Here is a 62,440-nt window from a genome sequence, read left to right on the forward strand (position 1 = left end):
AACCACCCAGAATACCCTAGCAACCGCCTAGCAACACCATAGCAACCACCAAGAACACCCTAGCAACTGCCTAGCAACGCCCTAGCAACCACCCAGAATACCCTAGCAACTGCCTAGCAACCACCCAGAATACCCTAGCAACCGCCTAGCAATGCCATAGCAACCACTCAGAACCTAGCACCCACCTAGCAACAGCAACAGAATAGCAACCAACCAGAACACCCTAGCAACCACCTAGCAACAGCATAGCAACAGCAACAGCATAGTAACCAACCAGAACACCATAGCAACAGAATAGCAACAGCATAGCAAACAACCAGAACACCCTAGCAACTGCCTAGCAACGCCCTAGCAACCACCCAGAATACCCTAGCAACTGCCTAGCAACCACCCAGAATACCCTAGCAACCGCCTAGCAATGCCATAGCAACCACTCAGAACACCCTAGCAACTGCCTAGCGACGCCCTAGCAACCCCCCAGAATACCCTAGCAATGCCCTAGCAACCACCTAACAACACCATAGCAACCACCCAGAACACCCTAGCAACTGCCTAGCAACGCCCTAGCAACCACCAAGAATACCCTAGCAACACCGTAGCAACCACCTGAACAGCACGAATAAGCCATATCTCAGCACCAGAACATCGTACAGACATGTTTGTTGGCTTGTATGCAATCATGTACCACACTCTAGCAACCGAGTGGCGAGTTTTGCCACTGCAAGCACCACTTCACATTTTCTTCAGGAAATGTACATTCTAGTTATTATTCTTATTTTTATTCTATTCTTTTTATTTTTATTAACAGCATAGCAACAAACCAGAACACCCTAGCACCCACCTAGCAAGCATCTAGCAACAGCATAGCAACAGCAACAGCATAGCAACCAACCAGAACACCATAGCAACAGCATAGCAACAGCAACATCATAGCAACCAACCAGAACACCCTAGCAACCACCTAGGAACAAACCAGAACATGCTAGCAACCACCTAGCAACAGCAACAGAATAGCAACCAACCAGAACACCCTAGCAACCACCTAGCAACAGCATAGCAACAGCAACAGCATAGTAACCAACCAGAACACCATAGCAACAGAATAGCAACAGCATAGCAAACAACCAGAACACCCTAGCAACCACCTAGCAACAGTATAGCAACAGCAACAGCATAGCAACCAACCAGAACACCATATCAACAGCATAGCAACAGCAACAGCATCGCAACCAACCCGAACACCCTAGCAACCACCTAGCAAACACCTAGCAACAGCATAGCAACCAACCAGAACACCCTTGCATGCACCTAGCAACAGCATAGCAACAGCAACAGCATAGCAACAGCAACAGCATAGCAACAAACCAGAACACCCTAGCACCCACCTAACAACAGCAACAGCATAGCAACCAACCAGAACACCCTAGCAAGCACATAGCAACCACCTAGCAACAGCATAGCAACAGCAACAGAATAGCAACCTACCAGAACACCCTAGCAAGCACCTAGCAAGCACCTAGCAACAGCAACAGAATAGCAACCAACCAGAACACCCGAGCAACCACATAGCAACAGCATAGCAACAGCAAAAGCATAGCAACCAACCAGAACACCCTAGCAACCACCTAGCAACAGCAACAGAATAGCAACCAACCAGAACACCCGAGCAACCACATAGCAACAGCATAGCAACAGTAACAGCATAGCAACCAACCAGAACACCAAAGCAACAACCTAGTAACCACCTAGCAACAGCATAGCAACAGCAACATCATAGCAACAAACCAGAACACCCTAGCAACCACCTAGCAACAGCATAGCAACAGCAACAGCATAGCAACCAACCAGAACACCATAGCAACAGCATAGCAACTGCAACAGCATAGCAACCAAACAGAACACCCTAGCAACCACCTAGCAACAGCAACAGCATAGCAACCAAGCAGAACACCCTAGCAACCAAATAGCAACAGCATAGCAACAGCATAGCAACCAACCAGAACACCCTAGCAAGCATCTAGCAACAGCATAGCAACAGCATAGCAACAAACCAGAACACCCTAGCACCCACCTAGCAACAGCAACAGCATAGCAACAAACCAGAACACCCTAGCACCCACCTAGCAACAGCAACAGCATAGCAACCAACCAGAACACCCTAGCAAGCACCTAGCAACCACCTAGCAAAAGCAACAGCATAGCAACAAACCAGAACACCCTAGCACCCACCTAGCAACAGCAACAGCATAGCAACAAACCAGAACACCCTAGCACCCACCTAGCAACAGCAACAGCATAGCAACCAACCAGAACACCATAGCAACAGCATAGCAACTGCAACAGCATAGCAACCAACCAGAACACCCTAGCAAGCATCTAGCAACAGCATAGCAACAGCATAGCAACCAACCAGAACACCCTAGCAAGCACCTAGCAACAGCATAGCAACAGCAACAGCATAGCAACAAACCAGAACACCCTAGCACCCACCTAGCAACAGCATAGCAACAGCATAGCAACCAACCAGAACACCCTAGCAAGCACATAGCAAACAACCAAAACACCATAGCAACAGCATAGCAACAGCAACAGCATAGCAACCACCAAGCAACAGCATAGCAACAGCATAGCAACAGCAACATAATAGCAACTAACCAGAACACCCTAGCAACCACCTAGCAACAGTATAGCAACAGCAAAAGCATAGCAACCAACCAGAACACCCTAGCAATCACCTAGCAACAGCATAGCAACAGCAACCGCATAGCAACCAACCAGAACACCCTAGCAACCACCTAGCAACAGCATAGCAACAGCAACAGCATAGCAACCAACCAGAACACGCTAGCAACCAAATAGCAACAGCATAGCAACAGCAACATCATAGCAACACAGCAGCATAGCAACAGCAACAGAATAGCAACCAACCAGAACACCCTAGCAACCACCTAGCAACAGCATAGCAACAGCAACAGCATAGCAACCAACCAGAACACCATAGCAACCACCAAGCAACAGCATAGCAACAGCATAGCAAACAACCAAAACACCATAGCAACAGCATAGCAACAGCAACAGCATAGCAACCACCAAGCAACAGCATAGCAACAGCATAGCAAACAACCAAAACACCATAGCAACAGCATAGCAACAGCAACAGCATAGCAACCACCAAGCAACAGCATAGCAACAGCATAGCAACAGCAACATCATAGCAACTAACCAGAACACCCTAGCAACCACCTAGCAACAGTATAGCAACAGCAAAAAAATAGCAACCAACCAGAACACCCTAGCAACCACCTAGCAACAGCATAGCAACAGCAACCGCATAGCAACCAACCAGAACACCATAGCAATTGCATAGCAACAGCATAGCATCCAACCAGAACACCCTAGCAACCACCTAGCAACAGCATAGCAACAGCAACAGCATAGCAACCAACCAGAACACGCTAGCAACCAAATAGCAACAGCATAGCAACAGCAAAAGCATAGCAACACAGCAGCATAGCAACAGCAACAGAATAGCAACCAACCAGAACACCCTAGCAAGCATCTAGCAACAGCATAGCAACAGCATAGCAACCAACCAGAACACCCTAGCAACCACCTAGCAACAGCATAGCAACAGCAACAGCATAGCAACCAACCAGAACACCATACCAACCACCAAGCAACAGCATAGCAACAGCATAGCAACCAACCAGAACACCCTAGCAACCACCTAGCAACAGCAACAGCATAGCAACCAACCAGAACAACCACCTAGCAACAGCATAGCAACAGCATAGCAACCAACCAGAACACCCTAGCAACCACCTAGCAACCACCTAGCAACAGCATAGCAACAGCAACAGCATAGCAACAAACCAGAACACCCTAGCAAGCACCTAGCAACCACCTAGCAACAGAATAGCAACAGCAACAGCATAGCAACAAACCAGAACAGCCACCTAGCAACAGCATAGCAACAGCAACAGCATAGCAACCAACCAGAACACCCTAGCAACCACCTAGCAACAGCATAGCAACAGCAACAGCATAGCAACAGCATAGCAACCAACCAGAACACCCTAGCAACCACCTAGCAACAGCAACAGCATAGCAACCAACCCGAACAACCACCTAGCAACAGCATAGCAACAGCATAGCAACCAACCAGAACACCCTAGCAACCACCTAGCAACCACCTAGCAACAGCATAGCAACAGCAACAGCATAGCAACCAACCAGAACACCCTAGCAAGCACCTAGCAACCACCTAGCAACAGCATAGCAACAGCAACAGCATAGCAACAAACCAGAACAACCACCTAGCAACAGCATAGCAACAGCATAGCAACCAACCAGAACACCCTAGCAACCACCTAGCAACCACCTAGCAACAGCATAGCAACAGCAACAGCATAGCAACAAACCAGAACACCCTAGCAAGCACCTAGCAACAACCTAGCAACAGCATAGCAACAGCAACAGCATAGCAACAAACCAGAACAGCCACCTAGCAACAGCATAGCAACAGCAACAGCATAGCAACCAACCAGAACACCCTAGCAACCACCTAGCAACAGCAAAGCAACAGCAACAGCATAGCAACAGCATAGCAACCAACCAGAACACCCTAGCAACCACCTAGCAACAGCAACAGCATAGCAACCAACCAGAACAACCACCTAGCAACAGCATAGCAACAGCAACAGCATAGCAACAGCATAGCAACAGCATAGCAACAGCATAGCAACAGCATAGCAACCAACCAGAACACCCTAGCAACCACCTAGCAACCACCTAGCAACAGCATAGCAACAGCAACAGCATAGCAACCAACCAGAACACCCTAGCAAGCACCTAGCAACCACCTAGCAACAGCAACAGCATAGCAACAAACCAGAACAGCCACCTAGCAACAGCATAGCAACAGCAACAGCATAGCAACCAACCAGAACACCCTAGCAACCACCTAGCAACAGCAACAGCATAGCAACCAACCAGAACACCCTAGCAACCACCTAGCAACAGCATAGCAACCAACCAGAACACCCTAGCAAGCACCTAGCAACCACCTAGCAACAGCATAGCAACAGCAACAGCATAGCAACAAACCAGAACAACCACCTAGCAACAGCATAGCAACAGCAACAGCATAGCAACCAACCAGAACACCCTAGCAACCACCTAGCAACAGCATAGCAACCAACCAGAACACCCTAGCAAGCACCTAGCAACAGCATAGCAACAGCAACAGCATAGCAACAAACCAGAACACCCTAGCACCCACCTAGCAACAGCATAGCAACAGCATAGCAACCAACCAGAACACCCTAGCAAGCACATAGCAAACAACCAAAACACCATAGCAACAGCATAGCAACAGCAACAGCATAGCAACCACCAAGCAACAGCATAGCAACAGCATAGCAACAGCAACATAATAGCAACCAACCAGAACACCCTAGCAACCACCTAGCAACAGCATAGCAACAGCAACCGCATAGCAACCAACCAGAACACCATAGCAATTGCATAGCAACAGCATAGCATCCAACCAGAACACCCTAGCAACCACCTAGCAACCACCTAGCAACAGCATAGCAACAGCAAAAGCATATCAACCAACCAGAACACACTAGCAACCAAATAGCAACAGCATAGCAACAGCAAAAGCATAGCAACACAGCAGCATAGCAACAGCAACAGAATAGCAACCAACAGAACACCCTAGCAAGCATCTAGCAACAGCATAGCAACAGCATAGCAACCAACCAGAACACCCTAGCAACCACCTAGCAACAGCATAGCAACAGCAACAGCATAGCAACCAACCAGAACACCACACCAACCACCAAGCAACAGCATAGCAACAGCATAGCAACCAACCAGAACACCCTAGCAACCACCTAGCAACCACCTAGCAACAGCATAGCAACAGCAACAGCATAGCAAAAAACCAGAACAACCACCTAGCAACAGCATAGCAACAGCAACAGCATAGCAACCAACCAGAACACCCTAGCAACCACCTAGCAACAGCATAGCAACAGCAACAGCATAGCAACCAACCAGAACACCCTAGCAACCACCTAGCAACCACCTAGCAACAGCATGGCAACAGCAACAGCATAGCAACAAACCAGAACACCCTAGCAAGCATCTAGCAACAGCATAGCAACAGCATAGCAACCAACCAGAACACCCTAGCAACCACCTAGCAACAGCATAGCAACAGCATAGCAACCAACCAGAACACCCTAGCAACCACCTAGCAACCACCTAGCAACAGCATAGCAACAGCAACAGCATAGCAACAAACCAGAACACCCTAGCACCCACCTAGCAACAGCATAGCAACAGCATAGCAACCAACCAGAACACCCTAGCAAGCACATAGCAAACAACCAAAACACCATAGCAACAGCATAGCAACAGCAACAGCATAGCAACCACCAAGCAACAGCATAGCAACAGCATAGCAACAGCAACATAATAGCAACTAACCAGAACACCCTAGAAACCACCTAGCAACAGTATAGCAACAGCAAAAGCATAGCAACCAACCAGAACACCCTAGCAACCACCTAGCAACAGCATAGCAACAGCAACCGCATAGCAACCAACCAGAACACCATAGCAATTGCATAGCAACAGCATAGCATCCAACCAGAACACCCTAGCAACCACCTAGCAACAGCATAGCAACAGCAAAAGCATATCAACCAACCAGAACACACTAGCAACCAAATAGCAACAGCATAGCAACAGCAAAAGCATAGCAACACAGCAGCATAGCAACAGCAACAGAATAGCAACCAACAGAACACCCTAGCAAGCATCTAGCAACAGCATAGCAACAGCATAGCAACCAACCAGAACACCCTAGCAACCACCTAGCAACAGCATAGCAACAGCAACAGCATAGCAACCAACCAGAACACCACACCAACCACCAAGCAACAGCATAGCAACAGCATAGCAACCAACCAGAACACCCTAGCAACCACCTAGCAACCACCTAGCAACCACCTAGCAACAGCATAGCAACAGCAACAGCATAGCAAAAAACCAGAACAACCACCTAGCAACAGCATAGCAACAGCAACAGCATAGCAACCAACCAGAACACCCTAGCAACCACCTAGCAACAGCATAGCAACAGCAACAGCATAGCAACCAACCAGAACACCCTAGCAACCACCTAGCAACAGCATAGCAACAGCAACAGCATAGCAACAAACCAGAACACCCTAGCAAGCATCTAGCAACAGCATAGCAACAGCATAGCAACCAACCAGAACACCCTAGCAACCACCTAGCAACAGCATAGCAACAGCATAGCAACCAACCAGAACACCCTAGCAACCACCTAGCAACCACCTAGCAACAGCATAGCAACAGCAACAGCATAGCAACAAACCAGAACACCCTAGCAAGCATCTAGCAACAGCATAGCAACAGCATAGCAACCAACCAGAACATCCTAGCAACCACCTAGCAACAGCATAGCAACAGCAACAGCATAGCAACCAACCAGAACACCATACCAACCACCAAGCAACAGCATAGCAACAGCATAGCAACCAACCAGAACACCCTAGCAACCACCTAGCAACAGCATAGCAACAGCACAGCAACCAACCAGAACACCCTAGCAACCACCTAGCAACCACCTAGCAACAGCATAGCAACAGCAACAGCATAGCAACAAACCAGAACAACCACCTAGCAACAGCATAGCAACAGCAACAGCATAGCAACCAACCAGAACACCCTAGCAACCACCTAGCAACAGCATAGCAACCAACCAGAACACCCTAGCAAGCACCTAGCAACAGCATAGCAACAGCAACAGCATAGCAACAAACCAGAACACCCTAGCACCCACCTAGCAACAGCATAGCAACAGCATAGCAACCAACCAGAACACCCTAGCAAGCACATAGCAAACAACCAAAACACCATAGCAACAGCATAGCAACAGCAACAGCATAGCAACCACCAAGCAACAGCATAGCAACAGCATAGCAACAGCAACAGCATAGCAACCAACCAGAACACCCTAGCAAGCACCTAGCAACAGCATAGCAACAGCAACAGCATAGCAACAAACCAGAACACCCTAGCACCCACCTAGCAACAGCATAGCAACAGCAACCGCATAGCAACCAACCAGAACACCATAGCAATTGCATAGCAACAGCATAGCATCCAACCAGAACACCCTAGCAACCACCTAGCAACAGCATAGCAACAGCAACAGCATAGCAACCAACCAGAACACGCTAGCAACCACCTAGCAACAGCATAGCAACAGCAAAAGCATAGCAACACAGCAGCATAGCAACAGCAACAGAATAGCAACCAACCAGAACACCCTAGCAAGCATCTAGCAACAGCATAGCAACAGCATAGCAACCAACCAGAACACCCTAGCAACCACCTAGCAACAGCATAGCAACAGCAACAGCATAGCAACCAACCAGAACACCCTAGCAACCACCTAGCAACAGCATAGAAACAGCATAGCAACCAACCAGAACACCCTAGCAACCACCTAGCAACCACCTAGCAACAGCATAGCAACCAACCAGAACAACCACCTAGCAACAGCATAGCAACAGCATAGCAACCAACCAGTACACCCTAGCAACCACCTAGCAACCACCTAGCAACAGCATAGCAACAGCAACAGCATAGCAAAAAACCAGAACAACCACCTAGCAAAAGCATAGCAACAGCAACAGCATAGCAACCAACCAGAACACCCTAGCAACCACCTAGCAACAGCATAGCAACAGCAACCGCATAGCAACTAACCAGAACACCATAGCAATTGCATAGCAACAGCATAGCATCCAACCAGAACACCCTAGCAACCACCTAGCAACAGCATAGCAACAGCAACAGCATAGCAACCAACCAGAACACGCTAGCAACCAAATAGCAAAAGCATAGCAACAGCAAAAGCATAGCAACACAGCAGCATAGCAACAGCAACAGAATAGCAACCAACCAGAACACCCTAGCAAGCATCTAGCAACAGCATAGCAACAGCATAGCAACCAACCAGAACACCCTAGCAACCACCTAGCAACAGCATAGCAACAGCAACAGCATAGCAACCAACCAGAACACGCTAGCAACCAAATAGCAACAGCATAGCAACAGCAAAAGCATAGCAACCAACCAGAACACCCTAGCAACCACCTAGCAACAGCATAGCAACAGCAACCGCATAGCAACCAACCAGAACACCATAGCAATTGCATAGCAACAGCATAGCATCCAACCAGAACACCCTAGCAACCACCTAGCAACAGCATAGCAACAGCAACAGCATAGCAACCAACCAGAACACGCTAGCAACCAAATAGCAACAGCATAGCAACAGCAAAAGCATAGCAACACAGCAGCATAGCAACAGCAACAGAATAGCAACCAACCAGAACACCACACCAACCACCAAGCAACAGCATAGCAACAGCATAGCAACCAACCAGAACACCCTAGCAACCACCTAGCAACCAACTAGCAACAGCATAGCAACCAACCAGAACAACCACCTAGCAACAGCATAGCAACAGCATAGCAACCAACCAGAACACCCTAGCAACCACCTAGCAACCACCTAGCAACAGCATAGCAACAGCAACAGCATAGCAAAAAACCAGAACAACCACCTAGCAACAGCATAGCAACAGCAACAGCATAGCAACCAACCAGAACACCCTAGCAACCACCTAGCAACAGCATAGCAACAGCAACAGCATAGCAACCAACCAGAACACCCTAGCAACCACCTAGCAACAGCATAGCAACCAACCAGAACACCCTAGCAAGCACCTAGCAACAGCATAGCAACAGCAACCGCATAGCAACCAACCAGAACACCATAGCAATTGCATAGCAACAGCATAGCATCAAACCAGAACACCCTAGCAACCACCTAGCAACCACCTAGCAACAGCATAGCAACAGCAACAGCATAGCAACAAACCAGAACAACCACCTAGCAACAGCATAGCAACAGCAACAGCATAGCAACCAACCAGAACACCCTAGCAACCACCTAGCAACAGCATAGCAACCAACCAGAACACCCTAGCAAGCACCTAGCAACAGCATAGCAACAGCAACAGCATAGCAACAAACCAGAACACCCTAGCACCCACCTAGCAACAGCATAGCAACAGCATAGCAACCAACCAGAACACCCTAGCAAGCACATAGCAAACAACCAAAACACCATAGCAACAGCATAGCAACAGCAACAGCATAGCAACCACCAAGCAACAGCATAGCAACAGCATAGCAACAGCAACAGCATAGCAACCAACCAGAACACCCTAGCAAGCACCTAGCAACAGCATAGCAACAGCAACAGCATAGCAACAAACCAGAACACCCTAGCACCCACCATAGCAATTGCATAGCAACAGCATAGCATCCAACCAGAACACCCTAGCAACCACCTAGCAACAGCATAGCAACAGCAACAGCATAGCAACCAACCAGAACACGCTAGCAACCAAATAGCAACAGCATAGCAACAGCAAAAGCATAGCAACACAGCAGCATAGCAACAGCAACAGAATAGCAACCAACCAGAACACCCTAGCAACCACCTAGCAACAGCATAGCAACAGCAACAGCATAGCAACCAACTAGAACACCCTAGCAACCACCTAGCAACAGCATAGCAACAGCATAGCAACCAACCAGAACACCCTAGCAACCACCTAGCAACCACCTAGCAACAGCATAGCAACCAACCAGAACAACCACCTAGCAACAGCATAGCAACAGCATAGCAACCAACCAGAACACCCTAGCAACCACCTAGCAACCACCTAGCAACAGCATAGCAACCAACCAGAACAACCACCTAGCAACAGCATAGCAACAGCATAGCAACCAACCACAACACCCTAGCAACCACCTAGCAACCACCTAGCAACAGCATAGCAACAGCAACAGCATAGCAAAAAACCAGAACAACCACCTAGCAAAAGCATAGCAACAGCAACAGCATAGCAACCAACCACAACACCCTAGCAACCACCTAGCAACAGCATAGCAACAGCAACCGCATAGCAACTAACCAGAACACCATAGCAATTGCATAGCAACAGCATAGCATCCAACCAGAACACCCTAGCAACCACCTAGCAACAGCATAGCAACAGCAACAGCATAGCAACCAACCAGAACACCCTAGCAACCACCTAGCAACCACCTAGCAACAGCATAGCAACAGCAACAGCATAGCAAAAAACCAGAACAACCACCTAGCAAAAGCATAGCAACAGCAACAGCATAGCAACCAACCAGAACACCCTAGCAACCACCTAGCAACAGCATAGCAACAGCAACCGCATAGCAACTAACCAGAACACCATAGCAATTGCATAGCAACAGCATAGCATCCAACCAGAACACCCTAGCAACCACCTAGCAACAGCATAGCAACAGCAACAGCATAGCAACCAACCAGAACACGCTAGCAACCAAATAGCAACAGCATAGCAACAGCAAAAGCATAGCAACACAGCAGCATAGCAACAGCAACAGAATAGCAACCAACCAGAACACCCTAGCAAGCATCTAGCAACAGCATAGCAACAGCATAGCAACCAACCAGAACACCCTAGCAACCACCTAGCAACAGCATAGCAACCAACCAGAACACCCTAGCAAGCACCTAGCAACAGCATAGCAACAGCAACCGCATAGCAACCAACCAGAACACCATAGCAATTGCATAGCAACAGCATAGCATCCAACCAGAACACCCTAGCAACCACCTAGCAACAGCATAGCAACAGCAACAGCATAGCAACCAACCAGAACACGCTAGCAACCAAATAGCAACAGCATAGCAACAGCAAAAGCATAGCAACACAGCAGCATAGCAACAGCAACAGAATAGCAACCAACCAGAACACCCTAGCAAGCATCTAGCAACAGCATAGCAACAGCATAGCAACCAACCAGAACACCCTAGCAACCACCTAGCAACAGCATAGCAACAGCAACAGCATAGCAACCAACCAGAACACCACACCAACCACCTAGCAACCACCTAGCAACAGCATAGCAACCAACCAGAACAACCACCTAGCAACAGCATAGCAACAGCATAGCAACCAACCAGAACACCCTAGCAACCACCTAGCAACCACCTAGCAACAGCATAGCAACAGCAACAGCATAGCAAAAAACCAGAACAACCACCTAGCAACAGCATAGCAACAGCAACAGCATATCAACCAACCAGAACACCCTAGCACCCACCTAGCAACAGCATAGCAACAGCATAGCAACCAACCAGAACACCCTAGCAACCACCTAGCAACCACCTAGCAACAGAATAGCAACAGCAACAGCATAGCAACAAACCAGAACACCCTAGCAAGCACCTAGCAACCACCTAGCAACAGAATAGCAACAGCAACAACATAGCAACAAACCAGAACAGCCACCTAGCAACAGCATAGCAACAGCAACAGCATAGCAACCAACCAGAACACCCTAGCAACCACCTAGCAACAGCATAGCAACAGCAACAGCATAGCAACAGCATAGCAACCAACCAGAACACCCTAGCAACCACCTAGCAACAGCAACAGCATAGCAACCAACCAGAACAACCACCTAGCAACAGCATAGCAACAGCATAGCAACCAACCAGAACACCCTAGCAACCACCTAGCAACCACCTAGCAACAGCATGGCAACAGCAACAGCATAGCAACAAACCAGAACACCCTAGCAAGCACCTAGCAACCACCTAGCAACAGAATAGCAACAGCAACAGCATAGCAACAAACCAGAACAGCCACCTAGCAACAGCATAGCAACAGCAACAGCATAGCAACCAACCAGAACACCCTAGCAACCACCTAGCAACAGCATAGCAACAGCAACAGCATAGCAACAGCATAGCAACCAACCAGAACACCCTAGCAACCACCTAGCAACAGCAACAGCATAGCAACCAACCAGAACAACCACCTAGCAACAGCATAGCAACAGCATAGCAACCAACCAGAACACCCTAGCAACCACCTAGCAACCACCTAGCAACAGCATAGCAACAGCAACAGCATAGCAACCAACCAGAACACCCTAGCAAGCACCTAGCAACCACCTAGCAACAGCATAGCAACAGCAACAGCATAGCAACAAACCAGAACAACCACCTAGCAACAGCATAGCAACAGCATAGCAACCAACCAGAACACCCTAGCAACCACCTAGCAACCACCTAGCAACAGCATAGCAACAGCAACAGCATAGCAACAAACCAGAACACCCTGGCAAGCACCTAGCAAGCACCTAGCAACAGCATAGCAACAGCAACAGCATAGCAACAAACCAGAACAGCCACCTAGCAACAGCATAGCAACAGCAACAGCATAGCAACCAACCAGAACACCCTAGCAACCACCTAGCAACAGCATAGCAACAGCAACAGCATAGCAACAGCATAGCAACCAACCAGAACACCCTAGCAACCACCTAGCAACCACCTAGCAACAGCATAGCAACAGCAACAGCATAGCAACCAACCAGAACACCCTAGCAAGCACCTAGCAACCACCTAGCAACAGCATAGCAACAGCAACAGCATAGCAACAAACCATAACAGCCACCTAGCAACAGCATAGCAACAGCAACAGCATAGCAACCAACCAGAACACCCTAGCAACCACCTAGCAACAGCATAGCAACAGCAACAGCATAGCAACCAACCAGAACACCCTAGCAACCACCTAGCAACAGCATAGCAACCAACCAGAACACCCTAGCAAGCACCTAGCAACCACCTAGCAACAGCATAGCAACAGCAACAGCATAGCAACAAACCAGAACAACCACCTAGCAACAGCATAGCAACAGCAACAGCATAGCAACCAACCAGAACACCCTAGCAACCACCTAGCAACAGCATAGCAACCAACCAGAACACCCTAGCAAGCACCTAGCAACAGCATAGCAACAGCAACAGCATAGCAACAAACCAGAACACCCTAGCACCCACCTAGCAACAGCATAGCAACAGCATAGCAACCAACCAGAACACCCTAGCAAGCACATAGCAAACAACCAAAACACCATAGCAACAGCATAGCAACAGCAACAGCATAGCAACCACCAAGCAACAGCATAGCAACAGCATAGCAACAGCAACATAATAGCAACTAACCAGAACACCCTAGAAACCACCTAGCAACAGTATAGCAACAGCAAAAGCATAGCAACCAACCAGAACACCCTAGCAACCACCTAGCAACAGCATAGCAACAGCAACCGCATAGCAACCAACCAGAACACCATAGCAATTGCATAGCAACAGCATAGCATCCAACCAGAACACCCTAGCAACCACCTAGCAACAGCATAGCAACAGCAAAAGCATATCAACCAACCAGAACACACTAGCAACCAAATAGCAACAGCATAGCAACAGCAAAAGCATAGCAACACAGCAGCATAGCAACAGCAACAGAATAGCAACCAACAGAACACCCTAGCAAGCATCTAGCAACAGCATAGCAACAGCATAGCAACCAACCAGAACACCCTAGCAACCACCTAGCAACAGCATAGCAACAGCAACAGCATAGCAACCAACCAGAACACCACACCAACCACCAAGCAACAGCATAGCAACAGCATAGCAACCAACCAGAACAACCTAGCAACCACCTAGCAACCACCTAGCAACCACCTAGCAACAGCATAGCAACAGCAACAGCATAGCAAAAAACCAGAACAACCACCTAGCAACAGCATAGCAACAGCAACAGCATAGCAACCAACCAGAACACCCTAGAAACCACCTAGCAACAGCATAGCAACAGCAACAGCATAGCAACCAACCAGAACACCCTAGCAACCACCTAGCAACCACCTAGCAACAGCATAGCAACAGCAACAGCATAGCAACAAACCAGAACACCCTAGCAAGCATCTAGCAACAGCATAGCAACAGCATAGCAACCAACCAGAACACCCTAGCAACCACCTAGCAACAGCATAGCAACAGCAACAGCATAGCAACAAACCAGAACACCCTAGCAAGCATCTAGCAACAGCATAGCAACAGCATAGCAACCAACCAGAACACCCTAGCAACCACCTAGCAACAGCATAGCAACAGCATAGCAACCAACCAGAACACCCTAGCAACCACCTAGCAACCACCTAGCAACAGCATAGCAACAGCATAGCAACAAACCAGAACACCCTAGCAAGCATCTAGCAACAGCATAGCAACAGCATAGCAACCAACCAGAACATCCTAGCAACCACCTAGCAACAGCATAGCAACAGCAACAGCATAGCAACCAACCAGAACACCATACCAACCACCAAGCAACAGCATAGCAACAGCATAGCAACCAACCAGAACACCCTAGCAACCACCTAGCAACAGCAACAGCATAGCAACCAACCAGAACAACCACCTAGCAACAGCATAGCAACAGCATAGCAACCAACCAGAACACCCTAGCAACCACCTAGCAACCACCTAGCAACAGCATAGCAACAGCAACAGCATAGCAACCAACCAGAACAACCACCTAGCAACAGCATAGCAACAGCAACAGCATAGCAACCAACCAGAACACCCTAGCAACCACCTAGCAACAGCATAGCAACCAACCAGAACACCCTAGCAAGCACCTAGCAACAGCATAGCAACAGCAACAGCATAGCAACAAACCAGAACACCCTAGCACCCACCTAGCAACAGCATAGCAACAGCATAGCAACCAACCAGAACACCCTAGCAAGCACATAGCAAACAACCAAAACACCATAGCAACAGCATAGCAACAGCAACAGCATAGCAACCACCAAGCAACAGCATAGCAACAGCATAGCAACAGCAACAGCATAGCAACCAACCAGAACACCCTAGCAAGCACCTAGCAACAGCATAGCAACAGCAACAGCATAGCAACAAACCAGAACACCCTAGCACCCACCTAGCAACAGCATAGCAACAGCAACCGCATAGCAACCAACCAGAACACCATAGCAATTGCATAGCAACAGCATAGCATCCAACCAGAACACCCTAGCAACCACCTAGCAACAGCATAGCAACAGCAACAGCATAGCAACCAACCAGAACACGCTAGCAACCAAATAGCAACAGCATAGCAACAGCAAAAGCATAGCAACACAGCAGCATAGCAACAGCAACAGAATAGCAACCAACCAGAACACCCTAGCAAGCATCTAGCAACAGCATAGCAACAGCATAGCAACCAACCAGAACACTCTAGCAACCACCTAGCAACAGCATAGCAACAGCAACAGCATAGCAACCAACCAGAACACCCTAGCAACCACCTAGCAACAGCATAGCAAAAGCATAGCAACCAACCAGAACACCCTAGCAACCACCTAGCAACCACCTAGCAACAGCATAGCAACCAACCAGAACAACCACCTAGCAACAGCATAGCAACAGCATAGCAACCAACCAGAACACCCTAGCAACCACCTAGCAACCACCTAGCAACAGCATAGCAACAGCAACAGCATAGCAAAAAACCAGAACAACCACCTAGCAAAAGCATAGCAACAGCAACAGCATAGCAACCAACCAGAACACCCTAGCAACCACCTAGCAACAGCATAGCAACAGCAACCGCATAGCAACTAACCAGAACACCATAGCAATTGCATAGCAACAGCATAGCATCCAACCAGAACACCCTAGCAACCACCTAGCAACAGCATAGCAACAGCAACAGCATAGCAACCAACCAGAACACGCTAGCAACCAAATAGCAACAGCATAGCAACAGCAAAAGCATAGCAACACAGCAGCATAGCAACAGCAACAGAATAGCAACCAACCAGAACACCCTAGCAAGCATCTAGCAACAGCATAGCAACCAACCAGAACACCCTAGCAACCACCTAGCAACAGCATAGCAACAGCAACAGCATAGCAACCAACCAGAACACCACACCAACCACCAAGCAACAGCATAGCAACAGCATAGCAACCAACCAGAACACGCTAGCAACCAAATAGCAACAGCATAGCAACAGCAAAAGCATAGCAACCAACCAGAACACCCTAGCAACCACCTAGCAACAGCATAGCAACAGCAACCGCATAGCAACCAACCAGAACACCATAGCAATTGCATAGCAACAGCATAGCATCCAACCAGAACACCCTAGCAACCACCTAGCAACAGCATAGCAACAGCAACAGCATAGCAACCAACCAGAACACGCTAGCAACCAAATAGCAACAGCATAGCAACAGCAAAAGCATAGCAACACAGCAGCATAGCAACAGCAACAGAATAGCAACCAACCAGAACACCCTAGCAACCACCTAGCAACAGCATAGCAACAGCAACAGCATAGCAACCAACCAGAACACCACACCAACCACCAAGCAACAGCATAGCAACAGCATAGCAACCAACCAGAACACCCTAGCAACCACCTAGCAACCACCTAGCAACAGCATAGCAACCAACCAGAACAACCACCTAGCAACAGCATAGCAACAGCATAGCAACCAACCAGAACACCCTAGCAACCACCTAGCAACCACCTAGCAACAGCATAGCAACAGCAACAGCATAGCAAAAAAACAGAACAACCACCTAGCAACAGCATAGCAACAGCAACAGCATAGCAACCAACCAGAACACCCTAGCAACCACCTAGCAACAGCATAGCAACAGCAACAGCATAGCAACCAACCAGAACACCCTAGCAACCACCTAGCAACAGCATAGCAACCAACCAGAACACCCTAGCAAGCACCTAGCAACAGCAACCGCATAGCAACCAACCAGAACACCATAGCAATTGCATAGCAACTGCATAGCATCCAACCAGAACACCCTAGCAACCACCTAGCAACAGCATAGCAACAGCAACAGCATAGCAACCAACCAGAACACGCTAGCAACCAAATAGAAACAGCATAGCAACACAGCAGCATAGCAACAGCAACAGAATAGCAACCAACCAGAACACCCTAGCAAGCATCTAGCAACAGCATAGCAACAGCATAGCAACCAACCAGAACACCCTAGCAACCACCTAGCAACAGCATAGCAACAGCAACAGCATAGCAACCAACCAGAACACCACACCAACCACCAAGCAACAGCATAGCAACAGCATAGCAACCAACCAGAACACGCTAGCAACCAAATAGCAACAGCATAGCAACAGCAAAAGCATAGCAACACAGCAGCATAGCAACAGCAACAGAATAGCAACCAACCAGAACACCCTAGCAACCACCTAGCAACCACCTAGCAACAGCATAGCAACCAACCAGAACAACCACCTAGCAACAGCATAGCAACAGCATAGCAACCAACCAGAACACCTTAGCAACCACCTAGCAACCACCTAGCAACAGCATAGCAACAGCAACAGCATAGCAAAAAACCAGAACAACCACCTAGCAACAGCATAGCAACAGCAACAGCATAGCAACCAACCAGAACACCCTAGCAACCACCTAGCAACAGCATAGCAACAGCAACAGCATAGCAACCAACCAGAACACCCTAGCAACCACCTTGCAAAAGCATAGCAACCAACCAGAACACCCTAGCAAGCACCTAGCAACAGCATAGCAACAGCAACAGCATAGCAACAAACCAGAACACCCTAGCACCCACCTAGCAACAGCATAGCAACAGCATAGCAACCAACCAGAACACCCTAGCAAGCACATAGCAACCACCTAGCAAAAGCATAGCAACAGCAACCGCATAGCAACCAACCAGAACACCATAGCAATTGCATAGCAACAGCATAGCATCCAACCAGAACACCCTAGCAACCACCTAGCAACCACCTAGCAACAGCATAGCAACCAACCAGAACAACCACCTAGCAACAGCATAGCAACAGCATAGCAACCAACCAGAACACCCTAGCAACCACCTAGCAACCACCTAGCAACAGCATAGCAACAGCAACAGCATAGCAAAAAAACAGAACAACCACCTAGCAACAGCATAGCAACAGCAACAGCATAGCAACCAACCAGAACACCCTAGCAACCACCTAGCAACAGCATAGCAACAGCAACAGCATAGCAACCAACCAGAACACCCTAGCAACCACCTAGCAACAGCATAGCAACCAACCAGAACACCCTAGCAAGCACCTAGCAACAGCATAGCAACAGCAACAGCATAGCAACAAACCAGAACACCCTAGCACCCACCTAGCAACAGCATAGCAACAGCATAGCAACCAACCAGAACACCCTAGCAAGCACATAGCAACCAACTAGCAACAGCATAGCAACCAACCAGAACACCCTAGCAAGCACCTAGCAACAGCATAGCAACAGCAACAGCATAGCAACAAACCAGAACACCCTAGCACCCACCTAGCAACAGCATAGCAACAGCATAGCATCCAACCAGAACACCCTAGCAACCACCTAGCAACAGCATAGCAACAGCAACAGCATAGCAACCAACCAGAACACGCTAGCAACCAAATAGCAACAGCATAGCAACAGCAAAAGCATAGCAACACAGCAGCATAGCAACAGCAACAGAATAGCAACCAACCAGAACACCCTAGCAAGCATCTAGCAACAGCATAGCAACAGCATAGCAACCAACCAGAACACCCTAGCAACCACCTAGCAACCACCTAGCAACAGCATAGCAACAGCATAGCAACCAACCAGAACACCCTAGCAACCACCTAGCAACCACCTAGCAACAGCATAGCAACAGCAACAGCATAGCAAAAAACCAGAACAACCACCTAGCAACAGCATAGCAACAGCAACAGCATAGCAACCAACCAGAACACCCTAGCAACCACCTAGCAACAGCATAGCAACAGTAACAGCATAGCAACCAACCAGAACACCCTAGCAACAGCATAGCAACCAACCAGAACACCCTAGCAAGCACCTAGCAACAGCATAGCAACAGCATAGCAACAAACCAGAACACCCTAGCACCCACCTAGCAACAGCATAGCAACAGCATAGCAACCAACCAGAACACCCTAGCAAGCACATAGCAACCACCTAGCAACAGCATAGCAACAGAAACAGCATAGCAACCAACCAGAACACCCTAGCAAGCACCTAGCAACAGCATAGCAACAGCAACAGCATAGCAACAAACCAGAACACCCTAGCAAGCACATAGCAACCACCTAGCAACAGCATAGCAACAGCAACAGAATAGCAACCAACCAGAACACCCTAGCAAGCACCTAGCAACAGCATAGCAACAGCAACAGCATAGCAACAAACCAGAACACCCTAGCAAGCACCTAGCAACAGCATAGCAACAGCAACAGCATAGCAACAAACCAGAACACCCTAGCACCCACCTAGCAACACCATAGCAACTGTTGCTTGCTAGGGTGTTCTGGTTGGTTGCTATTCTGTTGCTGTTGCTATGCTGTTGCTAGGTGGTTGCTAGGTGCTTGCTAGGGTGTTCTGGTTGGTTGCTATTCTGTTGCTGTTGCTATGCTGTTGCTAGGTGGTTGCTATGTGCTTGCTAGGGTGTTCTGGTTGGTTGCTATGCTGTTGCTATGCTGTTGCTAGGTGGGTGCTAGGGTGTTCTGGTTTGTTGCTCGGCTGTTGCTGTTGCTATGCTGTTGCTAGGTGCTTGCTAGGGTGTTCTGGTTGGTTGCTATGCTGTTGCTAGGTGCTTGCTAGGGTGTTCTGGTTGGTTGCTATTCTGTTGCTGTTGCTATGCTGTTGCTAGGTGGTTGCTAGGGTGTTCTGGTTTGTTGCTATTCTGTTGCTGTTGCTATGCTGTTGCTAGGTGGTTGCTATGTGCTTGCTAGGGTGTTCTGGTTGGTTGCTATGCTGTTGCTATGCTGTTGCTAGGTGGGTGCTAGGGTGTTCTGGTTTGTTGCTATGCTGTTGCTGTTGCTATGCTATGCAACCACCTAGCAACAGCATAGCAACAGCAACAACATAGCAACAAACCAGAACACGCTAGCAACCCCCTAGCAACAGCAACAGCATAGCAACCAACCAGAACACGGCTTAAAATACACTTATTCTATTCTGTGTGTGGATGGAGCTTAAACAGCGTCAATTTGATAAATATTAGAACCTCAGTGTGTCATAAAAATGGGGGGAACAGAATCCGACGGCAAAAAAAAAAAACAGCTGTCGGAATCCGTTCCCCCACTCCCATTATGAGAGGTGTCGATGTAATGGCTTAAAAAATGCTGATTTTATTTTTGTGTGTGGATGGAGCTTAACTTGCATCAGTTTTTATATTTTGTTTTGCCTTTTATTATGATAGGACAGTATAGCATCAAAAAAGTTTGACGAACCGGGACTTGAACTCGGGTCGCCCAAAGCTAAAAAAAAAGACATTGTCAGGGAACTGACCACTAGGCTATTGGGGAGAGTAATTTTCCATAATTTGATAAATCTTAGAACCTTATTGTGTAATAAACACAGGGGGAACAGAATCCGACGGCAAATAGTTCAGCTGTCGAAATCCGTTCCCCCACCCCAATGATGAGAGATGTTGATGTATCGGCTTAAAATACGCAGCCTTGACACAGATGCATTCCTGATGTCTCTCCGCAGATTCATAGCTCGAAGAGGGAAACCATTCGAGCTCCTTTCCGACAACGGTACCAATTTCGTTGGAGGAAACAAAGAAATGAGATCAGCCTACGAAGCTATGGTGCCTCAAATACGGGAACAACTTGCAGAACAACAGATTTCATTCAGATTTAATCCCCCGAGTGCCCCTCATTTTGGGGGAGCTTGGGAACGGGAAGTTAAGTCAGTAAAGCAAGCCCTCAAAGTAGTACTGAATGATCAAACAGTGACTGAAACTGTACTGCGCACCGTGCTTATTGAGGTAGAGGGTATCCTAAATGCCAAGCCTTTGGGATATGTGTCTTCAGATGTGTCGGATCCAGACCCAGTTACGCCTAGCATCCTCCTAATGGGCCGTCACGATTCTTCACTCCCACAAGTGTTCTATGATTCAAGCAATCTTTTGGGAACCAGAAGATGGAAACATAGTCAAGTACTTGCCGACCATTTCTGGTCTAGATTCATCCATTACTATCTACCAAATCTGCAAGAAAGACAAAAGTGGCGTAAAGATGGAGGCGCAATTGGTCTAGACCAGGTGGTACTAATAGTGGACCCACAACTTCCACGAGCATGTTGGCCAGTAGGGAAAGTGACTAATACTTTTCCTGGACTTGATGGCCGTATCAGAACAGTTGAAGTTAAGGTACACAATCGCACATACGTGAGACCTGTATCCCGTATAGTCCCACTCCCTAAACTCTCTGATGAAGACTCTATTGAGCCTACCAATTAGTTAGGGTTCCTCACTGTTTCAAATGTCCTTACACACATTTGGGGGCGGCTATGTGAGAAAGCCATAACCACGCCCCCTGAGTCGTTGGTGTTGTGCAGGGCTCGGCCAGGTGTGGACACGCAAAATCGTCAGCTGAGCTGCAAATCAGGCCGGCTGGTCTGTTGTCCAACAATGTATATGTTATTCTCAGTGCGTAGATGATTACGGGTGAGTTTTCGTTTATATTTTGCCCTTGTTATTGGTATAGTTGTTCTGGGTGTCGAGATTTGCACGTGGGTGAGCGCATTTTTAAACTGCGTCACAAAGTGAAACAAACCGTCGTCATAGACTTTGAGCATGAAAAAGATTGTAGTTATATTTGATTACAAGATATTATATTCACATCTTATTCACAGATCACCCGGATTGTTTGAATATGTTGAATTTGATGACATTGTATATTGCTGTTGTAATATTAAGCATACGCATTGATCGTGCAATCTGCGTGTCATTGTTTACGTTATTATTTTATTAATATAATCAGCACGCAGTTAACCCATGTATGTTAATTTATATATTACTTTACTGAATCTTTGTATCCTTTACTTATAACTGTTTTCTTTGTGTTTATTCTGTTTATTATAGACCACACATACGTGAATCAACGTATACATTCCCTTTAAATAAATAAGTTGAACCGGATTCCCTCTAGTGTTTCTCTTACCGGAAACACACACACCACCATCTTGACTGCATTAATTCTGAACCCCTGAGTGTCCCATACGCTCGTATATACACTTTACATGTTTAAAATACAGTTTTGAATATCATGTAGCTGTATAAATAATTCTAAAGCTGTTTCAAATATTTCTTTCTTTTTCAGAGAGGCAATTTGTGTTTGCCTCAGAAGATGACCTATATAGTCTTAGTGAAGACACTAACTAAATATGCAATATTTTACAGAGAAGCAAAAACTGGTAATTTACTCTAATAATTGATCATTGGATCTTCCTATTAGATGTTTCTCACTGTTTTTATGTACTTTATTATAGTGAAGTTGACTATACCCTGCTACTGCACTGATGGAGTGCAAGGCCGGAGTCACTGGCATTGTCCAAAGTGTACAAATACTTTAGGGAGAGCAGAGGATTTCAAAGCTCATCTGAAAAAACATGGTTTGTGTTATTTTTTACTTTGACCTAGCACAGTTTACTCTATAATTTTGTATGTGCAGCTGTATTCATTATACAAAAATATTAATAAATCATAATCGCATAGAACTGGCACTAACAAAAAACATTTTCCCTGGATTCATAGGTTTTGAAGTGACAGAAAAATCTTCAGGTTTGACTATTTCTCTGTAACATCAGTTCAGTTGCTTGTTTTAGCAATCCATTTTAGAATGCTACATCTTTTTTTGTTCTTTATTCCTTAGTGGCCCAACAACCCACCCATGAGCAAAAAGATTCTTTTTCCGAGGACAGACTTTCAGAGAAGCAAACAAATACTCAAATGCAACAAGAACCCCATGTAGTTTTGCAGACAGAATCAAAAAAGATTCGTTTCAAATGTCTTAAATGCGGAGCTGACTTTTCCAACACATCTAATCTGAAAAGGCATGAGAAAATGCAACATGGCTTGGAGCAACCTATGCTTTGCATAGATAAAAAAAAACGCGTTATACGTCACACCAAAGGAACTACATGGGCCAAGAGTGCCAGTCCATGTCAAAAAATCGCTTCTCCTCGGACACATTTATTGTGAGTCTGACATTTGCAGAGACATGGCAAAGATAGCAGCCCAGAGTGGAGACCCAGGAACTGAATGCCACCACCTTCGAAGAACTATCTCTGCACAACGCTACATTCCTCCACGACCATTAAACTCTGTATCTTTGGAGCAAATGTTAGACAAAGGACTAATTTCAAAGTCAAGAGCCCAGGAATGTAAGGACTTACATTTGAAGGCCAGTGAAGAGGAGGTTGATTGTGTCTTCCCTATTTTTGGGGGGGAATATGGCCTATCACAGACTTACATTTACTTTTCAGTATTTACCAACCTCAAGGACAACTGGTGTCAGCTTGGGCGAACCATTGTGACATTTGACACAGTGTCTGGAAGATGGCACTGTCAATGTGGGGGCAGTAAACACAGACTGAGTTGTGTCCACAGATACATATGCATGTGGTGGTTATTCCAGGAGCGTCCTTTATTACTGAGAGATCTTTCAAATGCAAATCCTGAAGAAATTGAAGATCTTGAGGAGAAAGAACTAGAGGGAGCTGATGAATCACAACCATCAACTGAGACAGCATCAGCAGTGATTAAAATGACAGACTACTTTTTTAGGTGCAAGCGAATTCCGGAAAATCTCCCACAAGACTTAATTTGAAAGGAAATGACAATACCTGAAAGCTTTGTGCCTAAAGAGACACAATGCCCTTACTGCCCCGGACCATGCTACCCTGACCTCAGTGAAGCAATCCTGAAGACAAAGCACGCTACCATTTATGCTTTATTTTCTGTGCACAGAGGTATTTGTCACACTTTGTGAGTTGCAGTGGAAACATATTTTTGTTGTATATAATTATATATATATATTTATTTATATATATTTTTTGCTCAGGTATTGCTGTGTACATAAAGGAATGCCCTGTTTGTGGAACCCCAGTCAGATTCCAAGAATATGATTCTGGATTTCACAATTTCAGTAACAAAGTGTTCCTCACAATCCCTTTGTGCTCACTTTTGACAACAGGTCTTTCTGTAAGTCTAAAAAAATTAGTGAATTTTAGGATACAGGATTTAATATTTACCTGAACATTATCTTACATATTGGCTTAACTACAATGTAAATTTGTCTTTACCTGCAACAGAACCACATTGCTATTGGACGTTTTTTTGCGTACATTGGGGGAACACAGTAAAGTGTACATTCCACACAACACAATAAGAAAAGCGTTTTACCACTTCTCTGCTTTGAGGAGTTACACCTACAATTACCTCTGTTACCGCTGTGGCCACCATCCTCCTATTTTGATTGCTGACACCAACTGGAAAGTGGCCTTTGACTTACCAGGTACCTGTTCATGAAAAAGCTGCTTTACCCTCAAAATTTGGTAACAACAATTTCCACTGTCTTCTCTTAAAATACTTTCTCTTTCTGTGTAGTGCATCTCATGAGACGACCAGACCTGACAAACACCACTTCACAGGACACACAGGTGAATGTCTCAGCTAGATGGGAAAACCTTGAGAAGGAGATAATTGCAACAGGACTTTGTGATGGTAAGCTGTGTAATATACTTCTACTTCTTAAACATTATGCCAACTTACTTTAAATTTGATTTACAATTCCATCCTTCCTTCCCTCCATCCCATTCGTCCTTCCTTCCTCCCTACTCACTCACTCAATCAGTCACCCACTTACCCACTCACTCCCTCCCTTTCTCCCTCCCTCAGGGTCATCTCAAAACCCATTTTCTAGCTCCCTGACATATTCTGCCTTTACACCATGGATTGGACAATACTCCAGAATATCTGATGTCATACCAAAGACGGAGATTTTGAAAGGCCTCTCCCAGAAAGACAGATTGTGGACAAAGAGGACAGATGAGGAATTTGATGAGGACAGGATTTTGCAAGTATTAGAGCTCAAAGGGGTAATACAATTTGATTATTGCTGATGCTGATTCTATTATAAAACTATGAAATATTTTATTTATAGGTTTAATGTATCACTTTCAGCAGAAATAACACTTTGGAATCAATTTGTCTTTTTTTACCATATGCATGTTTTTCCCCATCATTATTAGCCTCGAAGAGAAGATCTTACAATGGCATGCAGTGCTCTAGGCATTTTAGCAAGTGGCTCACAGTCTGACCTCATTAATAGGCTTGAGGAACTTCTTTTGTACAAGGATATATATCCAAAAATGTTTGTGAAGCTTCACAAAACAGGAGGTAAGATAAAATATAGCCAATTAAAAGCATGGTACAGAATGAACAAGAATTTTATTTAATACATCTGGACATTTTTTTCACCACAGGAGGGGTACTGCATCTTGGGTGCACCCATGGTGTTGTCTACTATCATTCACCCCTGTGGTGGCAGGAATCTGCTCGAGACCATGGAGATGGTCTCCTGAGTTTCAAATGTCCACCCACGGTCTTCATCTCTGATGTAGCAGGACGTGTTGCCAGACATGTCAATGATAGGACTCAACAACGCTTTTTCCAACCACATGATGGCAGGCTATGTGCTCCAACAGCAGAAAACATTTCTGCTGCGTTGGAAAAAAAACTTACAGTGCAGAAGGAATGGGTGAAAACCCTTCAAAGCTCTTTGGGGCCAAAAATCCATGAAGATCAAACAACTGACAGATTCACCTGCCCTCACCCTCTGACTGGAACTAGTGAACGGTAGGCTACTCCCTCTATGACCGTTTTCATGAGAAAAACCAAAAAAGGCCTGAGGAGAAACTGAGGAGCATAAAACTGTTGCCAGATCTTGCCTGCATTGTTAATTCATCTTCAGCAGAGCAAATAAACAAAGAGCTGTCAACCAGCAAGTATTTCCTCTGCCAATTGAAGGACATTCATTACATGTTCGCCTTGCGGCTGTCTTTCCATTTGCACAACCAGAGGATCAACAATAACTTCTTGCAGGACATTCAAAAAATGTCCCAAAAAGTTGTGCACTTAGGGCGACATGGACACCTATTAATAGGTGTGGATGAGGAAACAGACAAAGGTAATATAGTTCATGAAATTAAAGTTCATGTAGTACTACAAATGTTATTAACATACAGTTTTCATTTTAGCTCAATACTATGCCATATCATTGTAGAGATGTACCAAAGAACATCTGCAAAGTCATTAACTGACCCACAAGCTGAAGCAGACAAAGTTGAGGAAGATATGGGGAGTTTCACTGTGTCATTGTTTCCTATAAGTGAACAAAATAAGGTACAGACTGTATTTTTTTCTGTTTAACTAAAAAAAAAAAAAAATAAAAAAAAAAAAATATATATATATATATATATATATATATATATATATATATATATATATATATATATATATATATATATATATATATATATATATAGTAGCCTAACAAAAACTACACCTGTAGTATTTTCTGTTTAATTTACATGCAATTAATAGGTTCTGTTTTTGAACTACAGGACAAGCTGAAACAACTTTACATTGCCTGGAGGAGAGAGAGACAAATAATTCACAAATTTTCAGCATATGCAACACTGTATATTGCGGACTTGAGAAGTGTTTGCCCCTCTTCTCTATTAGAGGAAGACCCAAACAAGAACATGCCTTGGTTACATGATAATGTAAGTGTGCTTACAATGTTCTTATGTTTGCTTTACAATGATTTATTAGGAACTCAGTACATGAATCTGCACACAGTTCATATAATATAACTAAATTCACAATGCACTTATCACATTTTGTTATATTAAAGTCTGTGTCATTTATTTAAAGGCAGTGAACTGTCGTCTTGCTCAAATTGCAGCAGAAACTCAGAATGTAAGTAACTGACTATTCAATGGTCTTTGCAGATATGCAATTCTCTCATTTGATTTGTCATATTGCTCTGTGAATGTTAAAAACATAGTATAATTAATTTCAAATTCATTTTATGCACAGGTTGTTGCCTTATACACAGATGTGTACATTTTGTGGTACAGAGAGTGGACAAAAAACAAAGCAATTTCAAGGTCACATGTGCAAGATCTTCAGGTATACTTGAGTAATTGTATAACAATAGATGGTTTTTTCACATAATATACATATACAGTATATGTATATGTTTATGTGTGTGTGTGTGTTTGATTTCCACTGTAGAATGCTCTAAAAATCCTGCTCCAAAGAATCGTTGGTGGTGACAGTCCAGAACTGGGAAACCACTTTATACTCTGGGTAAGGTTGGCAAGAAACTGAGTTATGCTGTAACATTGAATTGATATGCTGACTGTATCTTTTCATATGATTTTTTCACAGGTTTTCGATGTCTCTGGAAAACAAGTGCGTATTTATGATTCAATGATGATCTACAATTCCATTGAAAGAAATGACATGGAGATTCTGAGGTAATTCATTTCTCATCTTTACAAGTGTAGTATAAAAACATGACAGAGTTTAAAACATTATATTAATAATATATAGAAGATGTGAAAGATGCATGACATGACAGCTATGTTTTGATTTAAAATCTTTTTAGAGAGGCTTTCCAAAAACATGGGTCACTGGATGGCTGGACTGTTTGCAGACCCGAACAATGGATGCAGAGAGATGGTGTGAACTGTGGGGTATTTGTTTGCACTGTAAGGTTTCTCACTTCACTATTAAAATGTTTTAAAATGTGTTATTTTGGGCTGTGAACCGCTTCAGTGTTTTTTTGTTTTAAAGGCAGCTGAAATGGAAGCTAAAAACCTGAAAATGTGTTCTGAAGTGCTTCAAACTTGTCAGCTAGGACATCTGCGTGTTCACCATGCCACATGCATGTTGAAAGATGTGACAACTGAAGTAAGACAAACAGGAATTAAGAATTTCAATAGAATTGGACCAAGAAAAAAGACAATATTAAAACTCATGTACTACTGTACAGGACTTTCCGACTGCAATTGGAGAAAGAGAGGAAGGTGAAATAGAGACCAACAGCTGCATGGCCCAGGACATAAAAGCATGTGTTTATCAAAACACAGGAAATAAGTAAGTGCACCACATAAATTGCGAGTTTAAGTGTAAAATAATATTGCTGCTTTGAATTTACAATTATGTATATGTTTTTAGAACCCTGCATCCACACATCAAACGGATTGATGTGAAACAGCTTTGAAACAGGGACTTTTGGTTGACACAGTTGTGGAGGATGAAGAAATTGTGGTAATTGTTATGGAAACCTTTAAATAAAATAGCACATAAACATATTTGTATAAAACCTGTAATAATTATATCAGTATTAACATATGTAGCATTGATAATTAGTAACATTGTGCTGTAAAAAAAAATTTTTTTTTTTTAGAAACTGCATCATGACCTCACATCTGGTGCTGTTATATCACACAGAATGTTTTTACATAAACATCCCAATTATGCACCCAAACTGAAAAACCAATGCAACCTACGGATCTCCGTTTTTGATCAAGAACAGGTACAATAATATTTCTTTCGAATAAAAACGTTGTACATTAACTTGGTTGCAACATTGAGTCTTGAGGTGACATCTTAACAAACCACAATTATTTATTCGTATAGATTCATAGTACTGTTACAGATGATCAATATCTTGACATTCACTATAATCTGAAACTATTGGAATGTAATGAAATGATTCTTAGATGCTGACTTTTTTTTACACTAATATGTGAAATATCTCCATTGTTGTTTGTCATAGACTGAGGGAATCATTGACAAGGTGTACAGTGTTTTGGCATTGGAAAAAACTGATTTATCTAGCCCTTCGTATGCTATGGAAGTCATGACACCTGAGGTACAGTGACGGACTGGCCATTGGGCAATGTGGGCAAATGCCACTGCGGCCGCCTCATCTCATCACTTGTTGTGGCCGCATCACAAACAAATAAATAGGCTAAATAAAGCGAGGAAGCGGCCGCCTATATTGGCGCAATGGCTGCAAGCGGCAGCACCACCAGCGGCTCGCTCGCCGCTCATCACAACTTGTGGCGCACAACCATATAAAAAGGCTAAATAAATAAATAAAGCGGAGATGCGGCCGCCTTTTGGCGGATTGGCCGCCCGCAACCGGCAGCACAGCCAGCGGCTCGCTCGGCGCTCATCACAACCATATAAAAAGGCTAAATAAATAAATAAAGCGGAGTGTCTGCAACAATAGGCCGTCGCAAATCAACAGACTAAGTATATGAACTGACAGACAAAATGTAAAAATGTGTAGGCTACCTTGAATGCAATGATAAGCCCCTTTCACACAGAGATTCCGGAAAATACACGGATAAAGTGACCCGGGATTTGACCCGGGTTCGTTTGATTTTGGTTCATTCACACTGCGAGTGATTTTCCGGAATCAGAGAGCGCGTTCACACACAACCCGTGTATGTCCCGGAAAGACACGTGACATCGATGTGACTTGTAATGTCTCAGCAGCGTCTTCAGTTTGCTTATGAGCTGCGATTTCTCTCTCGAGAAACCACGCTTGTGCATTTATTTCTCTGATTCGATCATAAACTTGCGCATTACGTACCGCTTCACAGCTGGCGAACGATCCCGCGCTTCAGCGTCATCACTGCGACACGGCATTATTACGGCTTTTGTTCACACAGCGCGCGTTCCGGGACTGAACACGGCAATGTTACTAGGTTCCCAACCCGGCATCGATGCCGGCATCAATCCCGGGTCGTGTTTGCGTTCACACAGAAGGCGTTCCGGCAATTTGCCGGCAATTTCCCGGGTTCAATGCGCTGTGTGAAAGGGGCTTAAGTCGCTTTGGATAAAAGCGTCTGCCAAATGCATAAATGTAAATGTAAATATGAATAAAATAATAATAAATTAAGCGGAGCTGCAGGCGGCCACAAAAAAAAAAACAAGGAAAAAAGCAAACAAACAAACACCACGGCCTATCTCTGAAAAATAATAGCCCTATGAACTAAATAATAATAATGACTTTTTATTTCTATTTTTCCTGTGAAGGACAAATAGCCTAAATGTATGTAATCTCTCTATTTATAAGGTATTTTGAATGTTTTTAGTCTGTGGAATTTCTCGCGATCATTGACCTGATGAGAATGTAATGTTATGTTTCTTTGTTGGTTGCAGATGACTTGAGAAGACAAATGTGGCCTCTCTGCTAAAATTGCCAGGGCCTCTTTTTGGTGCCAGTCCGCCACTGCTGAGGTATATCATGTTTTGTGAAAAACACAATAATAATTCAAGAGCTAATGATATATTTGAATTATAGTGTGTGAAATTCGACATTCTGCAAATTCTACATTTAATGCATCAATTATAATGTGTGATAAGATTTTAATGAGTGTTTTTTGCCCTTGGTTATAGATAACCATTCTGATTCTCAGAAAGACAGAGAGGTTCCACAGATTCCAAGCGGAAATGGCCTTTGCAGCTGCACCCTGTGTGTGTGTGTGTGTGTGTGTGTGTGTGTGTGTGGAATAATACTTAATGTGCTACAAGCAATGGCCTAGTTTCTTGTATTTGTATTTCTAAATAGATTTTGTGTCTTTGTTTTTTATTTGTAAATATTTTTTGCTTCTTGGGTTAAATTTGTAAATAGTCTTTGTAAATTTGAAAATATTGATACAGTCTGTGCTGCGTGATTTTACAGTTTAAATTGGCTTTCTTTTATTTAATTATTAAAAAGCTTTATTTTATTGAATTAATAAAAAGCATTGCAGTATGTTCTCCTGTTGTCACAGAAAATGCTCAAAGCAATGACAAAGATGCATGTTATTGGGATTAATTCACGTTTTAATAGGCTACTCTGCATCTACATTATTGCACAACTTTTTACACAGCCGCGGCTGACTGGATTGAGCATCCGGTAAAGCGTCAGTAAACTGCCAGTCTGAATTCTCTAAAATGCCAATCATGCAAAAGAACATAATCACATCAACAGATGCATAATAAACGAGCTAGAGAGGGAGGAACACAAAACAGATAAACTGGCAAAAATCAATGGTTTCTGAAACTTGCAAAAGGCAGACTGCCAGACAATAGCCAGCCACTGGCAGGTCACGTGATACACCAGATCAGACTGGCAGCTGCCAGTCTGCCACTGACGGTCACGTGACCTGCCAGTGGCGGCTCCTGCCAGCCAGCTGAAGATTGAACCCCCAACATCTATCGGCGAGTGGCGTTATTTTAACGCGTGGCGGCGTGTGACGTTATTTTAACGCGTGGCGGCGACGCGGCGTGTGACATTAACTATGGCAAGCCAAAGTATTCATAAACGCCTGGTCGTATGAGGTGTCATATTATGGCGGGTACTCCGTGCCAAAATCAAACATCCGAACGACCGACCGACCGATCGAACGTCTATCCGAACGTCTTGAACTTTCAAACGGCTGACCCACGTGACGACCTGACGTGACGTCAGCGTCTTCGAATTTGCAGCTTTTTAACCATACAAGTATACAAGCTGATGTTGTAAAGGCTATAAATGGACATGATAGGCCATACATATAAATATTGTACCCCAAAAACAACTTTCCTGAATCCTGTGCTTGTGGGGCTATGTGTTTTACTTTCAAAGAGCAGAAATACTGCCTATAAGCTACAGACATTCAATAGTCTTGACCATATAATCATTTTAACTAGTTTTTATTGTTAATTTTATTGCCCAATGTACAAAGTTCCCACTGTCCATAAAAACACTCAAAAGTCGATTATTTTATTTTTTACTTTTTGATCCAGAAGGTTTTCATATTAGATGTATATATTTGGACTGAATGATCTAATGAATGCTCTGCAGTGTTTATGATATTGAGCTGTGTATGATCTGAAAGCATTGTTTGATTTTGAGCACAGATAAAATGGTTTTGAGTAAATTTCTTTATTTTGAAAAGCATCAGATGGTCTCTGAATGTAGTTTGAAGATTTGGTTTTGTATTTAAATTTTTGAGAAAGTGGGTGATGGTTCCAAGAAATGTATTTTAGCAATTCAGGAAAACTGTCCTATAGATTAAAAACATGCATTATTTTTTATACATAATATCAAACAAATAAAGTAGGCCCAATAAAAGGTAAATCTAATCAAGCATGATTTTTTGTTTCAAGAACTTATCTCAACACTTACTAAATTATCATAATCTTTTACAAATAATCATCATAAATGTTAAAGTGGAAAGGTTTATTAAAAACATATGTATAATAGTTCTAATATTACATTTAGACAAGATCAGCTGAATATATCTTATTTTGTAATTAAGGTTCTTTGATTTTCATGTCTGCAACTTATAAACAATGAGCCCCAAAAAATGTAGGCCTAATGATCATTTAAATAAAATCATATGTAACACGTTCCTACATGTGCTTACGTGTTGTTAACGCGTTCCCATGGCGACCGGTCGGAAGCGCGAGTAACTGATCGTCTTCCCAACGTGTTGTTTACGTGTGAAGACACGTTGTAACACGTTTTTTTATATATACCTTAGTTTAACTTCTTATTCTTCGATTGTATCCTCTAACTAGTCTACATTTGATTACTGCAATCAATGACTGATTTAGAAAGTGATTTAGAAAGTTATGTATGGTGTAGTATTATTAAAGTTAAATAAAGTTAAATTAAGGCTAAATATTATTGACAAACCTGACATGCTTAAACGGTTATTTTGGAAAAACACGATATTCCACATCATTTTTCTCCATCTCCCATTAAATCGGGAATAGATCTTATTGAATAGAAATACGCTGTAGCGTATTCAAATGCAGCAAAAACTGCAATCAGTATCCCATCTGCTTTACCTAAATATAAAAATAATAGGAAATGAATTATATAGGCTACATAAAATATGCTTACCTTTTATCAGACATATTGGCATTTCAAATACAAAGCCGGCCTATATGTCTACTTTATGATACCCTTAAGAGTGTAATGTAACCCAGACTTAATTTCATGAAGTCTCTCGTTTCAGGGGGACATGAGGGAGGTCTACAGGTTTTCTAATAATACAAAGCTTAATGCTAAATTCTGAAGTATCAACAAAAAAGGTTCTTAATATGACAGTTTTTTCAACTTGTCACATTTGTTAGAAAAGTATTTTTTATTGTTTATGTTATAACATTTTCAGTAACAATAATTAATATTGTAGATCTTTCCCCCTGAAATATCCTGTAATTGGACCACTAGGAGGTGCTCTACAATTCATTCACAGGTGACCCCCAAAACAGAAACCCTTATTTTCAGCATAACATAACACTTATTAACAAATGACAAATATTATTCACCTCACAAAACAATACAAAAACTCTTGTAGCCCAAGAGTCAGCAGAGGCAGCAAAGTAAATTTCAGAATGAAGATGAAATCATGGTAAAAATGAACAAAGTAGCCTAGGCAATAGATTATATTGGATAATCTTAACTGTGTCTTTCTCAATGTGTTATTACCATGAAAAGTCAATGGCCAACTAATGACAACATGGTCCATGGCATTGAAGACTTTGAAATTAAAAACCCTTTATCTTATAACTTTTAACTCTTACTTGTAAAACAATCAGTTTGACAAATAAAAAAATAAAAAAGGAAAAATACAACAACATTAATTAAAAGCATACCACTGTAGCCTATACAGTTACAATAGGTGAGTCTGGTGTTTGAAACATTAGAGTCATGAAATACACCGAAAGTCATGATATAGCCTACAGGTGGCAACTTGGTCAGTTCATCACTTAGCCTACAATAGGCTTATTCAGGGAAGTGCAGGAAATGGTTGAGTATTATTTTAGGTATAACATCTGTAGGCATATTTAGTGCCTATCATGTCCATTTATAGCCTTTACACATCAGCTTGTATACTTGTATGGTTAAAAAGCTGCAAATTCGAAGACGCTGACGTCACGTCAGGTCGTCACGTGGGTCACCCGTTTGAAAGTTCAAGACGTTCGGATAGACGTTCGGATAGACGTTCGATCGGTCGGTCGGTCGTTCGGATGTTTGATTTTGGCACGGAGTACCCGCCATATGATTTGTGCATTTACTTTGCAAACTAAGCAATCATCGTGTCAATCGTCGCGTACCTTGCCGTGACCAATGACGTATGATATCGTGCGTGAGAATGAACGTCTGGATAACGTACGTGTGGATAAACGTGTGGATGAACGCCTGGATAACGTACGTGTGGATAAACGTCTGGATTAATTCTTAGGCTATATTCTATTATCTTTACTATTGTACCTTTTTAATTTTGGATATGATCATAACACACACGTTTTCATGTTTTTGTGGGTTGGGCAACAGTGTAGACACTATTAGTAATCAGTATAATAATAATTAGGCTATAATTATATTTACCCAAGATTTAATATAGTAGGACTGCAACAAGTGTTAGCTATATTACTTAAGGCGGCCAGTTAGAAAAAGGTAAATCAATGAATTAAATCTTGCAGTTGGTATTTGACAGATTTTACTGCCTACAGCAATTTTATAAAACTAAACATTTAGTAAACATGTCTAAATGAAATGCCTAGGTTAAAAAAGGTGTTAAAAATGACCCAGAAACTAACCCAGTGATGTGTTAATATCACTGAACTATTGCTATGTTGTTGTGTTAGTATAGTTTTGACCAATAAATTTAACACAAATATAAATCGTTGGATTATTTGGCTAAAATTTTGCATTAACCAGTATGTTATTGTTGTTGTTGTTGTTGTTGTTGTTGTTGTTGTTGTTGTTGTTGTTATTATTATTATTATTATAGTCGTGTAAATACTTTTCAAGTTAAGTGCACTGACAATATTTACATTCAGTAAGAAGTAGCAAACCATTTTTTTTTTTAAATGTATTGGTTGCAATTGTTTTAATTTACAAACCAAGCAATGAAGACACAAAAAGAAACACGCTGAAGTCAAGTAAATGTAATTACAAACTCTGACAGTACAAAAGCTGACAGTGTTGAGGGAACACCTCTAGGAACAAGCACACACAGGATGAACGCCCAAAATGTAACAAGGCAAAAGAACAGGTCTTTAACTGGGCTTGTTAGTACGGTGACGCATTGCTGCCACATATATATATTTTTTCCACTCAATTATGTCGTAATAACGAGATCTTATGTCGTTTTATCTTTTCTCGTAATAACGAGATCTTATGTCGTTAAAACAACATCTTTTTCTCGTAATAACGAGATGCTATGTCGTTAAAACGACATGTTTTCTTGGCCTTATAAGGACATGTGTAGTCATGTACAAAATATGCCTTTATGCACATAAAATGTATAGCCAATCATTTTTTATCACTTCAACGTTCAAAAATCTGAAGCAATAGCAGCCCCCAATGGACATTCATGTTAAAATATCAAATTCTGCACACACCTTATTAATAAACCATACTATCCTACAGAAAAGCAGATGAGCCCGAATATGAACGCAACGCATTTAATTACACGTTAAGCGTTTTCCTCCCATAGAAACCCTTCATTATAAAGAAAATAAAGGTGTCTCTTAACGTGTCTTTCGAAGCCGGTGCACAGCAAATCCTTTAAATGGTATTCAATGTAAAGGAAAAATGAAAAACATAAGTAGGCAATAAAATAAACAAATTATTGTGGCATTTATTAGCCCTCAAACAATATTTATTTTAAAGCCTAAACGAATTTGTTTAAAGAAAAACACCAGCGTTGGGCGTTTATGTATAGGCTAAGTGTTTCAGCCACCCTTTTCAAACTGGCGCAAGAAAATGCAACAGAATTTGATTTGTTAAACATGAAGAGGATTATCCGTCTGGCATGGCCGCTCGCTCTAACGTTAACCTAGATAAATGTTCGCTATTATTAAGCACATATCCAGTGTTTGTGCGGAGTGTGGAGCGCGCGCTGCATGACATGGAGGCGCCGGTGCCATCACTCGCATTTTCCTATCAACAGTGGAAACAACTTAAAATACTCCATCATTTCTGGTCATACAGAAAAGAATAATACATCAGTCGCCACTACTTTTATTTGTGTAAACTCACAACAAGAAGAAAACGTTGTGCTTTTGTAAAATAAAAGACGAACAGGGCGCGCTTTCATGATCTCCGTGAATTGTAGCGCGTCTCAAAAATAAACTGAAAAACAGTGTAAAGACAAGCCTCACAGACATGAGAAATATAGCTATCTATATAAAGCTTATAAAAAATGTCCACCAACGAAAAAAATACGGTACCATCTGATTATGTAATCCTGATTATGTAATCCTATGTAAGGCGCATCTAGGCTATACATTACAGCGGAGATGTATGGAGATATGTTTGCTGGCAGCCTACATTGATTTAGAAAAGACTAGTTTATTAATAAACAGTTAAAATGCTTCGTTATTTTTTTCAGACACATTTATTATCATTAGCCTATTTTGCCGGTGCTTTGCGGCAAGGTTTATGCATGCGCTTGAGCGCGGAATATAGGCTATAGCCTATGCAGCCAGGATTGAATATAAACGTGCGATTAGTCCTAATTGCTTAAATGAATGACTAGTCTAGACAAGTCTATGGCAACTCTAATCAATAGCCTACTATTTGACATTATTTAATTAGTAATTAGTATCCAGCTCTTTACATTAAATTAGTTGAGTTAGCATAATTAGTTAATGAACTAATAAAATAATAAAATAAAGTTTAAATTAAGAAACTAACAATATATTTATATAGCATTGCTTATTCCACCACACAAAGGACTGTTTAGAAGGTGACAATCCGGCGTGAAGACTGTAGGCTGTATCTTGAAGATTTTTGTATTGTATTTTCTGTTATAAAGACGAATATTGACATTTCGTTAATTAAACAAAATAAGAACATAATGTTGTAAAAAATAAACAACTTAGGCTATGTTCTGTTAGATGACTACTTTTTGTTTAATTATCTCTAGGTAATAAAGGTATAGCCTATTAACAAAAATAAATCTTATATATAATATATTATATAAAAAAACTTATAGGCCTATATAAAAAATTTTTTTTTTAAATAAAAATCTCTCTATAAATTACAGAAACGTCTGTCTGTCTGTGTGTGTGTGTGTCTGTCTGTCTGTGTGTCTGTTAACCACATATCTCTCGAACCGTTAGTCCGATGGATTTCAAACTTGACAGGTGTCTCGCTACGGTCACGAGTAAGTGCAGTGCCAAGTTTGACGTTGTTTGGATGAGAAATGCTAAAGATATCGTTAAATATATCATTTTTATAAGTAGTCCAGTTGGGTAGTGCACATATTAAATAATACCGTTACCGAGGTGATAAAAGCACCAAATTTTACATGAAGCTTCTTTAGGACCTCCTAAATGATTTCAGCCTAGGAGCCCAGCTGAAATATTGAAATTTAGTGTCAAATCACTTAAAAAACAATATTCATGAAAAACGTTTTTTGTTTTTTTTCCTCTCAAGTAAAACTTTCAGGGTAATGGCCTTTTAAGATCACTGAATAAGCTTCCTTTCGTTAATTTGTGCACAGGCCAGTAGATCTTCCAAATTATAAGTGTAAAACAGAGTGCCAAGACACCTTATACATAAAAAAAACCCTCAAAAAGCCCTGTATAATATAGGCGGAATTATTAAAAAAGGCAGCAAAAATGCTTAAATGTTAAAGGTCCCGTTCTTCGTGATCCCATGTTTCAAACTTTAGTTAGTGTGTGATGTTGTTATTAGAGTATAAATAATATCTGTAAAATTATAAAGCTCAAAGTTCAATGCCAAGCGAGATATTTTATTTAACAGAAGTCGCCTACATCGAACGGCCGGTTTGGACTACATCCCTCTACTTCCTTCTTTAATGACGTCACTAGAACAGTTTTTTGACTATCCTCCGCCCACAGGAATACACAAAAAAAGGGGCCGTGGTCTTGTTGCGCTCCCACGGAGAAGAGGAAGATGTTCTTCTCCGAGAAGAGGAAGATGTTCTCCGGGTCTGATTCCGGCTCAAATTGATAGGGTAATATTTAAAGGGGGGGTGAAATGCTATTTCATGCATACTGAGTTTTTTACACTGTTAAAGAGTTGGATTCCCATGCTAAACATGGACAAAGTTTCAAAAATTAAATTGTACGTTTGAAGGAGTATTTCTGTGCCAAAAATTGTCCTTCCGGTTTGTCACAAGTTTCGGAAAGTTTTTTTCGAGTATGGGTCTGTGTGACGTCAGATGTAGCGGAATTTCCTTATACGGGTCCTAAGGGCACTTCTTCGGTAAGATCGCGGCCGCGCGCGCACTCGTCGACCAGAGCAAGAGAGCGAAAGCAGTTCGCCATCAAAGCGCCCTGCCCGGCTTTTGGGAAGTCAATGTCACCAAAGAAGTGTGTTTTTGGTTGCCAGGGCAAGACAACCCTGCACAGATTCCCAAAGAACCCAGCGCTAAGGGACCAGTGGATGGAGTTTGTTTTTCCTGAGCATAAACAGAGTTGTGTAAGACTGTTTGTTCCCTGCATTTCGACGATGATTGTTTTATAAACAAAGCCCAGATCGACGGATTTGCAGATCGTCTAATGCTTAAGGATCGAGCAGTCGCAATGATAAAGGTTCGCGGCCATGGTTGGAACCGGGCGGTGAGTAAAACTGCTTCAAATGTCTCTGTGTTGTTAGCTCGGCGCGTTAGCACAGCCACCGGACTAAAGGTTGTGGTTTAAAAAATAAACATTCTGACATTAGAGAGTTGTATCGGTCAAAGAAGCCCCAAGAAGGTTGTGGTTTAAAAATAAACATTCTGACAATCTGTCAGCTACACTGTTTACTTCTGAATATTATAGTTTGGTTCCAAAACGTGATAAATCCATTTTGATTAATTGGAGTAAAAATGTGTTTTCTTTACCAAGAAACCAACAATTACTAAAAACACACACAAAAACTGATTTTGCACGGGCACTTTGCACTGCTCCCTGAATCAACACGCTTATTCATTTGAGGATGTTGGATGTTAACTGAATCTATATGTCAGCTATGCTGTTTCTGAATATTATATTTCATTCTGGTGCGCTTAACGTTATTGCTACTGTGTAATAGTAGCCTATGCTATTCACCAACTAAACATATCCTATTCAATGCATTCACAGTCTCTTTCACGGGCATCATTTGTTGATTTCAAACTTGACAGGTGTCTCGCTACAGTCACGAGTAAGTGCAGTGCCAAGTTTGACGTTGTTTGGATGAGAAATGCTAAATATATCGTTAAATATATCATTTTTAAAAGGTTGTGGTTTAAAAACATTCTGACATTAGAGAATTGTATCGGTCAAAGAAGCCCCAAGAAGGTTGTGGTTTAAAAATAAACATTCTGACAATCTGTCAGCTACACTGTTTACTTCTGAATATTATAGTTTGGATCCAAAACGTGATAAATCCATTTTGATTAATTTGAGTAAAAATATGTTTTCTTTACCAAGAAACCAACAATTACTAAAAACACACACAAAAACTGATTTTGCACGGGCACTTCGCACTGCTCCCTGAATCGACACGCTTATTCATTTGTGGATGTTAACTGAATCTGTAAGTCAGCTATGCTGTTTACTTCTGAATATTATATTTCATTCTGGTGCGCTTAACGCTATCGCTACTGTGTAATAGTAGCCTATGCTATTCACCAACTAAACATATCCTATTCAATGCATTCACAGTCTCTTTCACGGGCATCATTTGTAGTGGCCTATACACAAACTGTTTACTCAAGCGCAGCGTTTTCTCGGAGTTCACTGTGTGCTTTCTACCATGCACAAAAAAAAAATGTCACTGAACTTTTGCTGTGTAATTGTAACAATGAGCATTCAATCACACCAAACCAACAATTACTAAAAACACACACAAAAACTGATTTTGCACGGGCATTTTTTGCACTACAAAAAAATAAGAAAAACAAGGCAATTTTATTTTTATCTAAATTTTGATAAAACTGCAATTTAAATATATTATTTCTATAAGTTCTACAAAAAAGGACAAAATAGATAGGCTGAATAACCTGATCTATGACATGTTAAATGGTGGTAGCCTAGTCTATGAACAGTAGCTAAACCCCCCTAAGCCAACAGAAATGGTTAGACCCAAGCCTTCAGCAGCCAATGACACTGACCCGTTCAAACTGATTTTAACTCGTATTTCACGCATTCTTTTTGCCTGGTTGGAAACTTCACACACGTTTGTACTGCCTGTTTGGGTTATCGGTTTACACGTCAAAAGCGTGCGTTTTGTCCTAGTCAAAACACACGTTTTCAACGCCCATTTTTGTTATTATAAACGCGCGTCAAAAACGCGCGTTTTCGGTGACCCCAACGCGCACGTTGCAAACGCGCGTTTTAAATGGTAGATCACACGGCGAGGACGCAACGTGCGCTTTTATGGCAAATCGCGCGTCAGGGACGCGCGTTTGGCGGTCGAAACGCACGCTTTTGACGTGTCAGTGTGCAATCAGACGCCCGACCAGGCGTTTATGAATACTTTGGCTTGCCATAATTAACTTATCGCCTAACGGCGCTTAATTAATGCCTGGCGGCGTTATGAAGACGCCGTTTTAATATTGATACGGCTGTCAAAAGCACGCAAATTATGAACCATTTGGCTTTCGATAAGTTGGCACCACGTGGAGGACGGAATAAAACCTTGTCGCAGCCGTAATGCGCCGCAGGCGTTTGCAGTGTAAATGAGGGACAATGCATTGATCATGGCCAAAATACACCGCAGTTTTACCCAAAAAGCGCATTGATCACATATATTGTGTTTTAAACAGTCAATCAAATGACCAACAGCAATTAAATAAGAAAACAAATGTCCAAAAACAAACTTGTTGCCCGAAAAATAAAAACAAAGATGAACCAAAAGTTATAAATGAAATTAATAAAATAAGTTTCTTGTCTTTTCTCTTAAATGAATTAGAAAACGAAATAAAGCAATGCCAACTTATCCATTATAGAGTACTCTGTCTGTACACACACTGCGGTTCAGCCGCGCGTGTCAAACGCTGCCTGTGTGAAAGCAAAACGCGCGTGTCCTGCTCCTGCGCCGCTTAAAACCGGCGTCAGGGTACGCGCGCTACACACAGCCTACGGCGTGAGTTCGACGCATTAGTATAAATTGGGCTTAATTGACTTCACCTGTCTCCGTTTAACGTTAATCCAATGGGGTCGCTGTGTCCAGTTTATAACACTAGCTTCAATAGCACTGATGGATGGAGCAAAATGGCGGTTAGACTGTGCGTGAGGCTCAGGGCCCTGATTAAAAGGTAAGAAAATATCAATATTTACAGTATGGAGGTGAATTTGACTTCAAAATCAGTCTAGAGGTATTGCTGAGGGATTCACTGCGGATGATGAGTGAACAGTCATGACACAATCACAAATCAGCACCAAAGGCTGTTTTTGTTGTATAATTTTTCTGAGGTAAACCTTTTCTAAAAACTGATTATGCACAATTCATTAATAATATATCTACATATGTCGCTGGTTTACCAGAGGCCAGACTGTGTCTTAGGAACTAACGTTAATAACCCATGAACGCTTGTGTTCGCCCCTGAATGAAACATTTTAAAAGATTTTGCTACTTTTTATCTTTCAATTGTGAGTTTGTATCTCGCAATTTTGACCTATTTCAAAATTGTAAGATTATAAAGTACAATTCTGAGTTTATATATATATATATATAAAAAGACAATTGTGCATTTATATCACGCAATTGTGAGGGGGAAAAAAGTCCCAGTTAGGCCTACTCTTTTAATTTTTATTTTTTATTTTTTATTGGCGGAAACAAGCTTCAATATTAATCTGACCAACTAGCTGGTAATCATATGTTCAAATTATGCCATACTAAGTTATGACCAGTCTTAAAGGAATAGTTCACATCAAAATGAAAATAATGTCATTTACTCGTCCTCAAGTTGTTCCAAACCTGTATGAATGTCTGTCTTCTGCTGAACACAAATACGATATTTTGAAGAATGTATATAACCAAATAGTACCCCGTTGACTTCCATAGTATTTTAAATTTCTATGGAAGTCAATGGGGTCCATCAACTGTTTGGTTACAAGGTTTTACAACGCGCGACAGTCTGTCAGTTTCCATACGGCTCGTTTATTCCATGTTTAAAGTTGATTTGCAGTGTTTCGACATCAATGTACTGATAATCCTGATGTTTTCAGAGAGCAGTCTGACACTTCAGACCCAGTGAAAGTCTGTTGGAGTGCGGATAAGCAAGCTATCCATCAGCTCGATGAGGATGGGGCTCCGTCCAAGAGCTTCAGCTTCGGTGAGTTGAGCTTCAGTGGATCTTCCCCAGTGTGTGTGTGTGTGTTTTCTGACCCTGGTGTGTTTCAGAACGAGTGTTCAGCGCCCAGGAGACCACCGCACAGCTCTACCAGGACATCGCCAAGCCGCTGGTCGTGTCCGCAGTCGAAGGCTATAACGGTGAGGCCGGAACATCTGTAGTTCATCACATCAGATTGGCTGATCCCCCTGAACTTACAGTAGTTTACTTCAGAATTAAAATGTCCTGATAATTTCCTCTCCCCCACGTCATCCAAGATATTTTTGAGGAAAACACTCCAGGATGTTTCTCCATATAGTGTCTTCAATGGGGTCCAACGGGTCGAAGGTCCAGATGTGAGTTTCAGTGCAGCTTCAAAGTCTCGACACGATCCAGCCGAGGAATAAGAGTCTTATCTAGACAAACCAGTGGACATTTTATTTAAAAAATAAACACTAATATACTTTAATAACCACAAATGCTGGTCTTGCACTCGCTGTGATGCGCCACACATTACGTCATCAGGTTGAAAGGTCAAGCGTGACGTAGGCGAAAGTACCATCCAATATTTACAAAGCGAACATGCAAAGACCAAATCAAACGCCATTTACTAAATAAATAAAAGGTAAAACCACGATGTCTGACGATTGTGAAGTTGGAGGAGAAATTGAGATGGAGTTTTTCGCTCTAGCCTACATTTCTGAACTGAAACACGCGTGACCTTTCAACCTGATGACGTAATGCGTGACGCATCGCAGAGCTAGTGCAAGACGTGCATTTGTGGTTATAAACTTATTCTGGCTTGCCCTACTGTAGTCCACTATATGGAGAAACATCCTGGAATGACCTAATCCTTTAAGACATGGTGCAATCTCAACTACAGGAAATAGAAATGCATGCTATATGAACATAATGGGTGTAGTATATTGTGCACTAGAGGAATGTTGTGCACTTACTCAGAGTTTGAATGCATCATCTCCTGTTTCAGGCACGATATTCGCCTATGGACAGACGTCATCCGGAAAGACCTACTCCATGTTGGGAAGCGAGCATAACCCTGGAGTGATTCCTCTCGCCATGGCCGACGTCTTCAAAACTATTGAAAATGTAAGTGTCGGCGAATCTTCCTTTTGCCAGGGTTCGTACGAAGTGCTTGGCGTACTTGAATTGGACTTTTTGAAAGTCCTGGAAAACCCATGAAAACAGCCATATATATTTAAGAAAAGTTAATTGAAAAGTGCTTGATTATTGAAAGACAATAGATGTGAAATTGTTTAATTTTAGCGATGAAACAATCTTTTCACTCAAAATGAACTCTGCAGCCCGTCTGATATAGATATAGAGACACTTCGCACGACTACGAGCGTGATATTGCTCATATAAATATCCAAGTATATGATACAGCTTTCATTCTTCATGCCAATCATATATTCATGAGAAAAATAATCAGTTTGAATGAGGATCTTTGTCATGGTATCCTTTCAAAGGTTAAAGTTTCCACAGTCATTGCATGTGCTGCCCTTTATTTGTACAATTTTGTTTTATTTGTATTTTCATTTGTCTATTTACCTTTTTTTATATATATAATTTGAAAGATAATAAAGATATGGTTTGATAAGTGAGATCTCTGATTGTAGTTCTTGAATCCCAAAGGTAGAGCTTTAAAAGTCCAGTTTTACCATGAGTTTTGAGATCTGAGCCGGTGTACAGTGCTCACGCTTCAGGCTTTTCCTCATAAATGACGGCATTGTCTTTTTGGGGCGAATCGTAGTTGAAGAGTAGTTAATTTCAGTACGTCTGTCTTGTACACGTGTTAATGGTTCATTGACCAAGGCCTTTTCTGGCAGTGAGTTTTTAACAGCTTTATTTCTTTGCGTCTTTTTCCAGTTTCCGGAGAAGGAGTTTCTCCTGCGCGTGAGTTACATGGAGATCTACAACGAGATGGTCACGGATCTGCTCTGCGACAGCTGGAAGAGACGGCCTCTGGAGATCCGGGAAGGGGACCATGTGAGTGTTTGGTTGGACTCGTACAGCAGATGCGAGTGTAGTTTCAGATCTTAAAGGGGTAATTCAACCACAAATGAAAATTAGCCCATGATTTACTCGCCCTCAGGTCATCCTAGGTGTATATGACATTCTTCTTTCAGACGAACACAGTCAGAGTTATATTAAAAAATGTCCTGGTTTATAATGGCAGTGAATGGCTGTTTCTGTTTTGAAGTCCATAAAAGTGCATCTGTCCATCATAAAAGTGCATCTCTCCATGATAAAACTGCATCTGTCCATCATAAAAGTGCATCTATCCATATGCATATCATGGATGGATGCATTTGTATGGGCTTCTAAAGCTCCAACCAGGACATTTTTAATAACTCCGATTGTATTCAATGTCATATACACCTAGGACGGCTTCAGGGTGAGTGAATCATGGGCTAATTAATTTGAGTGAACGATCCCTCTGACTGTCCACAGAAAAGCGTGTACGTGGCTGATCTGACCGAAGAGCTGGTGACGTCTCCGGAACAAGCCCTGTCCTGGATCACCAAAGGAGAAAGTAAAGCTGCTCTCATTGACTCGCTCGTTCTTTATTCTGCTGTACTGCGCTGCTTATCTGATCCTCACTTGATTCACACAGAAAACCGGCATTATAGGAAAACTAGAATGAACCAGCGCGGCAGCCGCTCTCACACCATTTTCCGCATGGTAAGAGGCGATGTGATCTGCAGTGTGTTTGAGGTCTGGTTTATTTGGACTGTGTAAGTTCCTCTGGTTTGTTCTCTGTCAGATCCTGGAGAGCTGTGACCGAAGCGATCCGGCGTCTGGGGAGAACGCTGATGGACCCTTCATTGTGTCACATCTGGTGAGTTCAACACAAACACCACCCTTCTGTGTGACTTCATTCACTGACGGCATTCGGACGAGCAACATTTATTACGGTTAGTCAGTGTGTTGTTGTTTCCCGTTTCTGTAGAACTTGGTGGATCTTGCCGGCGCTGAACGGGCGAGTCAGACGGGAGCTGAGGGTAATGACTGTGTTTTACGGTTTCTTCCTTTAGTCTGTTGCTGGTAGGGCTGGGTATTGTTCAAAATCTTTCGATCCGGTGCCAATTTCGATACCTCAGTTTTGATACCGGTTCCTAACGATACTTTTTTCGATACCAATTTTATGAAATCTATTTTAACAAGATTACATAACACATTACCACAGAAAAACTTTGGTTTTATTTTTTCAGTTTGACTCATGCTCCTTAGCCAGTGCACAAAGGAACAAAAAATGTTTTATAAAGAGCTCATGCTCACCAAAGCTGAATTATTTTTTTATTTTATTTTTTATAAAAAAAATACAGTAAAACATGTAATATTGTGAAATAGTATTACAATTTAAAATCGTATTTGAATATATTTAAAAATGTAATTTATTCCTGTGTCAAAGCTTAATTTTCAAAGTCATTACTTCAGTGTCACATGATCATTCAGAAATATGAAAAGTTTGCTGCTTAATATTTTGGAAACTATGATACATTTTTTCATGATTCTTTGATGAATAAATTCAGAAGAACAGCATTTATTTAAATATGAAATATTTTGTAACATTACACATGTTTTAATGTCACTTTTGATAACTTCCAAATGCATCCTTACTGAAAGAGAATTCTGACTAACCAACAGATTTTTGAACGGCAGTGTACATTCAGTAGGTCATTATTGCAATTTATTACATGGCTTGGCTGAATTCCAATGTAGAATGCGGTCTGTTATTTCTTGATAACAGACCGCTGCGGAGTATAACAGACCGTTGCCATGAAAAACAGCGCGTTGCTATGGACGCGGAACGGACTATTTTCTTTGGCGGAAGCAATACAATCGTTTTTAAATCAATAAACTCCTTTTTAAATAAATAATTTGTGTCAAATGATTTATTTATTTTGTAGGTAGCCATGTAATAAGCGGGATAATGTATAGAGAGGCGGTCGTTATAGCGAATAACAAGCCCTTCAGGCTGTCAAGACCCCTCCGCTTCGCGTCGGGGTCTCGTTCAGCCTGTCGGGCTTGTTGTTCGCTATAACGACCGCCTCTCTATACATTATCCCTTACATAAACACTGTCAGAGTGATCAACAAGGTATCTCTTCATTTACCAGTCGAAGACGGAGCACACTTTCTGCTCTTATGTTTACTCCGTGCACTGTCAAGGGCTTCATCATATCTGTCGCGGTACCGGTCTTTGCAGCAATTATTTTACCGCAAATACTGCATCGCGCGCTGTTGGCATCGAGCCTGGAGAAATGTAGCCACACTTTTGATCGACTTGTGCGTGTGTGTGTGCATTTCATATGTATTTGTTTGAGCACTGACGTTGACGAGTTAAGCCCTTAGGTATTGAAATCTGGTACCGAACAAGTCATTTTTTGATACCCGATAGTATTGTAAGGCCCGTTATATTGGCCCAATCTGCCGGTCCGCCAATACACGGGGAAGGTTATCACGTGTTCTTGTCCTCACTCATGCAAAGTATTGGTTGGTTAAATTTGTAATACATTAATCATGTATTCTCTCGTAATTTCATCTGACTCCATAAATGAAAGGTTTTAATAATATCTGTGCCTCACTAAAAGTCAGCGAATGTTTGACTATTCCATTTAACTCTTCAATGAAAATAATGTCAAAGTCAGTTAGAATAATCAAATGTAACAATTTATGATGTCAGGTAAATGTATCATGCCAATTTCATAATCAATTCAAAGATAATCGATACAAAACATCAAATGCTCTGGAATAGAGAGAAGATGCAAACCCAACTTTAAGAAATGCGTGAGGCTGAGAGATTTCTTTCTCTCAGCCTCACGGGCCGATCTGAAGTACAGAAAAGGGCCCCGAACTCTCTGCTGCATCTCATTAAATGGTCAGACCTCTTTCACATGGAAACATGTGCTAACAAAAGAAATTTGCATGCAGTGGTCGCACCTTCATGGGGGTGGGTGACCATTTGCTTGAGACCACCTTCCTTTGTAAGTCAGTTATCCATAAACTCTTAAAACCTTATTACCTTTTATTTTATCTATCTGGATATGAGAGATCTGTACCACTCACTTTGAGACATTTCAAATGACACCAAAAACATAAGTCAATGATAAACATTCACATTAAACCATATTCTTGTGTGAGTTCTTAGTAGTTTGCGGAAGTGAGGTCGTATGGGGGAGGTCAAATGGTAATTAGCCTTTTGTCTCAGATCAGGGCCTCAACCAGTATTTTCAGTCTTACAGTATCGAGACAATTCGGTCGGTACCTAAAAAGTATCGCACTCGGTACCCAGCCCTAGTTGCTGGTTTTGGAATTAAATGGGTAAACTACACGATTTCACACTCGTAGAGTCGTAATGATTCACAAACGACAATGACTGTCGAGATGCAAGAACCGATAATTTTGTCTCGTATAGTGTGTCACAGTGGATGACAACTGACGCGGCGCTTCAATGTCCCGACATAAAGACTAGCATGTTTAATTTTTCCCGGTCCTCCATGACCGGCTCCGTCACATCTGTGACCAATAGGAGCACAGGAGCTCTTCCCTACACAGCTTTCAAACATGACGAAATGATGGAGATTTCGAATCTGGCACTTTTGGTTATGTATACGCCTCTGTGATTGTCTATCCAAGTTTTCTCTGTAGCGAAGGAGAATACGAGTTGCTAGTTAAAGCCGTTTCCAGCTCTCACTGGGTTTCTGAAGCGTCTCTGTCATGGCAGTGCCTCGAGGAAACCTCATCAACGCTGGCGTATAGTTGCCAAATCTCCACAAAACTTATTTCTTTTATGGGGCTTTTCTGACAAGACAGCCGGTACAAAACACGCCACTTCGGCAGCCATCGCTTGTGTACGCTCTTCTTTCTGGAGGTCAGTCGCTAGTTCCGCCGCCTTGATGACATCACACACGCCGCTAATGAGAGCAAGTGGTGATTGGTCGGGATGCAAGGTGTAGTCTGACGAGTCAAAGAGTCAAAATCGCACAACAGGGACTATCGTAACAGTCAGAAATACTGTGTGTTTTGAACCTGGCACAAATAGTCATTAAAAAAAAAAACCTTCTGAGTGCAAAAGATTAACACTTGCACACGCACACACACGGACACTCACTCGCACTCACACTCGCACACAGACAGTGAGTGAAATGAGTGCGAGTCAATTATCGCAAAAATGATACTTCACAATGATTATAAAAAAAATAAAAAATAAACCTCGACAAATAAATCTTGTAAAACGTCTAAATATCCAAATGTATATTTTCAAAGCATAAAATCTAGTATTTTCACAGCCGGTAAGTGACACAGAACTGTTCCTGGTCACAAATGAGCGGATACAGCCAAAGTTTGAGCCATTTAGGAGAAGCTTAAAATATAACTATGATTTAATGAACTTGTGTGTTAAAAGCTCTCTCTGGTTTCAGGAGCCCGGCTGAAAGAAGGGTGCAACATAAACCGCAGTGTGTTCATCCTGCGTCAAGTCATTAAGAAGTTATCCGACAAGAGTCAGAAGTGAGTTATTTCGTGACTTTCACCCTGTTTTTGGTGGCAAACCGTAGCAAACAATAATGTCTGGTTTCCGTTCCATCTGGAAGGGGCTTTGTGAATTACAGAGACAGCAAGCTGACCCGAATCCTGCAGAACTCTCTGGGTGGAAATGCCAAAACTGTGATTATTTGCACCATCACGCCAGCCAATGTGGACGAGACCATCCGCACTTTACAGGTACGAGGACCGTGCGCTTCTTCACTGCTGTCCGCTCTGATACGGGGAGATGTGCTTAACTCATCTGTGCTCTTACTGCGGTTTAAAGTTTGCCAGTGCAGCGAAGCGCATGAAGAACGACCCTCGCGTCACGGAGGTCTCTGAAGGCGCGCTCTTGAAGAGATATCGCAACGAGATTGTTGCTCTTAGACGCCGTCTGCAAGAGGTAAGTCAGGTCTCCTTCATTTATACAGCGCTTTAACAATATAGTGTTTCACAGCAGCTTTACAGTGATAACAGGAGATTACAGCAACAGAGATTGTTCAGGCTTTACAGCAGATCTAGAATAACTTCTTCTGGACAATAACTTTAGTGTTGATTGATGCACTCCCATTGCTAAAATTAGTTATTAACTTGGGGGCCGCTAACACGACACCGTTCTCACAGGAAACTTTTACTGTGTTCTGGCCGCTCATCTGCACAACAACAGTGTTTAGGGCTCGAGAACGCAAACTTTGAAACTGGTTCCAAGGTGCAAAACAACGTTATCTCCATGTAAACTACAAAACCATGAATCTGTGAGAACAGTGGCGGTGCACATGCGTATTATGTGAGCATGTACATCACAGGTTTGACAGTTGTCCGGTAATAACACAATCTCTTTCCCATCTCCTCTCACAGGTGTCCTCCGTCACTCAAACGACTGAAACCGAGCGAGAGTCGCTGTGTCAGCTTCTGCAGGAGAAAGACCAGCTCCAGAGAGATCAGCAGAACCGGATCAACAACTTGACCAAGCTGCTCGTTACTGCCTCAAACGTCGCCCCGATCTCGAAGGTGACCCATTTCACCAGTCGTATCGAGCGTTGGGTATCGTTTGAATTAACCATTCCTGTTTCAATTCTGTCTTATTGCAAAACAATTAATTGTAGCTTAATATCATGAACAAAAATCAACAGGCTGAAGAACACTTACACAAGGAATGTTTGCATGGCTTAAAAATGCCATAGAAAAACAATATATAGCCAACACTGCACTTTTTAAATAAAATATACATATGAAAATAGTTATTATATATAACTATATATAGTTATTAGAAAAAATGTTATTCAGTCTAGAACCGGGATTTTTTTTTTTTTTTTTTTTTTTTTCTGTCTTCTGTTGTTTGATTAGTGTTATTATAGAGACGGCAGCAGGAATATTAGGCTGCTGTCACTTTAAGAGTTGCTCTATATAGTTACTCACGCCTGCACTGAAAACAGCGAGTCGTCTCACGCTTGAATAGTTTAACATCGCTTTGGATGTGTGCGCGGCACAGAAAACAGCGAATCGTCCCGCGTTTAAAGTCATATTGAAATGCTCACTAAGGAATCGATAAGAGGAATCTAAGTTTTATAACAAGTATCCGATTCCTGACCTCAAGTATTTTTTTAATTCCCAGCCCTAATCGTAACTGCTCCGTGTTCGTGAAGGCCGTGGATCTGATTGTTGCATTTGATCGCACAGGTTCCCAAGCGGAGAGGGACGTGGGGTGGGAATCTGCTGAGATCTGCGCATCTGCTGGAGGAAGATCCCAGCTCCACTGACATGAGCTTCGCTGAGCCGTGCATCAAGAAGAGAAGAGTCGACTGCTCTCTGCCTGAAGAGGGAGAGGGTACGAGTCTCAACACTTGAGAAATCACTTGTGTTTGAAGGTTTTTCTGCAGTCGCTGTGAAGCACGTAAATGTCATGTTCAGAATGAAGGCTTGGCCGAAAAACCTTAATATGGCCAGTGCCACACCAGGGACTGAAGGCTTATTTATTACTTGATTTTTAAGAACATTCTTTTAAATAATTATCATAAATGTTTGATTTCTTTTAGTCTGTTTCTTGTTTTTGACAGTTTTCCTCCGTCTGAGTAATTCAAAACTTGTGTCCTTTAAATATACAAGTTGAACAAATGACTTCCTAAAGTTAGGATAACCTTCAACTTCTTAAATCCCTCTTGTCTTAAAATATTTATTATTATTATATATATATATATTATTTTTTTTTTATTTATTTTTTTTTTTTTTTTTTTTGTTGCTTTTATATCAAATTAATTGTTGTAATTAAGCATATGCCGGCAATGCAAACCAACTGGTCCATCTTAAGACAGGCTCATTTAACACAATTATTTTTGACTCATTAAAAACGCGACACTGCTGAATTCCGGTCAAGCCGAGAAGATTTGTGTGTCCATCACTAGATAAAGGTTCATGAGGCGTTTGCTCAGTTGTGGTGTTTTGCGTCCAGATGTGGATGAGCTCGACAGCCGCTTTGATGAACCCAACATGGAGACGAGCAGCATCACGGCCCGCAGCTCCTCGGACGGGTGAGGACGCATCACCAATATAACACTGCTTTTACTCTCTAATGGGGCGTTTAAATCGGTTGTTAGCCTAGTTTTGTTTACTGTTAAACGTTTTCATCATCGCGATAAGCCAACTCGATGTAAGTGTGATTTCATGTAAACTGTGATTAATCGGTCAGCTCTAGCAGCAGTGCTCGCATGCTCTTCTGCAGCATAAATGCATGTTTCTATCATTTCTCCTCTGTGTTCAGGAGTCATTTCCTCGACTCTCCCCGGGTGAATGAGCTGGCGCTGAAGGTGGCGTCTCTGGAGCGTCAGCTGGACGCCGAGACTCAGAGCAAACGCAGAGCAGAGGAGATGAGCGCTGCGCTCCAGCTGGAGGTGTCTGAGCTGAAGAACAAGCTGGAGGCTCGATCCACGCTGTCAGGACAGGACCAGGCCCTTTCTGAGCTGAAGAACAAGCTGGAGACTCGACCCACGCCGTCAGAACAGGACCAGGTCCTCCCTGAGCTCGAGACTCGACCCACGCCGTCAGAACAGGACCAGGTCCTCCCTGAGCTTGAGACTCGACCCACACCATCAGAACAGGAGCAGGCCCTCCCTGAGCTTGAGACTCGACCCACGCCATCAGAACAGGACCAGGTCCTCCCTGAGCTCGAGACTCGACCCACGCCGTCAGAACAGGACCAGGTCCTCCCTGAGCTCGAGACTCGACCCACGCCGTCAGAACAGGACCAGGTCCTCCCTGAGCTCGAGACTCGACCCACGCCATCAGAACAGGAGCAGGCCCTCTCTGAGCTGAAGAACAAGCTGGAGATTCGACCCACGCCATCAGGACAGGAGCAGGCCCTCTCTGAGCTGGAGACTCGACCCACGCCATCAGAACAGGACCAGGTCCTCCCTGAGCTCGAGACTCGACCCACGCCGTCAGAACAGGAGCAGGCCCTCTCTGAGCTGAAGAACAAGCTGGAGACTCGACCCCCGCCGTCAGGACAGGAGCAGGCCCTCTCTGAGCTGGAGGAGCTGCGGAGTCGACTGGAGACGCAGGTTCAGGAGACCCGGAGAGCCGAGGAGAAGAGCGTCGCACTGGAGCTGAAGCTGGCAGAGCTGGAGAAGTCTTCAGAAGCCCTCCTGCGCTCACAGGTACAACCCAAGCTCTCGTCCCCACAATGCACTTCTGTTTTATGCGTATTGGGGATGTGGTGGTGAGGATATTTTCCCACCGGTTAATCGGCGTGTGACGACACCGGTATCTAAGACGGGGCTTTTAAATCGCTAAATTGAAGACAAAAGTAAAATGCACATGGGCGCTCGTAATGGTGTGGTCCAGAGCGAGAGTTTTTCCATAGGAATGAACTGAAAACGTTTGCTCTGCTCGCTCCACGCCTGTGTGCATTTTAGTTTCACTTTCAAATTAGTGACAATTCAAGGGTGGATTGCTTCATTAGCCTATTATCCTTGATGAAAAACACAACAACAAAACGGTACAATGACAAATTCGCTTTGCTTTGACACCAAATATTCCATCATCTTGTCAGTCAACTCCTCAATCTCGTGATTAAAGGGTACATAACATGCACAGTTTCACCTAATCTCATGTTAATCTTGAGTACCTATAGAGTAGTAGTGCATCCTTAATATCTCAAAAAAGTGTTTAGTTTTATTATATTTATAAATGAAAAATTCAGCTTTCCGATTCTCTCCGGAAAAAGCCGAAGTCCTGGAGGCGGAGCTATAGAGTCAAGCGGTAGTTCTTGATTTCCAGCAAAAGACAGAAATCTGATCCAGTTGTACTTGCATGAATGGGGTCTTTTATCACTGGGACTACTCCACGTTTTAATAGCAAACGATTTGCAAATCCAGCGTCGACCTGAGCCTTGTTAATAAAACATTCGTCACTGAAATGGCCAGAACACACAACCGCACTTCCTACACTCCGTTGCTGCCCCGGAAAAACAAACGGCATCCACTGTTCCTGTAACACTGGGTTCTTTGGAAAGCTGGTGGACACGGTAAGCTTTCCCTCACATCCAAAAACACACTTTTTTGGAGACATTCTTGAACAAATCCTATGCAGTGCTGGCTGCCGATGATTTCCTGTTGAATCGCGTTGATGTGCGCGGTCTCGCTCTCCTCTGGTCGAAGTGCGCGCGGGCGAGCTTTTCCGAGAGAAATGCTCATATAAGGAGTTCCACTCTGATCTACGTCATTAGATCCACGTTCGAAAAGAACCCAGCCGAAACTTGTACCAACCCGGAAGTAAGATTTTAGGCACAGAAATTCTCCGTTATTAGTCCAAAATATTTTTTTAAAACTTTGCCCATGTTTAACATGAGAATCCATCTCTTTAACAGTGTAAACAACTCTGAATACATGAAACACCATGGTACCCCCCCTTAAATGAGATCTGACTCCTGCTGATCTGTGCTGCGACTCGTTCAGCTCACGATTTATAGTTTTTAATTGTAGTGTCTGTTCTCTAACTGAACTAAATTTTATTAAAATAACACTAACCGCCACCCACTGTCGATTTGATTTGTCCAAAATATTGATATTTCGATAAATATCGATACTGAAATATCTGAACGGTAGTACGGTACCAATACTAATTTCCCGAAGTATCTATACACCGATACCAGCCGAGCTGTCACTTTCACTTCTCTCCAAAGGCGTGTTGACAAACACCACACGCGCGCTCATCTCATTCGCTCTGGTTAAATAGCAAAAGTGAAGTGAATGGGGCCGATCACACCCGATGTGTTTTTTGCAGTGAGAGGCGTCTATTTTCAATTGGTTTCCTATGGGAGCGAGCGTTCTGCGCGCTGTTTATGCGCCCCAGGCGCCTCGCGTTTTTGAAGTTGAAAAAAAAGCAACTCCGAGCGGAAAAAGCGCCCGAGTCATCGCGTTTTTTTTCCACTGTCCAATCGAGTGAATGGAGAGGTGGGGCTTCCGCTGTAGTGATGAAAGCTACAGTTGCTTGAATGCCGGAGAGTGCGATGATGGAGGATAAACTTGTGGTGCTCTCACGGGTTACCAGGAGCTTGACGACTTCACGAACCATAACTACCACAATGTTAACAGAGTAAATAAGTTAATAAAAGGCTGATTTGACTGACAGGACAGCTGTTTCAGTGGTTGCCTAGCAACATAAATGCAGCGCACTGCTCGTTCTGTGTGATTGGGGCAGTGCTGTGTGCCTCGCGTTTTCGAACCTGAGAAACGCGTTAGGTGTGATCGGGGCCTAATACAGCAAAGCACCTGAAAGGCCAACACCCGGATCTAACGTTATATAAATAATTTCGAGAGGTTGGTTAATGTTTCAGAAATGTTAAAATGAGAAGAGTTACCAAGATGGCCTAGTATTGCTGTTGATATGAGTGTGTTGTCTTGTTTTTTCACCGTTATTCTTAAAGTTAATATAATCTGACTGAGGAATCTTAGACAAGTAAATGTTTTAACTGTGGTCAAATGTAAATTAACTTGTGCTTATTTAACTTTATTCAAAAAGTTATTTAATTCTGCAATTTGCCTTCATTAGCGATTATCATCAATTTGATTACACGGATACTAATTAAACTAAACTGAGCTAGACAATGACATCTCTGAATTCAATAATGAAATGCCTTTAACTGAAAAGTGAATGTTAAATCTTATTATTACATGGCTTGGCTGAATTCCAATGTAGAATGCGGTCTGTTATTTCTTGATAACAGACCGCTGCGAAGTATAACAGACCGTTGCCATGAAAAACAGCGCGTTGCTATGGACGCGGAACGGACTATTTTCTTTGACGGAAGCAATACAATCGTTTTTAAATCAATAAACTCCTTTTTAAATAAATAATTTGTGTCAAATTATTTATTTTGTAGGTAGCCATGTAATAAGCGGGATAATGTATAGTGAGCCGGTTGTTATAGTGAATAACAACCCCTTCAGGCTGATTCAAGATCCCTCCGCTTCGCGTCGGGATCCCGTTCAGCCTGTCGGGGTTGTTATTCACTATAACAACCGGCTCACTATACATTATCCCTTACTTATACGTTACTGACACTCTATCCTCCAATTTGATACTGTTAAGTGCTTTGACACGATCTGTATTGTTAAAAGCACTATATAAATAAAGGTGACTTGACTTGATGTCGATCCAGTGAGCATTGTTTTCGCGTGTGATGTACATTTGCATTTAAATCTGTTCATCAAATAACGTTAACGTATTAACCAGCATTTATGCTTTTGAACCAGTGCACTACCTCAGGACATTTTTGTTCATGTAAAATATACGTCATTGTCATGTTCTAGACTTGTTATATTTAGCTTTAACCGGGTCTGAGCTGTTTTCTGGACCTGGAGGTGTTCTGACATGCTCTGACATTTGTGCTTATTTCTGTTACTTGTGACATTTTCATGGCTAAAGTCTAATTACACTGTATTCAGCACAAACTCTTGCTACAATAATATATCAGCATGTATGTAAAAGTTTGTAGTTTTGAGATAATGACATTTATGCGTGGTTTGTGAAAATACAAAAAAAATTGTCACTGAAATAAGGTCATGAAACCCATACTGATTATTTCTTCACAAGACTTTTGAAAATTGTATCATGTAGCCTAGAATATTTGCTCAAACTATGTGAAAATCACCCTGACTGCTCAGACAATATATTGATTTAAAATCTGTAAGACGTGTTTTGTGTAAGAAAGCTTTATGCGGGAGGCGTGATCACATCATTAATATGTAAGCTTTTCACACCTGAGAAAGAGAAAGGCCCGGCCCTATTAGGAGCTATCAGGCCCTGTCATTCTGAGCAACCTTGCACAAAGAATGAGGAGATTTAAAAAAGAATGGCTTTTTGATTGTTTGATTGTTTGACTGTTGACTATAAGCAAGGACTTTAGATACTCACAGACTGCGCACTCTTACAGACGATTAAAGGGGACATATCATGCAAATCTGACTTATGCCGTGTTTAAGTGCTGTAATCGGCGCTTCTACCGACTAACTTTGTTCTGGTGAGCCTTTCTCTGCAAGCATCTCTAAAAATAAGCCGATCAGATTTCTCTCTCCTTCTGACGTATGAAATCTCTCCTGCGTTTAAAAAAAAAAAATCCCGTCCCGTATTACCAAAGTGGGAAAAACCATATCTAATTTTAAAGGGTCAGTTCACCTGAAAATAAATTCATTTACTTGCCCTCATGTCGTTCCAAACCAATAAGACTTTTGTTCATCTTCATGACCGCTACAGAACTGCCACTTTGATGCTTCAAAAAGTTCATAGAGCTCATAAAACTAATCATATGAATCGAGTGGTTTAGTCCAAATCTTCTGAAGAGACTCGATTGCTTTATATGATGAACAGATCGTGTGCGTCGATTCAATCTGTTCATCATTAAAGCGGTCGAGTCACTTCAGAATATTCAGTTAATATGGATTAGTTTTCTTCTCTCTATTAGATCGCGTTATGAACCTTTTGAAGCGACAAAGTGGAAGTTGCGTATCTGTCAGTGGAGGGACCGAAATCGCTCAGATTTCATTAAAATATCTTTATTTGTGTTTTAAAGATGGAGAAAAGTCTTACGGGTTTGGAACCACAAGTTTTCAATTTTTGGGTAATCTGTCCCTTCAAGAGTGTGTGTGTGACCGTAGATCAGACTTCAGTGCAGGGAAGTGATCACTGGTTAGTGAGCGTCTGTTTGTTAACCCTGTTATTCTCCACCACAGCTGACACACATCGAGTCTAAAGCAGAGCAACTGGAGAAGCAGAAGATCCTGCTGGAATCTGAAGTCCATTCGCTCAGTCTGGTGAGAGTCTGAGTTGTGTTTCCAACCCTGAAGAACCAGATCTCAGCTTAAATGAGACGCATTCTGTCATTTACTCTCCCTCATTGTTCCAAACCCATAAGCCTTTGGTTAATATGAAAAACGCAAATAAGATATTTCTTATGAAACCTGAGATGTTTTTGTCCCTCTAACCAGAGTTTGGTTTTAGCCTGGTTTGGAACAACTTGGGAGTAAATGATGAGTTTTCATTTTTGGCTGAGCTATCCCTTTTAATCTTAACTTGTTGTTTTTAAAGCCGAGTGTCATTGTGTTTCAGTCTCTCACTGAGGTGAACGCTAGCATGTCTTCTGACCAGAGTAACACGCAGTCCAAACACCGATCTGCACATCTGATTTCTGAGATTGATGCGTCTCAGGAGAAGCTGCAGGTAAATGCTGATGCATCTGAAACATTTGGTTTACATGTGAACTTCAAGACTCTTTGACCAGAAATCTGACATGAGGTTTTACTTCCATGTGAAGGCGGCCTTTGCGAGGCTCCAGCTGATCATCGATCGTCCCACTGATGCATTAGAGGCAGTGAATCGTGAAGAGGGGGCCATGATCTCTTCGCTGGCTCAACTCATTCCAGTGGCGCAGAGAAACGTCCACGCGATGCACACGGATATAACCACTGAACTGAACACCGTGCTGATCAAGATTGCGGTAGGAGTCGGCAGAGACGCGAAATCATCTCATTTGAACATGTTCCGTGTAACAATATATCGCAATACAAAAATGCAACTATGTATTGTGGATAGTGACTATATGTATTGTGTATAGTTTACAGAGTTTTAGTGTCAATACTACATTAAACTACTACCGTATATATAATGTATAATAATGCAATGGGGGAATATCTGTGGTCCCGATAATGCCAAATGTCTGATGTTACTAGTAAAAGTGGCCTACGTTATATTAAATATCTAGTCAGTGACAGTGCAAGCAGATTAGTCTAAAATAATTCTGTATTTTCAGCTTCAGAATCATGAATTATTGTATTCATATGTCTTGGAGTATCGCAATAATACCGAATCGTGACGTGAGGGTATCGTTACACCCCTACTGAAGTGTTAACGTAAGCGAAACACGATGTTGCAGGAGGCGTACAGGAGACTAGCGCAACGCTGCAAGACTCACTTTGAGACGGAGGTCCAGCGTGACGTGACCTCGTTCGAGGAGTCTCGACTGCAGGACCTGCTCGTCCTCACGGCTCGGGCTCCGGCTCTGGCTTCACTGTCACTTCAGGACGACTTGCAACAGGTCTGGGATCAGAGACTCTCAGATCTGGTGGAAAGACGACAACAGTACCTGCAGGTGTGATCATGTTCATTGTTTGGCAACAGGCCACCAGCAAACACCCTTCATGTTTACTCAATTCACAAATTGTTCTACGTTGAATAATTCTACGGTTGTTGTACGGTCCTAGTACTGAGCCTTGTGGCACTCCATACTGATGAGTGAAGAAATTACTTGACTGTAGTTTTCCATGTTACTCTCTGGTACTGAAGTATCTTATTTTGTGTGTTCATCAGAAACTGGAGTGTGTTCTTAGGGTTCTGGAGGGCGGTGTAGCCAAACACTCGCTGCTCGTGTCTGAGGAGCGTCAGCACAGGACTTGTGTGCTCATGGGTCTCGAGCTTCTGCTACCGTGTCCTCCGTCCGCCGCTATTGTACAACTCCTCGAGGAACAGATCACGCGTCGCACTAAAACCCTCGAGCATCTGAAAGCACATTATTTTGTGAGTAATGCTTGTTTTGAAATGGTTTTAATCTGTTTTTGTCTTGCTCCTCTTTCCTGACCTATCTGTGCTCGTCAACAGGCTCTTTGGAATCACTGTGGGTCAGAGATCTCACCGCTCCAATCCTCAGCATCTGAGTCCGAGCGGCGGCTGAAGGATCTGAGGAGAAAGACTGTGACTCTGCTGAAAGCGCTGAACGGCACGCTTCCCCAAACTGAGGCTGAACTCCTGCAGGACAATCTCAGTCTGTCGCTGCAACTGCAGAGAACGCAGAAGCAGATGAAGGTACGGAGCAGAGGAATTTATGTAATGTGCATCTTATTGTGAACAATTCCTCCATGCATATGTTTTTTTAAAGTGCTGTATGTAAATATATATTTATTTTTTTGACTCTACTAAAGCATAAAAATACCATATGGTTGCAGAAATTCAGGAAACATGCTAAGTTCACATCCTCGTTTCTCTGAAAAACACAGCCAGTTTTTTCTTTTTTTCAGTTGTTTTTGCTATTATTTTACACATTCCGTGTTGTCAGTCGGTTTTTGTTTTGGTCTGTGACTCCGCCCACTGCCAGTTCAGCCAATAGTATCTCAACTGCCCGGGATTCCAGTTGGCGGGAAACACAGCGTATTGCAGCCATGGAAACGAGTAAACAAACTGGGTTAGAGATTGCTGATTCCACACTGCCTAAAAAGCCTATATCCATCTAAAAATCTCTATGAACGAGAGCATATTAAAACGCAGATAAATCAACTCATTAAAATACGCAAGTACAATACGTCTCCTCGGCTTTTGTCAATTGCGCTCGTTCCTGTTGCATGGCTTCAGATTAGCGTCGAGTACACGTCTGTAGCAGTATTACTGTTGTTGTGTGTGTGTGTGTGTGAGTGTGTGTGTGTCATGACTAGGGATGGGAATTGAAAACCGGTTCCACTCGAGAACGGGTTCTAAGTTTTATGAACAATCAATATTGTATGCCCTCGACGTTAACGCCCGTTTAAGTGACTTTTTTTTTTTTCTTTTTTTCGCCAGTCTTATTTGATCGGTGAGTAATGTAGATGAACTGCTGCGCTTGTGACAGGGCGCATGTTTAACTGAAAGAACGAGCAGAGAGAGAGACCCGGTCGCGCGCACACTCTCTCTCTCTTCGGAGCCAGGCGAAAGTGTAAACAAGACTTCACCGTCTCCAAACTAGGCGCTCTCTCCCTCGCACATATTAATCGAAATAAATCAACACGGTGGTAAAAGGTCGGAAGACCAAAGTTTCATGTGGAGCATTCGGAGATTTTTTTATTTTATTTTTTTTTCCTGAATTACTGTGTGAACTGTGCTAAAGTTGCCTTATCTTCTCTGAGAAGCGTTCCGCACATTCAGCTGACATAAAACAACACTTTAATAAAACGAAAAACTATCCAGTGATGAAATGTGTTCTGTGTTGAGACAAATCTTGGATGTCCATGTCCTAACTGCTGGGATAATCACACAACGCGCATGACACGTCCAATTCACGAACCAATGACTCCTTTGAACCGATTCACTTTAATGAATGGTTAAAACAACTGATCTTTCCAACAGTGAACTCAGGAGACATCTGAATCGGTGTATAACTAATCAGTAACACTTTACAATAAGGTTCTATTGATTACATAAAAACTACAGTTTGCTTACTCATGCTTTTCAAAAAAACAAGTGGTTTTATTTATTTTAAAGCTTAAGCTTATGTCTACATTTTTCCACACAGTGCTATCAAGAATCGATAAGAGAATCGTTAAAGAATCGGATCGATAAGCAGAATCGTCAGTGGCATTATATTGATAAAATCTTATCAATTCCCATCCCTATGTGAAGACCGTACAATTATAATCAAACTTTATAGAACATGTTTTTTTAATAGTTTTTTGAGAGTTAAAAGATTAAAATGAGGTCTTGTCACTTTCAGTCTTTTTACATCAGTGCAAAACTAGGGTATGCAGATTAAGACGAGATCATATGCTGGTGCACCCAACTGAGAAAGCTGGTAGCACCAGTGCAACCAGTGGAAAAGTTAGTCTGGAGCCCTGACCTTTTAACCTTGTAATTTAATACAAAATTGTCAAGATTGGATCTTCTGGTGAAATTACAGATTCTTTATACTACTAAGTTCAACAAAGATTAATGAATATAGTTGCAAATTCATTGCTTATTGGTAGTTTAAGTAGCTGATCGTAAAGCGTTACCCATTGTTTGTCTGGCAGGAGATTCAGGAGCAGAGGAGGAAACGGAAGCTTCAGGCCGCCAAAAAAAAAAAGTGTGTCTCTTTCTTTCTTTCTTTCTTTCTTTCTTTCTTTCTTTCTTTCTTTCTCTCTCTCTCTCTCTCTCTCTATCTATCTGTCTTTATTTATTTTTTTCTTTCTCTATCTATGTCTTATTTATCTTTCTTTCTTTTTCTTTCTTTCTCTCTCTCTCTCTCTCTCTCTTTCTCTCTCTTTCTCTCTTTCTCTCTCTCTCTCTCTCTCTCTCTCTTTCTCTCTCTTTCTCTTTCTCTCTCTTTCTCTCTCTCTCTCTCTCTCTCTCTCTCTCTCTCTTTCTCTCTCTCTCT

At 42.6% G+C, this 62,440-nt stretch overlaps 1 protein-coding gene across 1 annotated transcript; it reads left to right on the top strand.

Annotated features, from left to right (window-relative positions):
- Positions 1 to 24,735: 24,735 nt before the first annotated feature.
- On the top strand, positions 24,736 to 60,448 carry LOC307157043 (uncharacterized protein; the record flags this gene model as incomplete). Its single annotated transcript, XM_079868788.1, has 27 exons — positions 24,736 to 24,871; positions 25,509 to 25,625; positions 25,800 to 25,999; positions 28,203 to 28,277; positions 28,359 to 28,447; positions 43,146 to 43,252; positions 43,321 to 43,410; positions 44,238 to 44,356; positions 45,137 to 45,256; positions 45,722 to 45,803; positions 45,885 to 45,952; positions 46,035 to 46,109; positions 46,221 to 46,272; positions 49,695 to 49,782; positions 49,866 to 49,995; positions 50,084 to 50,200; positions 50,656 to 50,808; positions 51,478 to 51,625; positions 52,247 to 52,325; positions 52,556 to 53,447; positions 58,023 to 58,103; positions 58,399 to 58,509; positions 58,604 to 58,786; positions 59,222 to 59,437; positions 59,656 to 59,862; positions 59,944 to 60,147; positions 60,398 to 60,448. 27 exons carry the CDS (start codon positions 24,736 to 24,738, stop codon positions 60,446 to 60,448), a joined length of 3,990 nt encoding a protein of 1,329 aa, XP_079724914.1.
- Positions 60,449 to 62,440: the final 1,992 nt, after the last annotated feature.

This window comes from Squalius cephalus (assembly GCF_949319135.1).
Source record: "Squalius cephalus genome assembly, chromosome: 4".
NCBI classification, from domain to species: domain Eukaryota; kingdom Metazoa; phylum Chordata; class Actinopteri; order Cypriniformes; family Leuciscidae; genus Squalius; species Squalius cephalus.